General features: G+C 31.8%; 5 protein-coding genes and 1 pseudogene across 9 annotated transcripts; 4 read left to right on the forward strand and 2 right to left on the reverse strand.

The window, feature by feature from the left end:
• Nucleotides 1-5,104: 5,104 nt before the first annotated feature.
• On the reverse strand, nt 5,105-6,171 carry LOC111290507 (uncharacterized). The gene is made up of 2 exons (XM_022881846.2): nt 5,905-6,171; nt 5,105-5,450 (listed from the first exon to the last, which is right to left on the reverse strand). The coding sequence occupies exons 1-2, from the start codon at nt 6,019-6,021 to the stop codon at nt 5,340-5,342; spliced, it is 228 nt and encodes a 75-aa protein (XP_022737581.2). The 5' UTR covers nt 6,022-6,171; the 3' UTR covers nt 5,105-5,339.
• Nucleotides 6,172-12,892: 6,721 nt separating this feature from the next.
• On the forward strand, nt 12,893-13,446 carry LOC111290962 (uncharacterized). The gene has a single exon (XM_022882482.2). The coding sequence runs from the start codon at nt 13,025-13,027 to the stop codon at nt 13,274-13,276; it is 252 nt and encodes an 83-aa protein (XP_022738217.2). The 5' UTR covers nt 12,893-13,024; the 3' UTR covers nt 13,277-13,446.
• Nucleotides 13,447-15,504: 2,058 nt separating this feature from the next.
• LOC111291282 (beta-1,6-galactosyltransferase GALT31A-like) lies at nt 15,505-20,478 on the reverse strand. 4 transcript variants are annotated; one of them, XR_016346460.1, is made up of 13 exons: nt 20,377-20,478; nt 20,052-20,301; nt 18,912-19,015; nt 18,777-18,819; nt 18,386-18,597; nt 18,237-18,300; nt 18,064-18,136; nt 17,396-17,516; nt 17,197-17,284; nt 16,985-17,110; nt 16,792-16,901; nt 15,984-16,242; nt 15,736-15,877 (listed from the first exon to the last, which is right to left on the reverse strand). XR_016346460.1 is itself a non-coding variant. In XM_089768198.1 (11 exons), the coding sequence occupies exons 1-11, from the start codon at nt 20,153-20,155 to the stop codon at nt 16,094-16,096; spliced, it is 1,194 nt and encodes a 397-aa protein (XP_089624324.1). In that variant the 5' UTR covers nt 20,156-20,470; the 3' UTR covers nt 15,505-16,093. The 4 variants fall into 4 exon arrangements, 1 of the variants encoding a protein (XP_089624324.1); XR_016346459.1 differs by having other exon boundaries at nt 15,505-15,874; nt 20,052-20,470; XR_016346458.1 differs by having other exon boundaries at nt 20,052-20,470.
• A 5,476-nt stretch (nt 20,479-25,954) lies between these two features.
• Nucleotides 25,955-30,634, forward strand: LOC111291166 (subtilisin-like protease SBT3.8). 2 transcript variants are annotated; one of them, XM_022882785.2, is made up of 10 exons: nt 25,955-26,710; nt 26,805-26,896; nt 27,022-27,119; nt 27,578-27,733; nt 27,818-28,491; nt 28,601-28,686; nt 28,798-29,043; nt 29,129-29,243; nt 29,618-29,810; nt 29,911-30,634. In XM_022882785.2, exons 1-10 carry the CDS (start codon nt 26,615-26,617, stop codon nt 30,480-30,482), a joined length of 2,328 nt encoding a protein of 775 aa, XP_022738520.1. In that variant the 5' UTR covers nt 25,955-26,614; the 3' UTR covers nt 30,483-30,634. The 2 variants fall into 2 exon arrangements, with proteins under 2 accessions (XP_022738520.1, XP_089624326.1); XM_089768200.1 differs by lacking the exons at nt 25,955-26,710; nt 26,805-26,896; nt 27,022-27,119; ... (2 more) ...; nt 28,601-28,686; nt 28,798-29,043 and having other exon boundaries at nt 29,046-29,243; nt 29,622-29,810.
• Nucleotides 30,635-30,930: 296 nt separating this feature from the next.
• LOC111289899 (subtilisin-like protease SBT3.8) lies at nt 30,931-60,053 on the forward strand (annotated as a pseudogene).
• A 3,658-nt stretch (nt 60,054-63,711) lies between these two features.
• LOC111290234 (subtilisin-like protease SBT3.6) lies at nt 63,712-67,368 on the forward strand. The gene is made up of 10 exons (XM_022881568.2): nt 63,712-64,112; nt 64,209-64,300; nt 64,394-64,491; nt 64,581-64,736; nt 64,815-65,485; nt 65,557-65,648; nt 65,728-65,970; nt 66,062-66,176; nt 66,380-66,572; nt 66,669-67,368. The coding sequence occupies exons 1-10, from the start codon at nt 64,011-64,013 to the stop codon at nt 67,217-67,219; spliced, it is 2,313 nt and encodes a 770-aa protein (XP_022737303.2). The 5' UTR covers nt 63,712-64,010; the 3' UTR covers nt 67,220-67,368.
• The last annotated feature ends 4,721 nt before the right edge of the window (nt 67,369-72,089 follow it).

Below are 72,089 nucleotides of genomic sequence, written 5' to 3' on the forward strand. Positions count from 1 at the left end.
TAATTAAAAATCATGCTCATGATCTTATTTATAGGATTCATATTATATTTTCAAAAAAAGAGTTGATTATGACCTCAGATCCATTAGTTTTTAACCTTAATTTTTTTTTCACTTGTTTAGATCATTCATATTGTAAGTTTATTCAAAGAAGCTTTAGTTCTTTTATGGTATTTATGTCAACTTTACATCATTGTCATTAAGCTTAACTTTTTTGAACTCAATTTTGTCAAATCCCTCAACACATAGTATTCTGTCACCAAACATCTTTCATAAAGCTATCATGTTCTTTTTCTATTTCATCGTTCTTATAAAATATATGATAACTTTACCTTTTTTCAATCTCACTCTGATATCTATGTGTATAATTCTTACTCTTTGTATAAATCTATCTTCTAATATGCACATGATTACAAACTCTTGTTGAAAAGACCTTGTAAAATCAACAAAATCCCAATCTCTATGAACTTTCTCCTTTCAAAAAAGAACCATGATGGTGATAACCTCTATCATATATCCAAGAATTACATAGTCACTAGCACATAGGACTCTTAAACCGCCCTATAACACTTGGTGGAGTGACTTATCTAAAAAACTTGTTAAGTAATTTTTCTTTGACTGAAGAAATGGATCAATGATCTGTTTGACAATTCTATAAGAATTTTTAATACAGAAGATCTACAAAACTATGGTAACTACAGAGTATACTTAACTTATATTATTACAAATCATGAAATAGATAGAAGAACTATGAATCTAAAACTTTAACTATAAAAGAATGAGAAAGAAATTATCAAATGAAAAAAGAGTTTTTTAGTCAAACATATTTTTATAATAGAGATTTCTTATAAAAGGGAGAAGTTTCTATATTTCCTAAAATAAGCACATAGTAGATACTGAACAATACCCTCATCCATAACAAGCACAAGTTCCTTCTTCAACATCAAAGTTCTTAGTCTTTATAATTGATGATATTCCTCTTCAAAATAACCCTCAAGATTTCAAGAATTCTTAGCAAGGGAATTAGTTGAATTAAACTCCAATCCTAATGTTACGATAAACATAATCTTGATCAGATTTGTTTCCAGATTAGTTGAAACTTTGAAATATTTTTGGGATAATATTGATGAATATAGACAATTACAGTTTCTTCAATGCCCACTGAAATAATTCTTGTTCAAAATCTTCAAGGTCTGAATCACAATTTTGGAATAGCAAACTGTAGATCCTATTTTCAAAATTTGCTAAAATTCTAGAAAGATCTTATGAATTTTGCCAATAAAGGTTTTTTAGAAGTTGAGTTAGTTCAAAATGGATGTGAAGATCAAAATTAACAAGTCTTTGAAATAAATATCTCCACCAAGTGTTGTAGGATGGTTCAGGGGTCCAATATGCTAGGTGATTGTATAGTTCTTAAATGTATGCTGGAAGGTACCATTACCATGGTTCCTTTTTGAAAGGGAAAGTTCTGTAGGGATTGAGATTTTGTTGATTTTACAAAGTCTCTTCAATAGAAGCTTGTAATCATGTACATCCTGAAAGATAAATTTATACAGGGAGTAAGGATTGCACGCATAAAATGTCAGAGTGAGGTTGAAAAAAAGCAAAGTCAACATGTATTTCACAAGGGCGATGGAACAGGAAGAGAACATGATAACTTTGTGAAAGATGTTTGGTGGCAAAAAACCATGTGTGGAAGGGTTTAAACCACTTCAAGAAATTTCTTAAATGAATATTTGTTTCATAAAGAAAATCATTGTTGGTAAATGTGACTATGGTAAAATTGAGTTCAAAAGAATTAAACTCAATAACAATGGTTTAGAATTGACATAAATACTATAAGAGAATCAAAACTTCTTTAAATAAGCATGTTATATAAGGGATCTAAAACAAGTTAAAAGAATAAAATTAAAGGTAAAAATCAATGGATCTGAGGTCATAATTAGCTCTTCTAAAAATATAACTTATATCTTATAGATAAAATCATGAGTATGACTTTCAATTATCTTTTTTTGCAATGATCTGCTCTACCGGTTTTGTAGTGCTTATATTTCTTCTACTAGTAATTGGAAGTTTTCAATCATGATGATCCATCAGCATTCAGCAATGCATGTGAGGTGGAAGATATTTTTCCTATTGAGAAATCCTGGCCAATTCCCATCAGAGGTTGGAAATTGGAAATTTCATGTTCTTAGCCTTTTTGGGTTCCCAGCTGCCACTCATTTTGTGGACACAATTTAATCAATTTACTAAAAATTTTGACCAGGTTGCTAAGCAAAGTACCGACAACTTTCGTTTTTAAGAATGAATATCATAAAGCGTTACAGGGATTCACATGTTAGGAAAATGAGCTTTGTATTTAAATCCGATTCCAAATTTTGAAATAAGTTAAAAATCAAATCAAATGAAGCATGTTTTGAGATACACTTTTAGTCTTTAACTATAATTATTGTTGACTTAAATTATGGGATTTGTATTTTATCCCTTGGGAATTAGATAAGTGTAAAGTGTAGCGTAGTAATTAATAAGCTCTAATTGGCCATAAAAAAAAAAAAAAAAACTAATAAGCTCTATTTCTAGAGATCATGGTTTTTATATATACCATAATATTGCACAAATTTGAGTCAAGACTTTTTTAAAGATTTTTAATTAGTAATAAATTTGTGAATCATTCAAAGTGGAAATCAGAGCTGCAATGCCAGCCAAGTTCAAGAAAATGATGCATTACGACTGTGATGCTGATCCACATATACGTTTGTTGCAATATTATTCACGAGCACTCTTGATCAACTTATTATTATTTTTTTTTTTTTGGTTCTTCATTTGATACATAAAACTATCACAATTTTAGAATCATACGTTTCTTTTGTATTTTTCGCCGTAGATTTTTTACTAGAAAAAGAAGACCTCTAGTTTAATTTTTCTACACTAACTCCTTATGGCCAGGATTTGTTTGTTCGAGAAAAGGGCGTGAATCAGTGGCTTCGCTTGTGACAAGAAGCAGGGCGGCAGGGTTTGTCCTAAAGGGGCCTTTCATTACCTTTTGCTCTCACAGAAATGAAACGCAGCCACTACCTCTCAAATGCCTCACGGGGCCATATCTCCATGGAGGCACTGAGGCTAAAATGTTACTATTATGTTTAAGAAAATCTCAGTTATAATTTCTTCTTATGCTCAACAATTTTTTTTTAAATTATGAAAATTCAATTTCTTATAAGATTTTGAAATTATTTCATGTTCAAAAGAGATTTCGAGTTCATAAAACAATTTCTCACTCAATTTATATACTAAATCTTGAGTTCATATCCCATCTATTTAACAAATTTTAAAATTTAAGTACTACTGCATGGTAGTTACATGGAAAAATATTTTAATTATGATGGCGTAATGTAGCCATGAATAGACAAAATGGCCATTAAAATGAGATTCTAGACCCATAGCAATCTCAGTATCTGATCATCACATTACATCATTGGTTCACAAAAAATAAATCGAGACAACGATCTTACTTTATCAAGGGGAGTAGCACGTTCTACCTACCAAAATTCTAGTCATGTTTGGACGTTGTTTACTGGTTTTACATTAATTTCTACCTGAGGCCAATGTCTTTTACCTAACGAATACATTCTTTCCCATCTAACGAAAGATCAGGCTGCGCCTATGGCTTATATTTTTCACCATGAACACAAGTTTCCCCAAATGCTTTGTGCCTTTGCATCGAAGAAAACATAGAAAAAGCTTTCAACTTCCGAGTGCCGCTTCAGTAGGGTGTGCCAACAATTCAAAGAGGATGCACCAAACGAGTATATTCCCATTGTCGTATTGGTATATCCCTCATGCTTCATTGCTTCTTGATCTTTTTGTATTCTTGTCTTGTTCCGCGCCTTCCTTTTGACAATGATATTTTGGTTTTTGCTTCATAATTTTCTAGTTTAAAATAAAAACTCCATTAAACTAAACATTAAAAGATCCCAAAATTAATTGTTGATTCAAACTTACGTGCCAGTTGCCTAATCAAAGAACACATGCATCATTGGTGGCTTGTCCAATTCTTTTATGCAAAGAGTAATGCCACATTGGCTGTTCCTACTTTCAAGCAAACTTAGTTCTTTTTCTTTTTTTTTTTCTTAAAAATTAAAAGAAAAAAATCTTTATGTTAGTTCAAATGATAAAAGAGTTGGTTATTTTATATAAAAATTATAAAAAAAATAATTTTTTATGAATCTTCTAAGTCTAACATAAATGATAAAAGAGTTTGTTCTTTTAAGTAATATTGTAAAAAAGTAAATTTTTTTATAAATTTATTAAATTCAGCATAAACAATAAATATATTTAAATCAATTCAATATATATATATATATATATATATATATATATATATTAGTTGAAGCCTTAAAATTAAACCCCCTTATCCAAAAAAGAAATATATTGACTAGTTTAAAATCCACTAACCACTAAAAAAAAATCTCTTCAGCACAATTATTGATTCGATTAAGCAAATGTTTTTTTTTTTTTTAAAATCTCCATTGAATTTAGGTTAGTCAACAAGAGATAAAAACACTTTTCTCATCTCATTAGTTTCAGGAGATAAAATATTTTTCTCATTTCCACTGAATTTAGGTTACTCAACAAGAGATATAAATACTTTTCTCATCTCATTAGTTTCAAGAGATAAAATATTTTTCTCATCTCATCGGTTTCAACTTTACCCCAAAACTTCGTGTGGAAGACCCCAAAAATTGGAAGTTGTTTTGATTAATCATCGATAAAATAGTACTACGAGTCTTTTAACTCCATTGAAAATTTGGAACGTTTTTCTTCTGTTTCTAAGTAGCAGTTTTTTTTTGCTGTAACTTTCAAGTTTCTTGTATTGACAAGCAATACTTGATAAACGACATCGCGTAACCAGGAAATGATGCGGGAAAATCAAACCTGGGCAAGGGCCAACGCACCCCGTGACATGTACAGCCTCCATAACCATGCGGCTTTGTTCAAGATACAAATTCCAATACTCGGCAAATTGTAATTACAAATTTAATATTTCCATGTCAATTACGCTTTGAAAAAAAACCAAAAGAAAATTAAAAACAATTATAACCCTCAGGAATTGGAGTTTTAACTTCATCACCATCAAAATTAATTAACTCAAACAACAATAAGGGTACGAAAATGACAGGAATTATAAAACAAAACCAAACAAAACGGCACTCTATAATCTCGCATCATATTCATATAGTAACAATTAAATTAACCAAAATTTTTTGGTTAAAATTAAAGGGGTTTTGAAGAACAAAAAGGCAGAAGTAGGCAACGGACGAGGTTGTCGTTTCTAATTCCCGCTTCTATCTGTGAGCTGTGACCAACGTCTCTATGAACCTCAACCCATCAAAACGTGGCGCGAACTTCTCCTTTTCTGATGCCGTACAATTCCTCGACGCTCCGTTTTTTGCCCCCTAAACAATCAATGAAAGTCAAGAACTAGAAGTCTAAAAAAAAAAGAAAAACTTTTTCAATCCATAGATTTTCATGATATTAATCCATAGCCCAGGTAAAAGAGAATCATAGTCCAATCATATAAAGAGAAATTAAAAGTTAAATCGAATAAAAGAATAGAAAACAAATTAGAAACTCAAGCAGCCGATAAAAAGGGGAAATTGGAAACAAAACGCAAATCTAGATCCAAAAGTAAGATACGCGAATTAATAGATTTAAGCTGTCAAAATATGACATTGAAATGTAATTTAAAAAAAAAAAAAAGAAGAAATAGCAGTCACTGGACATTACAAACAGGACAGTAAATAATACGAAGCGAAGCCGAAACATTCACTTTTGAAACGAAAGAAAAAATTATAAGCCAAGTTTTAAATTTGAATGAGAAAATTCAAAAAAAAAATAAATAAAGAATACCTGGTTGGAGGAGCTAGCGCAAACAGAAACATCTTGGGTTCCCACGGAGGAGGATGATGTGAAAGCCACCGTGGAAGCAGCGAGCACAGACGCAACAAGAGGTCCAGATCCCTTCATTTTCCGATTCCTTTCTCTTTCTGCTATTAAAACTCAGATTGAAAGTGTTTTTCTTTAGAAGCTCCTATGACAATGGGCGAAATCCGACGAACTTCGCCGGATCCCGACCAACAGCTTTCCGTTCTTCTTTTCTCCTCTTTCCGCAAACTCAATTATCTTTCCTTGTGGATGGAGCATTTATATTTTCCAAAGCTTCCCCGCTTCCCCAGTTAACGGAATTTAATTTTACTTTTGGGTCCGCCTTTTAGGTATTGTCAATTTGCCGATTCTTAAAAAAATATATGTATAGAGCTTCGTTGCCACGTCGAGTCTACGGCATCCCAACTCTTCAGCCACTAACAAAAGGCCACGTGTAATTACGCTTGCCAGCTTGGCATGACGAAAGTGACGGCAGCGGTTCGATAATATACGGGCGGTGGCCACTACAAAATTACGTTTTAATTAATTAGAGTTTTCTTTTTTTCTCTTTATTGATAATAAATTTAATAAATGGAAAGATACGTTGATTGCAGAGAAAGGTACTGGAATCTAGAGTAGAGAGGGGGGCCGGGCATGCTCCTTTTTTTGAAAAATAAGTGGTGGTGTTTGCTTAAGCTCGACGCAGTTCGAATCCGAGTCAGTCAATCCATGCGTTTGATTCTTACGCGAATAACACTTTTTTACTTAAATTTTGGAAAGGCAAGCCTACGACCAAGTCACTACCATTATGTGGACAATATTTTCAACCAAACTCCCCCATGATTTCCAGAAGAAAGTAAGTAGCTAAGCCATTTGCAATTGTCTCGGTCGTCTCAGCGTGCGTTGATTCGGCATGGAAAATGGAACGATGTCCAGTTATGCGGGCTTAGAATTTTAGAAATTTGTACAAAAACAAAAAAGAATTTTAGAAATATTCAAAGATAAAAGGTCTTGCTGTAAATCTCTTTGCAATCATAAGATAGTGTTTCATATTAAATTATTATTTTAAAAACTATAATAATTTATGTATAATGATAAAATTATTACATTCAATAAACATTCGATAATTTTAGATGATGGTGATCTTTATATTAATAAGAATGATTAAATTATTATTTTAAAAAGTAATTTAATTTTTATAAAAAATATAAAAAAATTTTATAATTGAAATTAAATGATATGTAAAATTAATAATTATCAATATTACTTATTTAATATGTGAAATAAAATTTTATTTTTTAAAATTATAATTATTTTATATTATAAATTTTTATATTTTTAAACTAATATATATGGTAACAAGTTCAAAAATAACTCATGTATTTTTTAATTTTTAATATTTTATATATAATATAATTTATTGTTTTTCTTTTATTATAAATTTAACAGATTAGTTTATTCTAATTCAAATATTTTTTAAATAATTTATGTTATAAAAATTAACTTACCTATTAATAAATATATTTATTAATTTAATAATTAAATTATATTTTATTATAAAATAAATAAAATATTACTAATATTTAATAAACTATTATCCTTAAACAACATTAAAATTAATAATTTATGTAACTATTGCACTATATATGGTTATTTTCATATTTTTAAATAAAATAATATTTGATTTGTAGTAATACTACACATAATAATTTTTATTTCTTACGAATTAATAATTATTAACCAAATAAAATAATTTAAAATCAAGAATTAACTTGATAATAAGTTCACTTTGGTAATTATATTACCATAAAGATTTTGTAAAAAATACCGAACGCCACTTAAAAAAGCTTTCAAAAAATTATTTTTAGTAAAAATAATTTTAAAAAAATAATTTTCATTATTTGGTAAATACATTCAAAATTATTTTTTAGCGTTTGAAATTCAATGAAAAATATTCAAACTTTTATAATTTTTACACTTAAAATTTTACAATCCAAATTTTTAATTAACCAAATACTTAACTTTCATGCTCAAATTTTCAAAGAACTTTTTGAACGTAATAAAAGTTTTACACAAAAAATTTGAAAATGCTTGAAGACTGCAAAATCCTAGACTATCTAACAAATTAAAGTTTCAACCTTAAACAATTAAATTTAAGAATGACAAGTGGTCAAGAGAATGGGTATCGAGTAGGGGTGAGAAACAAAATTTTGAAACAAATTTAAAATCAAAATTGTAGTGCTTGGTTTGAATATTTTTTTTATTTGATTCAGATTAAAATTTGATGTTAAATGTATATATTATATTCATATCGAATTTCGAATTTATACATAAAAAAAAATTAAATCAAATTATATATATTTTTATTAGCTTTTATATATTTTTTTAAAAAATAATGAATCTATAACTAAATTTATTTAAATATTTTAAAAATAATATTAAAATAATAAATAAAAACAAAAAAAATTAAATTTCAAAAAAATGATAAAAAATAGATAAAATTTAATTTGAATCAAATTGATTCAATAAAAAATTATATTAAAATTTAAAATTTTATAATATTATATATTATTTAAAAAATCAAATCGAATCCGATTTTAACTGTTTTCATTCATAATATTGAGGTATATGGTTTTGGGTCATGGGCAACTTTGACAATGGGTATTGAAGATGATAGAGTGAGAAAGATAAAAAGCAGAAAAAAAAGAAAGAATAACTAAATACAAAGAGAAAAGATGCAGATGATAGAAGAAATAAAAAGGAAGAAAAATGGAAAGAAAAATTGCTAAAACTTGAAAACTTGAGGAAAGATATGGATGATGGGTAGATGATGAGAGGGATGATAAATGAAGAAGATAAAGCTTTGGATTTTGAACTTTAGATAGCACTTTCCAACTACCTCCCTCGGTTGAAGTCTTAATTTAACGCATTAATGATTTTGTTTAGACTAATAAGTTGGCCCCTTATTATGATATATTTTTTTGATAGAGTGATTGGATTTTTGTTGGGAGGTTGATTGAATGGTTAATTTGGACAGAGAAGATAATTTGCTTAGAAGAGAATGACCAAAGGCATATAAAATAATATTTTGGGACACGTTTAGACACTCAAGTAAATAATTATACCACAAAAAAAATAATTTTTGTAGGTACTTATAAGTGACGTTAAAAGACCGAAAAAGTGTCAGATTATCATTATTGACAGTTCCTTGACCACTGGCTAAGTGAATGTCCACGAAAAATTTTCGACAGTCAAACCACCGATGCCAAACTTGTATATTTAAACTCTCGTATAGTTTCCTATTAGCTGAAATTCAAAGGAGTGATTTAGCGACTTGAGATTTAACAGATGAGTAAAGCAAAGAACGGCACTGACGAAAAATACAATGACGATTGAGAAAATGAGAGATTAAAAAATTAGGGATTTTCAAAAATTATGAAAAATGAATAGATCAAGTCTAAATTTAAATCTGATTTGAAAAAGATTGATTAGATTTTGGTTTTAAATCTGATTTGAAAAAAAAAAAAAGAAGCAAAAACATGAAGGAGATAAAAGATTTAGAGGAAGATGAAAACTTGAAAGAGATAGATTTTGGTTTCAAATTTCATAGAGGATTCGACAGAAAAAACTTGTTAAATTTAAGAAATTTAAGGCGGCTCATTAACCGCCACAAAAAGATATACCCTTTAAAGCTACGATTTTTTGTAGTGGCATCAAAAGGAGGGAGATAAAGAAAGAGGGAGTAAAGAGAGTCGGTCAGTGAAAGTGAAGAGTGGGTGGGATTTATAATAATGATTTAAATTTAGGGATGGCAACGGTCTGGGGAAAGTTTTTTTTCGTTTCGATTTTAATCTGATTTTATAAAATTTATATTTAATTTAAATTTAATTTAATATTAAAATATTATTTTTTATTCTATAAATATATGTAAAAAATCGTAATTGATTTAATTTAAAATTAATTTAATAATTTTAATTTATTATGATATTTATAAAATATTATTTTTAATAAATTACATTTTAATTATATATAAATATAATACCTTTATTAAATTAATATTTTAAATTAAAATATTAAATAATAATTTTAACAAAAAAATAATTAATTTTAAATTAAAATATTAAAATAATATCATAAATATAAAATTAAATAAATAATAAATATATATTTATATATATCGGATTAATACAGATTTACTTAAAATTTAACTTTGACCAACGAGCTAAAAAAATTTTGACTCAAAACTTATTTGAAAAATAAAAAAACCAATTCTATAAGATTATATTAGATCAAAATCCGCCCATTTCAAATAAATTGACCGTCTTTGTTTAAAATGTTCTACGTATAACTTGTACCTTTTGTTTTATTACTTATTACTGAAGTGATTAATTGACTTTTTGGATATCACCCAACTGCTTAACTAATTAAAGCGGTCATCGACTTGCCAATTAACGGACGCTTGACGATCACGATGCTGACAAGGCAATCAAGGTAAAACAAAATTGCATGGTGTAATCTTCTTACTTTGCTTTAGTTATTTCTTAACTTCCTTTGTGAATTTGGAGAATGAAGTATAGGCCAGTAGGCCCTCCGAATAGGCCAGTATAGGCGATGCTCTCAGGCATTGTTTTGTCACCTAGGTTAAGGCTTTGTGGTTGCCACATCTTGGCTTACTTAGGGTATAAATACCTTGATAAGGGCAAGAGGGATCAACACATAGAACATCTTTTGTGGTTTTTTAAGCCTTCAGGTCCATAGTTTATCTAAATATTTGACTTAGAACCTAACCTTCACAATAATGTTTATTAATTAAATATTATGTAACACTTCATTTTGGTCAATTAAAACTTTAAATTTATTGATGTAGAGATTAACTAAAAACAATTGAAGTAAATAACGTTTGGGTAATCTCTTCTAAATAATAAACAACACTATACGAATCAATTTATGTCGAACCTACTCTCATTGGCTTGACCTTTAAATCAGACATAAAAAATTTAAGTATTGATATTTCAATGTTAGATCTATGACTCCATTTGTTAAAATTATCATGATTTTATTAAATAATGTGTTCTGTATCTAGAAAAAACTTTGTTAACTATTTAGATGTAGTTAAAATATTTTCTTATGAAATTATTTCGAATAAAAATGATATTTTAAAACATGAAACGTGATATAATATTAAAATAATACAAAAAAATATATAATTTAAAATTTTAATAAAAATTATATATAAATTTAATAAATATAAAAAACTATATTTTATATTTTTTATATCAACAAAAATTATAACATAATTTTTATATAAAATATAATATTTTATGTAAACAAATATAAGAATTATCAAGTTTAGTTTTGATTTTTAATGAGATCATAAGATGATGCGCATATATATATATATATATATATAGAGAGAGAGAGAGAGAGAGAATAACTCCATATAGTTCTCCAATACAGGATAATCCTTTTGGAATCTAAAATAAGAAACCCAACTTCTGATTGCTAATTAATTATACTAAGATGAGATCACATGATAAAGATAAACTTCAAAAAGTTGTGTTGATCCTTTTTTTTCCCCCACTAGTAATGCAGCGGTCAATAACAGAATATGACTGCTGAAATTTGCACCGTCGTATGTGGGAGAAATATTGGAGCAATTGCATTTCTCCTTTTGTTGATTAGTTGTTGAGGCCACACCTTTTTCTTTTTTTATAGTCAAAGTTACATGCACTTTAAATTTGGTTTTTAATTATATTTTACATGCACATATCAAACAATTCTCTCTCCATCTCTTAAAAAATGTTATCTTTTAGGAACTATTTTTAGAACAGTCGGTCAAGTTTCTATATTCAATTTTCCTTTCATTTCCCATATATTAGTATTTGATATATAAATAGACAAAATTATAAATTATAAAAGCATTCAATTGTTAGTATTACTGAAAAAAAAAAATTTTAAAAAAATAAAATTATTTATAAATGATTGATTCAATCGATTAGATTTATTTTTTTGATAAAAAAATTTTGAGTTAAAAATTTATTCGTAATGCATGATCTATAATTATCTATCTTAAATTATTATATATAATATATTTTATTTTAATTTAAAAAATTAAATAATTTATTTATCTTAAATTTTATAAAAAAAAAAAAGACAAAGTTAATAGGCACTTATCATTTGATTTGATGACAAGTGCATGACTTCACTTTCTCAATGACCAATAACTTCACATCTGACTGTTTGTTGTGCAATTAATGCATGATTCTCTCGAAGATTGGTGCATGATTCGAATTTTTTCTTTAAAAAAAAATGCAAAACTACATTTTCCCAACCCTAAAAGATAAGGTTAATAGAAAGCTGAAAAAGAAGTTGAGTCAATTGAGACTCTTTGAAAGCTCCTTGAACTTTGAGCAAGTAAAAGAAGGTTGCCAGTTGCTAGGTTCAGTTAACCTTTCCATTCCTGTAAGTTTGTAACTAAAATAGTAAGTTTAATTTAACGCAATATGGATCGACCCAAAGTCACAGCTAGCTGCAACGCAAGTCTCAAGCAATCACGAAGCGGGACATCGACCCAACCAATGAACTCCAAGACAGACAAAGTCGTGGCGGGCCCTTCTAAATACTATACTACTATTTTATTAGCAATATAAATGGCGGCCGTGGAATTTTCTAGTCAAAATTGACAAAGTCACGCACGTGCCTTCCCCAAGTAAACCACCATTTAACGTCAATGGACGGCTCTGATTTTATCACCACTGTTTAGATTATTCCCCTCCACAAGGAGATCCCAGGGTTAAGAGCCGACTTACACGCTTTTGAAGAAAGGAGTATCCAAGCTTTTTCGCATGTTACGCGAATTCCGCAAGTCCTAATCCTACAAGAAAAAGAATGAAACAACTTGGAAGCCAAGGCAAACTTTCCCTACCTTTCTACGTATCAAAGACCTGATTGCTCTCTCTATATATAGCCTCCTTTGATCCTTCTTTTCTCAGCAATCAAACAACATCTTCTACAAACCTAAAACTTCTTCCAGGAAGTGGTCAGCAATCCATCCAAAAGAGAAAAAACAAAGCTTTGGGGTTGTCTCAGTGAAGCAATCGTCATCATGAATTCAATCTTCAGTTCCTTTGATGCTTTATGTGCTGAGTTCTTGGGACAGGCAGTCAGACCCTCCTTTGCTTCTTCAACATATAAAGATGCTAATAGCTTCCCTTGTAGCAGAGGGGTAACGAATAAGGTGACTGATACCATAAAGAAAAAGCAAGAAGGAAACATTGAGAAGAAGCAACACAGGGCTCCTCGATTTGCACCAGAGCTGGACGGTCTTAACTGCTTTGAGACCTTTGTTTCCTATTAGCGGTTAATATCATGATCCAGGCGGTTCTGTTACACTGGGTTTGAAGTAATACGAGTTTGAGTCTGAAACAGAGGAGTTTTAATTTAGTAGAAAGTAATTCATACCGTATCTGTACAAATTTTGAACTTTAGTGATGAATTGAAATTCTTTATTAATATTCATGTTTGAAATCGGGTTTCTAGCTTTATGGATCAACTTCCAAGCAAATTTTTGTTACTTCAAATTTGTTCATGTTTGCAATCAGCTTTGATATGATCGAACAAATTGACTTATTCCATTGATCGTTTGCGCTCAGATAGTACTGAACCGATCTTTAGATGGATTAGCCATCATAGCAAATAATGATTTTCCAGAAAATTCATTATCTTTCTCTTTACTCGGCTATCATACAACCCTTGAAAAAAAAAAAAAAAAAAAAAATCAAATTAAACCTTATTGTTTTCTGATTTACATCTTATTTTCCCCAATTGAACATGGAGAAAGATAATTGGGGACCAACGAGGAATAGGGGTGGAGGATCTTTCTATATTTTGAGAATCTAATGATCTCACTAATTGAACGTGTCGTAAACTTGAGCAATGGGCAAGAACATTCTTTGTGCCTTTGAGGTTCAAAAGCAAGCAGCAAAAAGAGGGGAAAAATGGAGAACGGCCTGGAAATAAGTTTGATAATTGGCTACCAGAAAACATGCAAGAATTGCATATCAGCATTGCGGCTGAGTATATTCAGAAGCCTGTGAGAGGTCCTACACATCTAGTATCATCACGACCTGAAAAATAAACGCCTGGAAAAGTTTGCCAGCATCGTTGAGTAAATTGCTACCATGAGAACAGATTGAAATGAAGTAGTAATTTAGGATGGCTATGCCACTTGCCAGGTAATTTAGATTAATTTGCAAATGCTTACGTTGAGCATCTTCTAGTCATCATGTTAGTGTTTTTACTTTTTTTTTCCCCTTTTAAATGGATTACGGCAAATACTAGTCATAGCTGCCCATGTGGCTGAGAAATTAGGATCCCAATCCATTTATTAGCTTCATTTGTCAATTCAACAACTTCATGTGCTTTTTCTGTTTTGATGTCAAGGCACCGGTTGGGCCTGGAAAGTGGGACTCTGCTCTTTGCCTTTACGAGTAATCACACGATGTGCTAGAGGCCATGTATCCACGAATCAGATCTCCTCGGAGTGTAGTTTAGGTTTAATCAGCTCACTAAAAACAAACATGTTTTTCACATACAAATTGTGTGCATCTCATGGAACTGGAACTTGATTTGGATTTGGGTCCTAGACCCAACAAGCCCACAAATAAAATGTCTTTGAGGAAGTGCAATTTTAGCACCGAGAAAAGGCTGTTTGAGCGTGCCTAAATAGGGGGCAGACGCAGAAATCAGAATGTGACAACAGTGTTCTTATCAAGAGCAGATGGTCCATTAACTTTTGTATTTGTCCCTCGTGTACATTTTTATTAACTTTTGTATTTGTCCCTCGTGTACATCATTTTTATGGAAAGTTATTGAATTATTCATCTTCTCTTGCGGAAGATCTATTTGTACCTAAAAAATCTCACGAGATTTCTTAAGTATCTTGCGTACAATTTTGGCTGGCAAAACTGACCAAAAAACCACACTTCATTTTCCAGGACTAGAACCACTATCTTCACGTTCAATTGGTTTTCGGACTTCTTGAATATGCAATCAAAATTTAGCACATGGAAACATAAATTTGTGATGTATAAAATTGCATTTCTTTTTGGCCGTGGTTGTGAACTTGTGATGCCTATAATTGCATTACATTTCAAGGTCATCTTAATATATAACAATTGCGAATACAACTAAATGGTAGTCCGAGTCCAACTAAAAAAAATATTAAGTACTATATATCATTTATCTGCCGATGTCACTTTTAATAATGTTTTATCATCCCATATAAATGGGAAAATTAACATTTTAGGAGATATCAAGGGAAAAAAGTGGATATTTTTCAAAATAATTTTGGAAAAAACAATGTAATTTCAAGAATCATGCCGGGGGTTTTCATTCTTAAAAGTTTACCTATTGGATTGATTCAGATTTCATTATAATGAAGCTTTGGAAGCTTCACATCCGTTCCTAATGGGCATTTGGTGATAAATCAGCATCGGACAATCTTCTCAAAGGATTCACAAATTAGAGATATGGGGGCGATCTTATCAAGATGTAACATCATACCATAAAGGAGGCAAGGTAATAACCACGAACAAATCTATGGCGTTTGTTTGATTAAACTAATATGTTGAACACAGCCAAAAAATTAAAGGAAATCGACTGTTCCCTATTGACATTGAGAATATGGCCAAGGCATCAAATCTGCTTCCCTTTTGATTGATCATCGAGCTCTCGTGACTTGGTCATGTCAACATCCTCAAGCCTATATCAAAACTTCGAAAGTAGCTCTTCCCGGGCCCAAGAAAGCGTTTCTTTCACCTAACAAGGCCGTATGGGTCCGCCAATGAAAGATGGTTAAGTATAACATCTTTGATATAAGCAAATCATGATGTGCTTTGCTCCTGTCTAAATGGTTTTGATCTAACCTCCAAATGCATTGTACAACAATGCCAACCTGCTGTCATCAATCAGTTAAAGTGAATGAAACTTTAAAACTAATAGATTTTCATTTTTGTTTTTTGGGGGAAATGAGAATATGTGCAATAATTAATGTAATCCTGTACCAACTGTCCCGAGCCATTGATAGGCAAAAATCAGGGCAGACGGGGTTGTTTGACGCACAGCATTGATCAAACATAGACAAATATATTACAACCAGGTTAGTTGAATGTTTTCAGAAGCTTGTATGCCAGATGGCTTCATCACCCTCCCCACAACGCTGGTGCACCTCCTCCATTCTCTCCACAGACTTGCAAATGCCACTGCAGCTCCAATCAAATGATGCAGCACAAGGATTCCCTGCTTGAGTTTTCCACTCACAATCTATCAAAGAAATTTAAACATTGTCATGAAAGGATTACTTACGTTAAACGCACTCTCGATGGCAGGAGAGAACTGAGAATACAAAGTAAACGCAATACACAACTTCAAGGAATTAATATTTAACTATTTCACCATTAAGATTCAACCCCTTCTAGTTTCCATTGGAAAGAATATAATCACTATAGCAATTTTCTGTTCCTCTTTTTCTTTAAATTTCTTAAATTGCATTTTATCTTAAACATATTCTTTGAGAGCAAACTATAACTTGGATCCAGAAAGTGCCCAAAGTTTCAGAATCATGGGTAACAATTTCTACTGCTACCAGAATAGATCAGTATGATTTTCAGAACCTGGGAATAAAGTTTAAGGGCCAGATACATAAACTTTACACGTAGGAGAAAGCAGAGACCATATTGTCAAGTTGCTGGATAAAGAATGAAAAGCTAACAGATTGCTTTCGATCCAGCACAGTAACTATAAAAAGCTAAAACTAACAAATCATGAAAATAGCCAACTGAATATAAGAAAGCATAACAGCAACCATCTTACCAGGGGGACTACCACAGCAGAGACTTCTATCATCTATGTGCTCAACATCAAGACCAATAAACCAGGAACCCAAAGAGACGTCTTCATTTGCATATCTATGAAGTATGTGCCTAGAAAGAAAACAAACATATAATCAGCATGATCACAAAGAAAAGTAGCATGAATAAAAAGATATCACCAAAAAAGGCTTTACCGATTAACTGAGATATAGGTGGCCAAGTCTTTGGAGATTGCATATATTTGTCCAGTTGCATGCCTAAAATACTTGTTTCCCTCCTCACCAAATTTCCAATATTCTGGCTCATGGTACTTAACCCCTCTGTACACAAGAGCAAGAGGTAACTATGGTGGGAAAAACAAAAACACTAATGATAATTGGGAAAATTCACAAAATTTAATCCTCACTTCTGTGCCAGAACAGGTCCAGACTTCATGCAACCAATATAAACACGTGGTTTTGATCTGTGACGGGCCAGTGTAGAACCGACCATACCTGTAGAATGTTCCATATCAATTTAGTAACCCTGATGGCTGATAGGCTGATACAGATCTGTTCATGAAGAAGAAATGAATGTCCTAAGAAACGTAATGCAGCAGCACTAACCCAGATTTACATGTACATCATCATCGACTTTAATATAGAAGTCAGCATCCCACTTAGCAACAGCTGTGGAAAAGTATATTTGGGTTTTTGATGACAATTCATGGTAACCTTCTATGTGATTCTGCCAAACAAGAAGAGCAATTTTATGTAAGCTTCATAGAAACTATAAATAACCTTTTTTGGTCTATGTCTCAACAGTTTGGCATCCACCGCATTTCTTGAGAATGGAGTCCTAGTTTTAGAACAACCAAGTCATGCTTCAATGTTCAAAAACTAATGTAACTATCCAACCTATATTTATTGAAGTGCTCATCAAGATAATTTTTGGAACTACCTCAAATATTTTATAAACAAATAACAAGACAAAGCAGGTAGGCAGAAGTTTTTAAACAGGGTGTGGGCAAAGAGGTGAGAATAAAGATGTCGTACAAGTGACTACTTAAGCCAACTAAGTCTTAACCCCAAACTACTTGGAAAGTAGATTAAATTTTCTCCTCCATTCCACCAGGTTTAAAATCATATTCTAATTATACAAACAAATATTTAAAAAAAAAAAAATGCAAATATTGTGCTCTTTGTAAGACAATGTAATCATCATCATGCTTTGTACACCAAAACAAGAGAAGATATAATTCAACTTGGTCCAAGGCAAGTAAATAGCAGCATACCAGGTGCAAAAAATCCTTGTGTTGCTCTTCTTCAGCATCAATAGCACGGTCCAAAACACCACCTGGGGTTGCACTGAGAACCACAGATACAACATTTTGCATCACAACTATCATTCTAAAGTAGCTAACTAGCATGTCAAAGTTAAACACTTCAAACTTTCAGTTGAATTTACCTGTGTCCTATGACAAATCGCATTATAATTCCCTTCTCTTTCTCCAGCCTCTTTAATTCCTCCCCTAAGAGCAATAACATCAAAGTATAAATAATTGACTAGATGCCAGAGAATGCCTGATAGAATGCCAGAAGTGTATTGAATCAAACCTTGAGGCATCCAAGTTTCCCTGATTGAGTTCCGTCGTTTTCTACTGCTGAATGCAGTGATAATTCCCATAACAAAGAAAACTTTCTGGCGTTCCTTCAAGCTCTCAATTCCTGATTTTGTAACCATTGGAGATCCTTCCTCACTATCTGCTTTGGCTGCTCTAGCTGCAGCTAGCTGCATCTCCAATGAGGAGATTGTTTTGTCTAATGTCCTGAAAGTATATACCATGTGAACCATCTTAAGTTCTAAATACATTTTAAACACCCAAGACTTACGTTGGTGGGATTCAATTAAAAGATAAAATTGAAACAAAGATAAGGTTTGATTTATAAAGTGGAAAAGTAATCCAGAACCCATCGAAGAATTCTTCAGCAAGACATAGAAACTTACATAATTACATCATGAGTTTGTGAAACTTGAGAAAGAATATCACCTGCCTGAACAGAAGCATCCTTTTACATTAAACACAATATCAACAAGATTCTTTACATGTAATATAGCTTATGACAACTTTGCACTCTAAACTTGCCTTATCACAATTAACTATGTGATGAACTTCTTTTCTCTGATGTTTCTGTACAGAAATAGCCTCCTCATTCATTTTGACTGGATCAGAAATAGCCCAAAATCTGTAAAAAAATGCCATACACCACTAGTCAATGCACACTTGAAAACAAAGCTATCATTAACAAGCAAAAGCAATGACTTATAGAATTAAGAATAGAGACCAGCAATGATGTAATGCAATTGATGAGATCAAAGTTTGATGCCTAAAGAAAAGAAATGATAAAAAAAGGCAAACTTTAAAGTGATAGATAACTCATAGATGCATTCAGATGGCAACTTAATGTTCAAGTTTAAAGGTACCGGCTTATTGTCAAGAACCAGTAAAATGCATGAACCAGTTTCTCCTATCATCCAAAAGCTTTTTGTTTTCCGGGATATCTCTTTCACTAGGTGCCACCAGCTTGCTAATATCTACGTTGATATCCTTTTGAAATCTACCAATACTAGTATCAAAATTAGTTTCAAACCCATCAGCAAGCTCCTAGCTTTTGAACCAAAGTATAAAATCAACTTTTCAAACAATCCAGCTATCAAGTACAAAGTACAAACTACTCATCTGCAGGAGTTATAAACCCAAATTCAAAGAGATTAATCTCACTATTTCCTAGAGTCATGCATTACTAAATCTGCTCCAGCCTCCAAGAGATACTACAGAACAATATCAACCATAACTAAGACTTTCAAATCTAGCTAGCGTCAAGTGTCAACCAGAGGTCTTACTGATTCATGAATCTCTCTATCAACCAAATATAATCCCATGAACAAGTTAAAAACCAAGTAAAATCATTCTCATGATCCACCCAATACCAAAAACACAGTACTGGACACTGATTTCAACAATTGGAACCACAAATCTAGCAACCTAAGAGCCAAATCTATCCATAGAGAGGCCTTTTGCTTTATAATTCTGCACCAAATTAGCAAGATCCTCCAACATGCACATAGAGGAACAAAATGGCAGAGATATGAAACAATTTAAAGCTTCTAAATTTTAAAAGCCATTAAAAAGGAACAGAAAATCTTAAAGTTTGGCACTTCAAAAAAAGATCTTGATCATTTCACATTCCACTTAGAGAAGAGAAAAAAAAAAAAGAAAACCTGTTGACAACAAGTACTCCCAAGAAGAAGCTGGCAATGCAAAAGAACGAAACCCATCTGGTAGAAACTCCATTGCCAGGCTTTTGAGGTCTATTCAAACCCATTGCAAAAATCCTAAAGAGCTTCAGCCTTAAGGAAGCCTCTCTCAGAACTTTTTGAGTGTCACAGAGCAGAACCCATGAGAGAAAGAGAAAGCCTTAACAGCAACAGGCAATAACAACCACCACAACAACAAAATAATTCCTGGAAACTGAAACAGACAGGAATTCAATTGGATATATGTTCAAATTTGGCAACAATGGAGATGGGATTTTTGCTTTCTCACCTCTCTCTCTTCTCCTCTCTAAACCCAATAAAAATCACCAGAGGATGGGCCGGCTCTTAAATTATGTGCATATATTACGTTATGTTACATGCTCAATATCGTTGTTATCTTACCAGAAAATCATATTTTGACAAAAGTCACGACAACTCTTTAACTTCCAATAATACCCCTCTTACCCTCTCCACTTATATCTTCTAAGTATTTTCTTTTTCTTTTCCGACAATTGGCCACCTAATTTTTTTTCCACTAAACAGATTAGTTATTCATATTTGATGTATTATTATTATTATTTAATATTATATATTAACAATAAATTTTATAATGATAAAAAATAATTTTAAAATATTCTTAAAATTAATTATATTTTTTAAAATTTTAAAATTATTTTTTATAAAATATTATTATATTATTTAACAATATATTGATAATACATCGAATATATATATTTTTAAATTAAATACAAAATTTTCAATAACAAATTAACATTTTTTTCATGAAAATTCCTTGGATATTATTAAAAAGATATAGTTAAATTACGTATTATTTTCCTTCTTCCTCTTGCCCTTTAATGTGGGTTGGGGAAGATTTAAAATTTTTGGCAACGTGATTAATAACTTTTGGCATTCGAGGTTTATACTGCAAAACCTTCAATACTGGTTCAGGCCCTCTCCAGCCAACAATTCCAGCCTAATAGAGCAATTTTGCTTGTTTCAATCAATTTTTATTGCCACAATGTGAAGGGATCTAATGCAAAATTTTGCAGGTATTGTTGATTGATTTAATTAGGCAATGTTTCTTTTAAGGGGGGCCTTAGTCAGCCAGTCGCTTTCTTATCTAATTCCTGAAGGTAAACTAATTGACAAGGTCTATTCAAATTTAGGGGCTCGATGTGCTACTCGAGTATTTAAATCCTATTTTTATTGGTTTAATAATTCTTCAATAGGAAAACAAAAACTATTAAAAGGATAGGTTTTATCTTAAATGAGATGGCAGCTCAATTCATTTGACAGATTTTTATTTGATTTAATTTCATAAGATCATTTTTTTAAAATTAAATTTTAAATTGAATCAGATTAAATAATAATAATAAAAAAATTTATCTCGATTTAATCCGATTTATATATAAAAAATTATATATTTTTTATATTTATTTAATTTTATATTTACATTAAAAAAAATATTTTATATTAAAAATAATATTTTATTAATTTTAAATTTGATGAATCAGATACGATTTTATACAATATCAAATCGAATTAGGTTCAATTATAAAAATAAAAAAAATTTATCAATTCGAATATTATGAATATAAAATTGGATCAAATTTAGAGCGAACAAAAATTTATCCCCGCTTGATCCATTATCATTTCTAATCTTAACAAGCAATCAACAAAAAAAATTTTCAATTTCTCTTATTTAAGTATTATTATTAATTTTTTTTAACAAAAATCATAATCTAAAAATAAGTGAATGAATTATATGTGTTAAAATTTAAATTTAAAATTATTAAATATTAATTTTTAAATATAATTATATAATAAATTAAAATTTTGAATTATAAATATTTTTGTTAACTTTTGGTATTAGTTCAAATCTAAAAAAAACCCTGTTACCAAATGCTGATCCAGAAGAAATATAGGAATACTTTAATTAATAAGTGTAAATTTGCTTTACATGGTTGCCACTTTCAGTTAGATCACATATTTGTTACTATTATAATATTTTAAAAAAAGTAAAATTGATATATTATTAAAATTGATGTTTGAAAATTACGAATTTAAAAAAATTTTAAGTATATAATATTTTTTCAACTAAACATATAAAGATTTTAAGTGTAAATAAAAAACTTAAAAAAAATTTAAAATTGGGGTAATCTCAATTAAAAGGCAGGAAGAAAAGAGGACAGTTTGGTCCAAACACAAAAGTTGAAACATAGGTTGTCCTGTAGCATACTTTATTGGAAATCTTCAAAATTTGAAACAGGATGCCAGTAGGGCAGCCCAGGTAAGCAGTCAGGAAAAAGGCTAAGTAAATAGAGCAAAAAGTAGAGGAAATTATGGTCCATTCAGGACCGCGTGTCAACTCACGAGCAAAGGCGGTGCACGAGGAAAAAACAGCGAAAGGGGGAATACATACAGTGATGAGAGGGAGAGAAGGAAGGGTGTGCAAAATTGAGACAACAAGACGTGATTAAATCAAATCCATTCCCCCCCCCCCCCCCCTTTTTTTTCCCAATTAATTGGTTCAAGATTCGTACAAAAACATTATAAGATTCGTTTATGAAAATTGCGAAAGAATTAAAAAAAGAATCGGTCTAAATAATTTGAATGTATTTTTTAAAATTATATTTTTTTTTATATTTTTATTTAAAATTAAAATGAATTAAACTTTGATTACTAAAATTAAATATTTATTATTTTATTAATAAATCAAATAATTATTAATATATTATTTTACGTAAGTTCACTTCTCACGAATTTAATTTTATGTAAAGACTAAAATTTTGTAAAACTTTTTATGATCCTTCTTTATTTTCTTACTACTTTGAAATGTTGTTATTAACGTATTATTATATTTACTTTTGGTGCTTTAGGTGAGTAGATTAGATATTCACTACTTAGAGACGATGAAAAATTTGGGAACGATATGGTAATAAGCACATGATTAGATGATTGGTTAGGGTGGGTGTCAAAATTGTTTGTCATGTAAACCCTTTGATGAAGGTATTGGCAATTTATAAACCAGTTATTTTTAATTACTCACAAACTATGGTTAATGGTTGCTTCTAAACCTTGTAAGAAAAAAAAAAAAAGGAAATTGTTGCATACACTCTTTAAAAACATTTTTGAAGGAATTTATGTGAGCTTAGAGAATATAGTTTGGTGTCCTCTACAGAATAGATTTCCGCATCCATTGCCAAACTAACGAGGGGAACACAAGGGGCACTGTCATTGCTCTATTTTCAGCTTGAGGATAAAAGATTTTCTTATTTCGAAAATGAGCGAAGAAAATTGATGAATCCTGAACTCCTGGACCTGGAGCATGATTGGCGAAAACTTTTAAGGACTTGGACCACTTTGGACTCGGGCTATGGTACAACAATCAAATAGGATATATAAATGGGCCCACAGGGTGGACGTGACAACTGCCTCGCCTAATTTAGGACGAGCCTTTCAAGGTCCGTTAATGTACGACATCAGCCCATTGGGTGGGCCCTCAAACAATGAGTTGAGATCGGCCACGTCTATAAGATAGAAATGAGACACCAAAGGATTTGTCGGGTTCTTTCGGTTCCTGACCCATCAAAAATTGATCCCATGTAGGGTGTAGCCCGTGTCTATGCTATTGCTCATCTCAAAGAAAAAAGATATATTCCTTAAAGATTATTGTTCTACATGAAATTCATACCGGTCCCATACACACAATCTATAGCCTAATCAATATTTGTTGTCATTATTATGTTGACATAACATAAGAGGGCTTCAAGGTAGAACTCGACAGGAGCTTCGAACCAAATTCAAGAGCGGGGCTTCGCAGCTTGTATTATCATTAGACCTTTGCAACCCACTTAAACCGAGGTTCAGGTGGCTTGACCCCACCCATACTGGGATGGTCGGTGAACGGGTAAATGGCACATAGCTCGGATAACCCTCATCGTTCGGTACCTAGGGAAAACCCATGCAAACTTCATTCCCATGGCTCTTCAGCTTTAGTCCTTTATTGAATTTTGAAAGGTAAAATAATGTACTACGAGTTGGCCAGTAGCCTAACTGTCTTTACTCGAGACAAAAAACATGACACGTTCATATTATTTTAAAATAAAAAATTTAAAATAATTTGATTTTTTTTAATTATTTTAAAATTTTTCAATAAATTTATCATAAATTCATTTGAATTGGGGTATTACACTAATCAAATTATAAGGCATGTGTTTGGAAAATAAGCAACTGGTTTAACCTGGGGCTCTTTCAGTCCACCTTTTCTTTTTATCAGACCATGCACTTGGTGGCTTGTTGAAAAATAGTAGTAGCACCATATTATTCATGCTTCCTATCTATCTCCTTTAATTATGTACTTTGCAGGATACTATTTGACTTTGTTTTAATAAAACTTTTTAGCAGTAATAAATTATTTATTATTTTGTCAACATATATCATGCAGTCTTTGACTCTGTCATCATAATTTGGGGAGTAAATGCAGCAACTTGTGAGTTGTATGCTATAGCTGATTTCACATGCCATTTTCAGTAGGTGGATGAAGTTTAATAGATTAATGCATCGGACCTCTATGGGAGATGCCTGGAATGTGATCCATTCAAAAGTAAACGGTTGTGGATTGAAGCCTACCTATTTGCTAATTCTTTCCAAGCGCTGATTTGATTTTGTTCAATATATACCTGCTGCTCTGAGATGAAGAAATTATTGCACGTCTAGAAGGCGAGGACCATTTCTTCATGATGTGGAGCATTACCAACTGCAATGACATTCCTAACTATAATATCTATGGACTTTGACTTTTGGGACATGGCGGGGTGAGAAATTAGATGGTTTGGTTTTCACTTTGACCAACGTGGTTTGCAGATTATGAAACAACTTGTAACTCCCATTCAATTTCCTGACTGGAAAATTTTGCACAAGGACAAACTCCTTTGTACCATGTTTGATCTTTCATAGATGTCATCATTTTCTTGCCAGAAGACCCAAAATTGATAGCATTTATTTTTGTTTAGATGAGAAAATTTTTAAATAAGTTGCGTAGCCATTATTTGGAGAAATTCTATCCCCGCAATATTCTGCTAGAATAGTTTAGTCCTTGTCTTTCACACCAGCGCCATTTTCATCTCTGGGTTGAAGTGTTCGTGAAGTTAGTCCTTTTTCTGTTTCAACTTTCGGTACATAAAAATAGTTAACCAATATTTTATGGTCTGCTAAATTAATACAGGATATGTTACGGAATACATTATTTAAAGATATCAATTCTATTCATATTTAATGAAAAATTCGATTTTTCATTAATGTAGATTGATATTACATTATGGATATGAAAATAAAAATAAGAATGAGAATGTGCATGATTTTAAATTTTTATTAAGTGCGGAGATGGTGATAGATAATATAATACTCGTCTCATATCTATACTTTATATATATTTATACATATGTAATATATAAATTTTTATTAAATAATATAAATTATTATTTTAGATTAATTAAAATTAATATATTTTTATAAAAAAATTAATATATATTTATAGAAAATTATCTAAATATGCAAGATAAAAATAAAAAAATTAACAAAATTTTAGTTTTTACTTTTTTTAAGAAAAAAGCTATAGGTATGTATATTACTCATATCCTTTAAATACTCACGGAGATAAAAATAAAGATAAATTTAAAATATTTATTGAGTATTGATACAAAAATGAATAAAATTCATGGATACAGATTAAAAATACTCTACTCTATTCATAACTTACCTATTGACATTCCTAACATTGTCCAATGTCAAAGAAGGAAATTTGCCTTTCGAATCTCTACACATTCTAATATTTTTCAGGTATTTGTATTCTTTAATCAGGTTGGACCAAGTAAGCAATATATAATTACTCAAGGAATGCCCTGTTTACATTTCATCTGAAAAGGAATCGTTCGCTTCTGCAAAAATTGCGTGGAGAACACTTTCTAAAGTAGATGAAGCTAGAGTTCTTCTACCTTTTCCCCAGGCGTGTACCGTAAGTGAGGTTAACGTGCGTGGCTACGGGACCCTCTCATTTACCGAGTTGCATTATGATTAAATGATTATGAGAATAAGGTTGATTAAGGAGTAATGAAAAAGCTATAAACCGGAGTTTAGCTTGCTTAGTTCATACAGTGATTATATGAATTCAAATCCCAACACTTGCCTTATCCTTAGACTTTGTAAGAAAAAAAAAAGGTTAACAGCAGCGTGAAGTTTGATTTATAGGTTCCATTGGTTCCCGGTTCCCACAACCTTAAGTTGCCAAGCCTTGCAAGCACAAGACAGCTATGTGTTCTTTCTATAATACAGTGATAATCAGGTCATATGATCAAGTCTTGCAGCAATATGCATTAGCCATTGAGGTTTCAGTATTTGGCACAGCTGAAGATCAAAAAGTGAGATGCAAGCCAAAATATCCTGAGCTCTTGATCCATATTTGAGCTGAGATCAACCCCTATCTCTTTCTCTGTCCTCCTTTTTCAAAAGGATATAGAAACACTATGGGAAATCCAAAGCTATTTTTTGTTACCCTTTTTATTCTGTTAGTGCTTATTGCCGAAGGACTGATGACAACAAAAGTTGAAGCCAAGAGCAACGTATGTAAATTAGCTAAAGTTGGGGTTTATATTCTTTTTCCTTACTGTTCTTTTTGTTGGAAGAGGTGCCTCAAATTCTACTCTTATTCACCAGGTTTACATTGTTTATCTGGGAGAAAGGCAGCTTGATGATCCTAAGCTCGTAACAGATTCTCATCATGACTTGCTTGCTTCGGTAGTAGGGAGGTATAACAGCAAAACACTGGGAAAGGCAAACATGATTATATATGTTTAATGAATTATCATTTAAAGCTCTTGAAAATTCAATTGTGATGCGATGCTAATTCTCTATGGATTTCACTGTGATGCAGTAAGGAGGTAGCCTCAGATTTGATGGTTTACAGTTACAGACATGGCTTCACCGGATTTGCAGCCAAGCTTACAGAGTCTCAGGCACAAAAACTCTCAGGTACTTTTTGAAATGGATGCTATTGATAACATTTTTTTATTCCTATGGCTTTAATGGATTGACATGTAGAAAGATATTATTCCCACTATTAAGACCAATCACATCCCACAACAACAGCAGCAACACATGCAGTATCAACAAGTGCAACAGCAAACAAGACTGAGTCCAACAACTTATCTTTAGTTGTAGGACTCGGTCTTTTGAATCTGCTACTGTTGATCGATCCTGCTTTAGCTGGTTCAACTGAGTTTGCTGATTGAGCCAGCTGTTTTGCTGAGATTTGTGTCTGCAAAAGTCTTGTTTGCTGTTGCATTTGTTGATGCTGAATGTGTTGCTGCTGTTGTTGTGGTATGTGATTGGTCTTAATACCCACCAGACCATGTTATTGATGACTTTTAGTACAATAACATAACTTGCTTTTGTTTTGTTTTTCTTTTTATGCAATCGTTCACATTTAGAGTTGCCCGGTGTTGTTCGAGTAATACCAAATAGCCTTCACAGACTACAAACAACTAGGAGTTGGGACTTTCTTGGCCTCTCTTCTCATTATCCTACCAATGTTCTTCAAAATAGCAAGATGGGGGATGGAGTTATCATTGGTGTCTTTGATACTGGTTTGTAGTCGCAATCTTTCTCTGTCTCCCTCTCGTAGACTCGTAAATCTATAGGAGCTCAATGAGTTTTTCTTAGTGAAACAGGAGTATGGCCAGAGTCTAAAGCTTTCAGTGACGAAGGACTTGGACCAATTCCATCCCGTTGGAAGGGTGTGTGTAAATCTGGGGACCATTTCAATGCAGCAACTCACTGCAACAGAAAAATCATTGGAGCTCGTTGGTTCATTGATGGATTTCTTGCCGAGTATGGACAGCCATTAAACACATCAGAAGATCCAGAGTACTTGTCACCGAGAGATGCTAATGGACATGGAACACATACGTCTAGCACAGCAAGTGGTTCTTATGTAAGAAATATTAGCTACAAAGGCCTTGGTCCTGGGACAATAAGAGGTGGTGCGCCTCGTGCCCGGTTGGCCATATATAAAGTCTGCTGGAATGTGCTTGGTGGACAATGTGCATCAGCTGATATTCTAAAAGCCTTTGATGAAGCAATAAATGATGGAGTTGATGTCTTATCACTGTCAATTGGGTATTCATTACCTCTTTTTTCAGATGTTGATGAACGAGATGGGATTGCTACAGGTTCTTTCCATGCCGTTGCCAGGGGCATCACTGTAGTTTGTGGAGCTGCAAACGATGGGCCTTCAGCTCAAACAGTGCAGAACACAGCACCTTGGATATTAACCGTTGCAGCGAGTACCATTGATCGAGCTTTCCCTACACCAATAACGCTTGGGAACAATAAAACCTTTTTGGTATTAACTCTGTGATTATGTATTGGCTATAGACTGACTGTCTTGAGTTTCTATGACTATTTATTTTAACTCAAGGATGCTAATGATTTCATTTGTGTAACACTTCTAGGGTCAAGCCATTTTTACAGGAAAGGAGAACGGTTTTACTGGCTTGACATACCCAGAGGGCACAGGGCTTGACCCTGCTTCTGCAGGGTAGATATATCTAAGACTGAGTTTACATTAAGAAGATTCCTCTTTTCTTTTTTTAAACATTTATCGTTGCAAATAATCACTTATCTTCGTTGGTTAACTATTCCCTTGCAGTTCATGCCAAGCTCTTTTACTTAATTCAACTTTGATAGCTGGAAAAGTCGTACTTTGCTTTGCCTCAGTCGCTCGTAGAGTAGCCATAAGAAGTGCTGCATCCACTGTGCAAGAAGCAGGTGGGATCGGGCTGATTATTGCAAAAAATCCAAGTGATGCCTTGATTGAATGCAGTGACGGCTTTCCATGCATTGAAGTTGACTATGAAATAGGCACCCGAATACTCTATTACATCAGATCTGCCAAGTAACCTGATTTTTCCATTCAGCGTTACTGTTACTAGACTACTTTGTAATCCTTGATTCGTGATTCTGAAAGTTTATCTAAACAGGATCCCTACAGTGAAATTGAGCCCTTCCAAAACACTAATAGGCAAGCCTGTGTCACCCAATGTAGCCTTTTTCTCATCGAGAGGGCCTAGCTCCATTGCACCACAAATTCTAAAGGTGGATTTATTTTACTACTTTTATGTATGACTTCAGAGTTATCACAGTTTTATGCCAAACGGGGCTTCAAAAAGTTTAGCTTAAGGTTAACCACCTATATGCATCTAGAAAAAAAAAGGTGGAACCTGATTATAAGCATAGATAATCATCCATCAATGATGTTTTAACTAGTATTCAGACAGCATGAAGTGTGAGTAAAGAATCTTAAGCTTAAGAGTTAGATTTAAAAATTTGACTGAAATTTTAGGTTTAGTCCTTGTGTAAATGGAGGTACATATTCGTAAACTTTATTTTCGTAATTGGAATGGAATTCACTAGAGCGAACTTCTACTTGATACTTTGAGAGCATCTTGTTAATTTTTCTTTGGGCACAGCCAGACATAACTGCACCTGGAGTGAACATACTAGCTGCTACTTCTCAGCTGGATCAGTTGATGGATGGTGGATATGCCATACTCTCAGGAACTTCAATGGCAACTCCTCATGTTTCAGGCATTGTGGCACTTCTCAAAGCAATACATCCTGATTGGTCTCCCGCAGCTATTAAATCTGCATTAATCACAACAGGTATTGCCATTATTAAATCTTTTAAAGATGACTCTAAGCAATCGTTTTCTTCAAGAAAGAAATGATTAGCTCACTATCAATATTAATTTACATATTGCAGCAAGGACAAAGGATGCGTCAGGTTTTCCACTCTTTGCTGAGGGATCTCCTAAAAAACTAGCTAATCCATTTGATTTTGGAGGTGGCATTGTAAATCCAAACGGGGCTGCAGATCCTGGCCTGGTATACGACATGGGCACATCAGATTACATTCATTACCTTTGTGCCATGGGTTATAATAACTCTGCCATCAGTCGACTTACTGGGCAATCTACAGTTTGCCCGATGGAACCACCTTCCATTCTAGATGTAAATCTACCATCCATAACCGTTTCAAGTCTTAGAAATTCAGCCACTCTTACCAGAACAGTAACAAATGTGGGAGCCCCTAAATCTATTTATAAAGCTGTAATTGAGCCTCCAACTGGCATAACTGTAACAGTAAGGCCTCACATCTTAGTCTTCAACTCTACAACCAAGAAGATCTCCTTCAATGTTACAGTCTCTGCAGCTCACGAGGTGAATACAGGATATTTCTTTGGAAGCCTGACTTGGACAAATGAACAACATGCTGTGAGAATTCCCTTGTCTGTCAAAACGAAGATTTTACAATCTTATGCTGATGATAATTAATTATTAGCTTATTGCTCATTCATAGGAATCTATACTTCCAAGTTATTGTTAATTCAGTCCAAATATTAGTTTCAGTTTAATTTTGTAAACATTTAAGAAATTGATACGGTCCTTATCTCTCTGAAATCCCAAACCAAGCTGGTTAAATTAAATTGCCAGAAACCTTTACAGTATAAAACAGATTGAATGTCGCGATATGTCATATTAAAATCTTCTTTGGATGAGATTGTGCAAGGTCATCGATGGTGATAACCAGCAAGAAAGAACAATTTTTGTTGATAGTCAATGATGACTTTTGTACCATCATATTTGATATAGATAAACATTCTAACAGAATCAAAATTAATTAATACGTTAGTCTACTATATTTATTTGATGTCATCTGTAGAATAAATTCTCTTTCACATTTCCATACTCTCTTTCGAAATCTTATTATGTTAAGAAAAGGCATATAGGAGATTACTGAAGAACCTAGATAACCTATTCAACCATATTTTTTTTTGTTTATTTGTTTGTTCTTATCTTCTTCTAAGCCTATTTTGCTGCCTATTCCTTGGTCCTCGCTCCTTTGTTCATTAATTATTCTTTATTTTCTGTTTTGCTGCTCTCTTAGTTCTTAAACAATCCTTTAGTCAAATATATATGTATATGTTAATGGAAAGCATAGATAAATATAACAAAAAATCAAGCAAGTTTTGGTCTTAATGTCATCATCAAGGATTGTCATATAATCAGCCACTTCACACTCTGCAAAACTCCATTGATTTCTGTGTTTGTAAAAATTCGTTGAATGTTAAGGACTTCAAGTTTCCTGCAATTTCAAGTTTGGCCAATTGCATACCAAATAAACAAATGTAATGGATAAAGGAGAGAGCAATATTTTCAAAAGTCAAGTTTTATTTGGGGAAGCATCCAAGGTGGCTGGCAGCTCCAAAAGCCCAAAGAGCTAAGAGGTCTAATGAAGAATGAAAGCTTATATAAGACTGCACTTCACATTTCATCTGCAAAAATCAAAGAGGATACTCTACGATGGGGCGTCTCTTGATTTCAACCAGCAGCTATAGAACTACATTAATAGTACTGGTCAACCTTCTCTTGATTCTAAATGGCAAAAACAGATTTGTTGCTCCTGTCAGCTCCGAAAGCAGGGTAAGCAATTCTACTTCAGCAGAACCTCTTTCTTTTCCATACTAGAAGCCATACAACTTATGTATCTAAGTTTATGTAAATGGTAGGCTCACATAGTTTATATGGGTGAGAGGTAGCATAATGATCCCAAGCTTATAACGGAGTCTCATCATGACCTGCTTGCAAAAATTGTTGGAAGGTATTGATTCTCTAAAGCAAACCAAGGCATATATATAAATCTAAAATCTTTGCCCTTCTCATTTTTTACCTGCTATAACTGGCAGGAATTTCAAGTCATTTTTGCCATACTTAAGCAAAGTCATCTTTGAAATTCACATTATGCCACGATGGAAAAGAAAATGAACATTTTATTGTGAAAGAAGAAATTACTTTTGGTTATCAGGATCCTAAAGAGCTGCACTATAGTATCCTAATAGGTTTTTAACCATGCGTGTGTATAACCATCCTGCAGCAAAGAGGCTGCCACAGGCGCAATGGTTCACAGTTATAAACATGGCTTCTCTGGATTTGCAGCCAAGCTTACACAGTCTCAATCTCAAAAAATTTCAGGTATTTTATTATTTTTTTGTTTAAGATTATTTTCTCATTGCATTGCATAGACGAAAAGCAAAAACAAGGTAAAAATCTATGGTCCTTACATTTTGTTCACTTGATATTGAGAGAAAGCATAGGCTTGAGGTTTCTCTTGTTGAAATTAGATGCCGCAAGAATGTAGACTATGTTATGAACTTCATGCTCAAACATTTTCCTGTAACCCTCTATTATAATGACTTATCTGGTCAGGGCTACCCGGAATTATTCATGTCACACCAAATAGCTTTCACTCGCTGCAAACAACAAGAACTTGGGATTACCTTGACATCTCTTCCCACTCTGCCTTCAATCTTCTACATGACAGCGACATGGGTGATAGAATTATCATTCGTCTCATGGACACAGGTGTTCGTCTCCCACATTTTCTTTCACTCAAAATCACAGTCTAACACACACTCACGAGTGTATATTGGCCATTTCCTTGACAGCCCTTAAATGATGATAGGAGTATGGCCAGAATAAAAAATATTTAATGATGAGGGGCTTGGGCCAATTCCAGCCCGGTGGAAAGGACTTTGTGAATACGGTCAACTCTTTAATGGTACCACAGATTGCAACAGAAAACTGATTGGAGCAAAGTATTTCATTGATGGCTTTCTGGCTGAAAACAATCAGCCATTCAACACTACTGCTAACCCAGATTACATGTCTCCTAGAGATAGTTTTGGTCATGGCAAAGGCCCTGCCCTCGAAACCGCAAGAGGAGGTGCACCCCGGGCATGCATAGCCATGCACAAGGTTTGCTGGAATGTGACACGAGGGCAATGCTCATCTGCTGATATATTGAAAGCCTTTGATGAAGCTATACACGATGGGGTTGATGTGTTATCACTGTCACTTGGCACTCAAATTGGATTACCATTGGTTCATTCCATGCTGTAGCCAATGGTATACCTGTTGTTTGTTCTGCTGCAAATGATGGACCTGTTGCTCAAACAGTGCATAACACGGCACCCTGGATTATAACAGTAGCAGCGACCACTCTGGATCGGTCCTTTCCCACACCCATTTTTCTTTGGAATAACGTAACCATACTGGTATGGCTATTTCCCTTTGTTTCACTGATAGGATTTCTTTTGCTATAGAAATTTCTTTCTGAATCTTCTAATAAGGCTATCCTAAACTGTATTTTCTCAATTTTACAATTTTTTGAAAACTTTTACCAAGATTAATTACTGCATAGAGTTGCTAATATGTTTTTTCTCCTGTTGATCAATGTGCTTACTTCGTAGGGTCCAGCCTGGTATGCAGGAAAAGAGATTGGCTTTACTGGTTTGGTTTACCCAGAGAACCCAGGACTGCGTCCTGCATTAGCAGGGTAAAGATAGTTCTTTTTTTTTTTTTTTTTTGAGTGAACATAACTTGAGAAATTAAGAAAATGGATCTGATGATATTTTTACTTGTGTCGTATTTTCCTTGTGCATTATGTCCAAACTGCATCAGTTCAAACTACACATAGCAATGGATATTTTTATCTTTCATTATATATATAATTCCTGTGAAGTGTATAAGCCTTGTCTTTAGCTTCGTAAAGATGCCCCTTGCAGGGTATGTGAATCCCTTTCTTTCAATCACACTTCAGTAGATGGCAAAGTGGTTCTCTGCTTTACAACACCGACTACGAGAAGTGCAGTGACAAGTGCTGTGTCAGCTGTGAGAGCAGGTGGTGGTGTTGGGGTGATTGTAGCTAAGAATCCTGGTGATGTTATGGGTCCATGTGGAGACGACTTTCCATGCATTGTGGTAGACTATGAGCATGGCACTCAAATTCTATTCTACATTCGTTCTGCCAGGTAAGATTATCATCTTCACCAATATTATCAACATAATTCCGTAATGATAATTTTCTTTGCTGTTATGTTAAGGTTGATATTTGGTTGACAGGTCTGCCACAGAAAAAATAAGTCCTTCTAAAACACTAATTGGAAGGCCGGCGTCAACTAAAATTGCCACCTTTTCTTCCGGAGGACCCAGCTCCATCACTCCAGCCATTCCGAAGGTATGAATCCTTTTTTTTTTTTTTTCATTTGTTGGCTTAAAATTGAATTCTATCGTAGTAATGTCATAACGTATAGATTCGTGAACCTACTGTTAGATATGAATTAATGAAGTTATCATCAATTTTTTTGTTTAGGTGTGATTAGTCATCTGATTAAATCCGATCCACAAAACCAGAGTTCAAGTTCGAGAGTACAGTTACGCGTGAGAAAGGTTATAGCATCTCTACAGCACTTATCCAAAAGATGGTACCGATTAAATTTCAGATTATCCAAGTCTTGATCATATTTGTAATTTACCGGATAGTTTAATATTGAAAATATATCTTAAAATTATCTCAATAGTTTGGTAGCAATTTAAGATAATTCTCTCACATCAGGAATATTAATGAAGATTAGTGTCTTGCTCTGAAGAGGCTCCATCATTGGGTTTATTATAAGATTTTATTCAAAAATATCAGTAAAGTCTTTCAATAGTTTGGTAGGACTTACTTTAAAGTAAATCTCTCAATAGTTTGGTGAGATTTTATTGCAAAGTGATTTGTAAAAATTTTGGAGTATTTCATTAAATTTCCTAATAGTTTGGTAGAACTTAATTAGGAAAGCAATCCTCCAATAGTTTAGAGGATACAAATTATTTTTATCTATTATTTTTTTTAAATTGATTTATAAAGTCTCCTATTTGAAAAGATTTTTTTCTGTTGGCCTTGAATTAATCCTTATTTTGAAAAAAAAAAAATATTAAAGCTAAATAAACTTGATCAAGATTTTAAAAAAGATTTATTTAGTACATATTCTTAAGTTTTATATTTTGGTACTAAATAAATAATATGATTTTTAAAGCTTAAACAAACCTTTCTTTGTTTTCATATTTTTCAAACCAAATTTACTTTTAAAGATTATTTATTTAAGCTTAAATGAAAGTCCAATTGTTGTTTTTAAAGTGAAATTATTCATTTTGGACTTAATACAATTTTGATAATATTGGTTTTGAGAAATAGATTAACTTAAGAAAGCTGTTTTGCAAGAACACAATTTTCCAACATTGAATTTGTTTTATTTTTTTGTATTAATTCACAAAGTTTTAATATTTTAATTTTATATGGTTGGAAAGCTCTTTGAGTCTACTTTCTAATGGATCAAACAAAATCTAAATCTAAATTTTTTAAGAAAAAATTTTGAATTTTTACTAGACACTCTGCAGCTGTCAGAAAAATTGCACAAGGGGTAACTTTGAAAAATGCACTATAATTCGTACACATTGAATTGGGTGATGAACTTTAAATGGATAGAAAGCCCTTTAAGTTTAGTTTCTAAATCTTTAAATGGTTTTGTAATTTAGATTTGTATAACTCAAGTTATAATCAAATTAGTGAGTAGAGTATAAAACAGAAAACTACCGCCTAGCATGGACAGGATCGATCCCCTCTAAAAGGGATTGATTGGTTTTCAACTAGAATGCCCCAGGACTGAATTTCCAGAAAAAGGATCGATCTTCCACATAGGGGATCGATCGGTTAGGCAATTTTCAAGTGAAAAATGGTTCAAAACATGAACCAATTGATCCCTTCATGGAAGGGATCGATCAGTTTTTGCCCAAAATGCTCCAACGACTACTTTTTTATGCTTTCAACGGGCATTTCTTCACTCCAAGCTTTCCCAACGGTTAGTTCATCAATTTCTCTATAAAAGGGGCACTCCAACACACCAAGAAGATAGAGGAATCAAGAGAGCAACAGTCAAAAAGCAATATTTTCATTCTCTCAAATAATCAAGAGCTTTTAGAGCTTCAAAGCCTATATCTTTGTATTTATTGTATCCAAACTATTTTTGTTGTTCATTCATCATTCTTTTGTCTATACCTTTGTGTACTTCAACTAAGCAAACACCCAACCTTTGTGAGGTTCTTAGAGTTTGTAAAACACTTCATTTTTTTATTTTGTGAGTTTATAAGCTTAAGGGGGAGGATAACCCTTAAGAGTATATTGTGTTGAATTTATAAAGTTTAGAGAAGCTTGGTTGTAATCTTCAACACTTATAGTGGATTGAACTCCTTGGCAAGAGAGGCTAAGGGAGAGGACGTAGGTGCCTAAGGAAAGACCAAACTTTTATAAATCACGGTGTTATTTTCTCTATCTCTATTTCTTATTTACTTTCAATTATTGTGTTTAATTATTTAGCAAAATTTGTGCTTATTAAATATTGTTTTTGAAAACTTCATTAAAGCCAATTCACACCCCTCTTGGTTTATTCCAAATATTTGAGCTAACAACTGGTATCAGAGCTTTTGTCTCTTTTTGTAGGTTTAACCACATTGAGAAAAGATCCTATGGCTCAATTTTGGTTCCAAGATGTTGAAGAAGTCCTCAAAGCTCCTATGGTGGATAAATTTGAATTTTGTGAATAGAGAAAAAAGATGAAGGTGTTCATTATGGTCCAAGATTTTAGAGCTTGGAATGTTATTGAAAAAGGGCTTGGAACTCTTTCAAATGATAGAAACTACATGAGGTAAATAATAGATGATGCAAAGGCCAAGTGCATTCTCTATGGAGCTTTAGATGATTACAACTTCAACTTGGTCTCAAAATGCTCAACCTCAAGTGAGATATGAAGAAAGTTGGATGAGCTACAAGAAAGATAAATTTCCAACCAACATCCTTCATGTCTTATGACCATTGAGGAATCAAAGGTAACCTCTAACTCTTGTGATTCAAATTCTTATACTTTTGATGAGTTACAAGATGCTTACAATGATTTAGTAATTGAGTTTGAAAATATGCATTTGAAACATAAGAAAATGATTTCAAAATTGAAAGTTGAAAATGATCTTTTGATGAATGCAAAAAATATTTTAGAAAAAAAAATGAAAAGTTGAAAATAGATTTAAAAACCTCTCAAAGAAAAAAATGAATTTTTAGAAAAAGAAAATTTTGATTTGAAAAAGAAATTTGATGAATTGATGAATGAAAAACAAAAGCTTTTAAAGAGTTCATTAAGTACTAAAATGATTAAATGTAATTTTTGTAATTTTTATGGTCATACTATACATACTTGTCCTATTATAAGAAAAGTCACGTTTAGAATTAGGCAAGTATGGGTTCCAAAAGGAACAAGAGACTTGGTGACTAACTCTTAAGGATCCAAAGCAATTTGGGTACCAAAAAACAAATGAGATTATCTTTTGTAGGTGTGCTAGAGCAAGGAGCTACAATGTGAGACTAAAGATTGAATACTCTAGACACACAATGGGGATGGGTAACCTTTAAACTTTTATTTGAAAAAGATTTGAATTTGGTTACCTATTCTTGATGAAATTTGGATGCTTGATTGATTATGCAAAATTAGGTTGCCTATTCTTGTTAGACATAGAGTGCTTAATGGATATTGGTATATGCTTTATTGATATATCTTGAACACACCAATTTCACTTGAGAAAATGTGAGCTTGAATTGAACATGCATTTATTTTGCATAAATATATTTGTTAGGAATGATTTTAGCATGAATGACCATGATGTTTAAAAATTGCTTAATTTGTTTATAGTGCTTGGATCTTGTGAAATATTTTTTAAAACTTGATTGTTATGTTCAAATTGTTATAACACTTGATTGATGAATTGATGAACTTATGTGCTTAAATAAGATAAATTGATTCTTTGTTCATCTATATTTTTTGTCAAGGTATGTGCTCATATGATGATTGGTTCAACTTGACCTTAATGCTTATGATTTGAAAATACTTAAATTTTTTATCTCTTAATTTTTAAAATATTTTCAAATATACTTGCTCTTGTGCTAAATTGATTCATTAATTTGTGAAAGGTTTTAGAACTTATGCTTAATTGACTTATCTTTTGGTTTGGGATTAAGTATTGATGAACTAATTGTGTTTAATGATATATGTTGTTAGTTCAGCTTTTGTTCTTGTCAAGTGTGTGCATATATGATAAATGTGATTTTTCTTGACTTGACATGGTTGCAACATGATTTAAGTAAATGAATTTCTTATGATGCTAATTTTTAGCTTAAGTCATTATTGATTATGGCTTATAATTTGTGTAGACGTATTTGTGCTTTTGTGCTAATATTTTCTTGAATATGTTTTGGATGATAAACATGTCTTCCTTGAGTTTTTAGTTTTTATATGGCCTAAAATTTGTTTTGGCATATTCTTTGGTGATTTTTTTTTAAAAATGTATATGAATATTGAATATGTCTTATTTGTGTTCAATATTTCTAAATGATCTAGAAAGGACTCATGTTTTGCACATTTGATGAGAACTTTAGTTTTAGTGCCAGTATTGTGACATTTGATGCTTAACTTGATATATGACCTCTAGCTTAAATATATATATCTCCCTTACAATTGGTAACTTGTTCTTAGTGAATAAATTTTCCTTTGCCTATAATGACTAAGAATATGAAATTTTTTTCTAACAATTGGTAGAATTTTTATCAATTGATTTTCTTGGTGCTTCTAATGAAAATCTATTGTCAAGAAAATTGTCTAAGTCTATGCTAGGAGAACTTGAAATGAGCATGAATGAGCCTACATTTTTGAAATTTCAAGTATAGCAAGTAAAGCATGTCATCCTCATCAATCAAGCCTAGTTTTGCTCAAATGAAGTGGATTGGAGAATTCAAAGCCAAATGAGCACAACAACAAAGCTTGACATGGATGGAGGTAAATGTATCAACTTTATGATATGATGTATGAGTTTGAATACATATACATGCTTGCTTTAATATGTGCAAATATATGATTTTGTGATTGAAGATATGAACACATTGCACAAATTAATCACCAAGCTACTTGATAAAATTTATCTTAATATTTTTTTTAAAAGCTTGGATTGATTAATTCACTTTCATTAATATTCATGCCTAGTTCTTGAATATTTTGATTACTAGTTTTTAATGCATGAATATTTGTTTAAATCTTTGAACATGAATATGAGTTGAATATATTGATTTCTTGATCTTTCAATTGCCTTGACTCATAGATTATGAATTATAAACTTGAAATTCACATACATGTTCATTGATTGACATTGAGATGGCATGTACCAAATTGTGCCTAAATGCTTGCATTTTTTTTTGGGTATATTGCTTATATGTTTTGCATATGCTTGTATGATTTTGATTGAAATATATGATTGAATACTTGCATATGTTTGAGTTAAGTACATTGCTATGCATAATTTGGATTATATTTGAATAATTATACTTTTATTATTTCTTTGCTATAGCTTATGTTTTCATTAAGTTTGGAAAATGCTTGAATAATCCTTATTATGACATGATGATAATTAAACCTTATTGCTCATTAGTATTCATGCTTTATTATATACATATGAGCTTTTGGGTTCTTGTTTGGATATGATAGCTTATGAAAGATTACTATTTATGCATATATTGAATGAATCTCTCATATGCTTAAAGTATGTGTGCTCTATGATAGTTGTTGAATAAAATTGCTAACAATTGGTATCAAAATTACTAAAATTTTTTTTTTAACTTTCATAGACACTTGTTTATGTGCCTATCCTTGATATAGCTTATACCTTTCATGCAAAATTGTGTGTGTCTTAAATTGATTAATCTTTATTTTGAAATGAGGAGCAATATTAGAATAAAATTTTGCTTGATTTATTTTGTGATGACAATTGGTATGCTTCTTAAAGACATATCTTTAACAATTGGTATCCTTAACAATTAGTATGAGCTTATATGCATGTGCTTGAATTTATGCTTAATTACTATTGATGTTTTAAGTTATAAGCACATCTTATGATAACATGATTTATGAGTAGATTGCATATCATTCATTATCCCTTACTCATAAATTTCATGTAGTAAATATGATGACTAGTGCTAAAATGCTAAAATTGGATACACTTATGTTTTTATGCTTGAATACATGTATGTGAACTTCATCGTGTATATTATACTTGATTACATGTATTCAAAATACTATTGATATTATTGGTATCAAGCACTTTGTCCCATGCCTCGAATTGATCTCTCTTTCTTTTGAAATGACAAAAAAAGGGAGAGAGTTTAGAGATATTTCTTCTTGTATGCTTATAGCAATAGATATAGGAGCTTAAACATTTGGTATAAAGAGCATAAACAAAAAGGAGGAGAAATATTTTATGAATATATTTGTTAATGATGCCTTTTTGTGTTTATTTGCTTATTAATTTGCTCATGCCTTTTTGCTATGACAAAAAGGGGGAGAAATATCATATGGACAAATTTACTTGTGCTTGACATGCATATGTTTGATTATGCTTATTTGATATATTTGATTAACATATGTTTGTTGAGTTGTGTTGGATTAAGATGCAAAAATTGAGAGGGAGTTTTACCATGCATCGTTTGAGGGAGAGTTTTCCAAAATGTTTTTCAAAATCTTAAATGTTTCAAAGAAAGTCTTTTATCAAGCAAATTTATCTTTAAGTTTTGTCATATCAAAAAGGGGGAGGTTGTTGGCCTTGAATTGATCTTTATTTTGAAATGACAAAACATTAAAGCTAAATAAACTTGATCAAGATTTTGAAAAAGATTTATTTAGTACATGTTCTTCAATTTTATATTTTGGTACTAAATAAATAATATGATTTTAAAAGCTTAAACAAACCTTTCTTTGTTTTCATATTTCTCAAACCAAATTTACTTTTAAAAATTATTGATTTGAGCTTAAATGAAAGTCCAATTGTTGTTTTTAAAGTGAACTTATTCATTTTGGACTTAATACAATTTTGACAATATTGGTTTTGAGAAATAGATTAACTTAAGAAAGCTGTTTTACAAGAACACAGTTTTCCAACATTGAATTTGTTTTATTTTTTTGTATTAAATGAAAAATTTTTAATATTTTAATTTTATAATGTTGGAAAGCTCTTTGAGTCTACTTTCTAATGGATTAAACAAAATCTAAATCTAAATTTTCTAAGAAAAGATTTTGAATTTTTACTAGACACTTTGCAGTTGTCAGAAAAATTGCATAAGGGGTAACTTTGAAAATTCACTATAATTCGTACACAGTGAATTAGGTGATGAACTTTATATAGATAGAAATTTTTTAAGTATAGTTTCTAAATCTTCAAACTGTTTGTAATTTGGATTTGTATAACTCAAGTTATGATCAAATTAGTGAGTAGAGTACAAAATAAGAAACTACCGCCCAGCATGGACAGGATCGATCCCTTTTAGAAGGGATCAATTGGTTTTCAACCAGAATGCCCCAGGACTGAATTTCTAGAAAAATGATCGATCTTCCACATAAGGGATCGATCGGTTAGGCAATTTTCAAGTGAAAAATGGTTCAAAACATGAACCAATCGATCCCTTCATGGAAGGTATCGATCGGTTCTTGCCCAGAATGCTTTAACGGTTACTTTTTCATGCTTTCAACGGGCATTTCTTCACTCCAAGCTTCCTCAACGGTTAGTTCATCAATTTTCTCTATAAAGGCGGCACTCCAACACACTAAGAAGATAGAGGAATCAAGAGAGCAAGAGTCAAGAAGTAATATTTTCATTCTCTCAAATAATCAAGAGTTTTTAGAGCTTCAAAGTCTATATCTTTGTATTTATTGTATCCAAACTTTTTTTGTTGTTCATTCATCATTCTCTTGTCTATACCTTTGTGTACTTCAACTTAGCAAACACCCAACCTTTGTGAGGTTCTTAGAGTTTGCAAAACACTTCATTTTTCTGTTTTGTAAGTTTATAAGCTTAAGGGGGAGGATAACCCTTAAGAGTATATTGTGTTGAATTTGTAAAGCTTAGAGAAGCTTGGTTGTAATCTTCAACACTTATAGTGGATTGAACTCCTTGGTAATAGAGGCTAAAAGAGAGGACGTAGGTGCCTGAGGAATGACCGAACCTCTATAAATCGCGATGTTATTTTCTCTATCTCTATCTCTTATTTACTTTCAATTATTGTGCTTAATTGTTTAGCAAAATTTGTGGTTATTGAATATTGTTTTTGAAAACTTTATTAAAACCAATTCACCTCCCTCTTGGTTTATTCCAAATCTTTGAGCTAACATTTCCTTTTCTTTTATGATTTTTCTTTTTTGTTTGTTGTTTTTTTTAGCTTCTTTTATTCCTAAAAAAAATGATTTTTTATTATTAATTTTTGAAAAAAATATGAAAACCAGTAAAATAAAATAAAAATTTAAAATAATAAGATAAATAAAATAAAAAAAATTGAAAATAAAAGAAAAAAAGAAAAAAGAAACCTTGTAATTCGGGTCGGGTTGGAACTGGTCGATGCTTGGGTCTAGCTCCAATTCACGTGGATCCTAAGTCACCCAGGGCGACGTCATATAAAGACAGTATAAAAGTTAGGTTTGATGCTTTTTGCTTAGAAGCCTTCCTTATTTTCTCTCTCTAGCTTTAAGTTCCTTTGACCTCTCTCTAAAAGCAACCTAGATATTCAATCAAAAACTAGATTTGGTCACCAATTTCTAGAAATTTGGTTGGAATCTCCTTGAAAAATTCAAACCCCTGCCGAAAAATTCGTCACAAACTTAAAAAATTCATCCCAAAACCCAAAAATCCCTAGAAAAATTCTAGATTTTCCCCAACTTTTTTCAGATCTCTCTCAAAACCTTTTAAAACCTTAAACTTAACTTCATAAACCTAAATTCAAGCCAGAAACTTCAAATCAAATCCCAAAATCGAAATCTAAAAAATTCCTATTGCCAAACGAACACCAAAACAATTATCACAAGCAATTTTCTCTTTTTTTCACCATGTGTTGCACCTTTGATCCTCAGTTTAATTTATAGGCAGCTTTAGAATCAATTTTAGGAAACGGATAGAATCAATTTTAAGAAATAGATAGAATCAATCCTAGGCTTGAATCATGGGATTGAGTTTTGTCCAGCGTGATTTTAGGTCCCAAAATTTTAGCAATCATATTGATACGATTTTGCATTAAAACTTTGACCAGGTTGGTGAGATTTTGATCATAATTCTAGATTTCCTTGTTCACGTAAGGATTGGGGCAAAAGGAAAAAATGAAAAAAAAAAAATATAGTATATAAAAATGATGAATATAGTAATAATGCTTATATAATATATTATATTATATACTATGATATAATAATGCTAATAGTAATAATACTACTATACTAATATTATATTACTATAACAATATATACAAGGGAATTAATCTCAATTAACTCTGGACATAGATGGATGTCTAAAGCTGCCCCTCTTTGCACATCTCTGTTAGATAGAGATGATGCAAAGACTTAAACATCTCTGTTAGATAGAGATGATGCAAAGACTTAAACACCTACTCTATTCGAGTTAAATCAGCAAGTGAAAATGATCGAAAAAGATCCATGTGTTTGAAAGATGATTTGGATCGAGCTAAGATCGGATGATCGAGTTAAAACCATGAGTAAAAAAAAAGTGACCAGGATCAAGTCGAGATCGAAAATAAATGATCGGGATGAAACCATGAGTTATAAAAAATAATCTGAACTGAGCCAAGATCAGGTGACTGGGATGAAACCATAACTAAAAAAAAAGTGAACAGGATCGAGTTGAGGTAAAAAATGAATGACCGGGATGAAACTATAAGTCATAAGAAATGATCTGGACTGAGCCAAGATCAGGTGATCATGATGAAACTACGAGTTAGGAAGAAGCAACTAGGACCGAGTCGAGGTCAAAAATGAGTGACCGAAATGAAACCACAAGTCATAAGAAATGATTTGGAATGAGCCAAGATTGGGTGACTAAGACAAAACCATGAGTCAAAAAGAAATGATCGACTGAGTTGAAGTAAAAAATGAATGACCAGAATGAAACCATGAGTCATAAGAAATGGTCTAGATTGAGCCAAGATTAGGTGATCAGGATGAAACCATGAGTCAGAAAGAAATGACTAGGATCGAGTCGAGATAAAAAATGAATAATTGGGATGAAAACATGAGTCATAGGAAATGATTTGGATTGAGCCAAGATCGAGTGACCGAGATGAAACCAAGAGTAAAAAAAAAGCAACTAAAATCGAGTTGAGGTCAAAAATAAATGACCGGGATAAAACCATGATCATAAGAAATGATTTGGGCTGAGCCAAGATCGAGTGAATGATAACAGAATGATGCATGTGCATGCCCTATCTATGATGGAAATGAAACATTAATCGTGGTACTAAAGCTTTTGCATTCTTATTTTTGTATACCTTTGACAAAGAAACTATCCTTAAACTCTGAATAAGTATTTATCTCCATCCTAAGAAAAACTTTGAAAATCAATGATTTTCTCTTATTTGGAGGAATTCATATTTGGTTCTTATCTTTTTTAATTTTTCCAAGGTAACACACAAGTTTTTATGACTTTGTTCAATTATTGATCATTATCTCAATTTCAAAATATGAGATGCAAGTTATGCATTTCTTTTATTCATGGCAAGGTAGAAAGAGAAAGGGCAAATATATATTGGCTAGGTATAAAGAGAAAAGGCATTCAAAAGTGGACATTTATTTGAATAAGCAATAAATTACAGATGATGGCATAGAAACAAAATGAAAATGTATAGGGACGACTGTTTGGGATAGTAATGCCCCTAAAACAAATGATTCGATAATCGTGACAACAAATCTTGAGTTTATTCAAAAACTCTATTGAAACATGATGCTTCGATGCTTCAAAGTTCTTCAAAATTCACTGACTTCGGTATGCCTTTCAAGTGATGCCATATTCTATTCCTCCCAATTGCTTTCATTCAATTTAAGCCGCCCTTCTAGGTTTTTAACTTGAACTTCTTTTTTTTTTTTTTTTTTGGGTTCAAGTTACCCTTTTGGGTTTTCAACTTGAACTATTTTTTTGGGTTCAAGCGAAGTATTTCTTCATGGCATCAAATTTAATACGATTAGGAAGCTCATCTCCATCCATTTTTGATAAGATTAAAGCTCCTCTTGAAAAGGCTATTTTTACAACATATGATCCCTCTCAATTTGTAGTCTATTTCCCTTTATCATCATGTTGGCTTGAAAGAATTCTTTCCAATACCAACTCTCCTTCTTGAAATTGATAGGGTTGGATCTTTTTGTCATGAGCTTTTATCATTTTTTTTAGTACAACTGGTCATGACAAAGTGCTGTCAGTCTTTTTTCCTCAATGAAGTTTAATTGTTCATAATGCTCTTGGACTTATTCAGCCTTTTCTAATCCTACTTCCCTTGATTCTTAGAGACAGGATTTCTACTTCTACTGGCAATACAGCTTTCATTTTGTAAACAAAAAAAAAAGAGTGACCCTAGTAGAAGTACACACGAAGGCTCAATAAACATGTAGAGCAAACAATAATTTCTTGTGCCAGTCCTTGTATGTTTCAGTAATTTTTTTAGAATCTTTTTAATATTTTTATTTGTAGCTTCCATTGCCTCATTTATTTTTAGATGGTATAGAGTTGAATTATGATGCTTGATCTTGAATTGAGTACATTCTTCTTACATCATTTTGTTATTCAAGTTCTTTGCATTATCTGAGATGATCCTTTCTGAGAGCCCATATCTGTAGACTATCTCTCTTTTGATGAACTTGTGACCAATGATCTAGTCACAGTTGAGAAGAAAGTAGCTTTGATCTATTTAGTGAAGTAATCAATCATCATAAAAATGAATCTATTCCCATTTAAGGCCTTCGGGGTAATGAGACCAATGACATCTATTCTCTACATAAAAAGTGGCTAAGGCGATGCTATAACATGTAAAGCAACAGGTGGGGCATGGATTTTGTTGACATAAATCTGGCACTTATGACACTTTCGAGCATAATCAATGCAATCTTTTTTCATTGTCAGCCAATAATGTCCAGCCCACATGATCTATCTATGTAATACCCTAGCCCAAATAATAATTGAGCTAGACTAATACTAAAGCCCATCAATTTATTAAGACATTATTTAGTAAAAGAAAAAGGGTTGAAGTATTAGATGAAAAAAAATCTAACTATCATGAAATAGAAATGAAATAGAGTTCTTCTTTCTCATCTTCTTTATGGTTAGAGAATATGAAAAATCAAGTTGAAGATTCACAATAAGAGGTTACAATCAAGTTAATCCCTTAAAGGTGAGTACATGCCCTCTTTTTATTTAAAAAGAAATATCAAGTTGATTGCTATTATTTGGAGTTGAAGTTTTGAGAGCAAAACCAAGAAAAATCATGAAATCTTTCATTAATCTTCATGATCTATTTGGGTAAATTACTGGACTTTGTTTATTTCATGTTCTTAAGATTTATTGATGATTGTTGAATGGAGTTTGAAGGCTGAAAGTAAGGATTTGAGTTTTTAAAGATTGAAGGAGAAATTCTATTTTTGGATGAGATGCTGTGATCTGTAATAATAAATTAAAATAGAATTTTTTATTAATGGATAGATTATTGCTGTGATTATTATATATCATTGGAAAGCATGTTGAATCTAGTTTCTAATGAAAGAAACGAAAGTCAAATCCGAGTTTTCTGTGAAGAGTTGTCTAATTTTAACTTAAGGATATGCAAGCTGTAAGACAACAGCATCAGGATTGAATTACGAAATTCTTCTTAATTTGTATACAAGGATTTAAAGATTAAGCCATATATGTTTGGAAATCTTATTGAGTCTACTTTCTAATGAAACAAGTGGAATTGAATTTGGAGTTTCCTGTGAATAAATATATAATTTTTATTAGAAGGTATACAGTCTATTTGGTAGCAGTATATGATGTGGATTTCAAAAATTGTTATAACTAATCTACGAGGAATTACGAGGTGTGCCATACATGGTTAGAAAGCTTATCAAGTCTAGTTTCTAACGCATTAAAGAGATCATAATTCTGATTTGGATATATTGAGATATGACTGTTTTAATGAAAAGAGGTCAGGCTGCCAGTATTAATTAGTTAAGTTAACCCTTTGTGTAACTTAGTTGATTTTTGTATAAATGGTCTAAAAAAAAGGGTTGATTAAATTCTGATCTATTGAAATGATCTTGGATAGGCTATTAATTATTTTTGGGGAAAAACTAAGTGGTGGAATCAAATGGAGGTAAGTAGAATCTCACACATTTTGCTTGTTTTCAAATCTATGTATATATATATATATGTTTTTAAATGAATGAATGTTTTATTTCTTTATTTTCGATATATGAAAATGGGATCAGGCATATGATTATTTTGTGTTTTCGCTATGTAAATGATGGATCATGCTTATGAATGAAATGAGAAAATGATTTATGTTTAAAGAATGATTTTATGATGGCTACATTTTTACATCTTTGGGAAGTAGGATCATCGACACCAGAGCTAGTTCTACGATCTTGACTAACGGGTAATAGTAGTTAACTTAAACCCTGGCTAACAAGTTATAATAGTTAGCAATGATCATGAGAATGAAATTATCGATATGACCAATGTCACGGGTTATAGCAGTGACCGTAGCTAACGATAAACCAATAATAATGACGATTTATGATGATGATGATGGTTTGCAATGATTTTTAATGATTGATCCATGATTTGGTTTGATTATGATATTTGAATGATAGCATATTTTACAATGATTTATGAAGTGACATATTTTGACATTGATTTATGAATTTATGAAATATTTGACAAAACAATGATCTTGAAATGTTTTGATATTATGATTTGATGAATGTTTTGAATGATCTATATGATGTGTAAGAAATGATGCTTGATCTGATAAGGTGTGTGAGCCTATACTTACTGAACTGTGGTTTGCTCATTCCCTTTTTACTTTTTCTTTACAGATGACTAAGTGATGAGTTTAGTTGGTCTTGTGTGAAGCTAGAAGATGAAATAGGTAAGATTACTTAATCATCGGAGAATATGTTAGCCAATGAGATCTTAAGAGATAGTTTTGTATTTTATATGATTTGTATTTGCACATATAAAGATGTATTATCAGTTGAATTAAATATATGGATTTTACTTGGTAGATTGTTTTATTGAAAAATTTTAGAATGTTTAAGAAAGAAGGCTTTGTATTACTTTGAGATTTTTTTCAAGGTAATACGGTCGTGTTATGTCTTGATCTCGGGGCTTGACAATCTAGCCATCATGTGTTTATTTGTATGTGCACTACATATACTATCATAGACTTCATGAATGATCTTCTTGGCCTTAGAGGCACCTATGCAACGCAATAATACTTATTCTTTGCCTCTTTTATACAAAATTTTCTTATCTAAAACGAATCTCATAGCTAATCTTCTTAGGACACTTTTATCATTTTTTGTTACTTGATTTGGGTATTGCTGATTCCTTAGCTATCATATAATGTCATAATACTAAAGATTGCCATCTTTTTCCTCTTCCAAGTTAGTGTAATGTACTGGTATATCCTTGATACCTAATTTGATGGGTTAAATTTTTAACAGTATAACCAATATATACCATTACAGCTAAAGTGGCTAAGACATCTGTAATCTGATTTTTTTCACAAGGCAAATGCTCAAATTAGATACTTTCAAATTGCTTACATAACTTGAAGATGTATTTGTGGTAAGGGATGAGTTTTGAGTCCTTGTCTCCCATTCATGTTTTAATTGGTAGATAACCAAGGTTGAATCTCCGAATACCTTTAATGCCTCGATTTTTCTATCCAAAACAGCATGCAATCCTATAATATAAACTTCATATTCAGTTACATTATTGGTGTAATTAAAATTTAATCTTGCTGTTATAGGGTAGTAATATTATGTTGGAGATACTAATATTGCTCCAAACTAATACCCCATGGCGTTGGCAGCCCCACCAAAATACATTCTCCATGTTTCATCCTCGTCTTCTTCTACTTTTGAGATGTCTATCAATTTTTCATCTGAAAAGTCAAGTTTCATAGGTTCATAATTGTCAGTGGCCCTATTCATAAGAAATTTAGTGATGACACTTCCCTTGATTGCCTTTTGGCTCACATACACTTTGTCATATTATGAGAGCATTACTTACCATCTTTTAATTCTTCCTGATAGTGATGGCTTCTCAAAGATGTATTTAATGGGATCCAACTTAGCTATGAGCCAGATTGTATAGTAGAGTATGTACTGCTTGAATCTTTTAGTTGTTTAAGCTAAAGCACGACACATTTTTTCAAGAGATGAGTACTTGGACTCATATTCTATAAACTTTTTACTCAAGTAGTAAATAACCTTCTTTTCTTATCAGATTCATCTTGCTACCCCAGCACATATCTCATTGACTTTTCATATATCACTATATACAAAATTAGTGGTTTTCTTGAAATAAGTGGTACCAATATTAGAAGATTTGTCAAGTATTATTTAATCTTATAAAAATATTCTTGACATTCTTAATTCCATTCATTGGGATTATTTTTTCGAAGGAGTTTAAAAATGGGATCACATTTAAAAGGTGAGTTGAGAAATGAATTAGGAGATATAGTTCAATCTGCCTAAGAAACCTTGAACCTTTTTTTGAGTATTTGGCGAAGATAAGTTTTGGATGGCCTAAATTTTATTTGGATCAACTTTTATCCCTCTTTCACTGACTATAAATCCCAACAATTTCCCTAACATAGCTCTGAATGTACATTTGGTCAGATTCAGCTTGAGCTAAAACTTTCTTAGCCTTTTAAATAATTTTTTGAGATTAGCTACATGATCTTCCCCTTTATGAGATTTTGTAATCATGTCATCCACATACACCTCAATCTTCTTGTGCATCATATCATGAAAAAATGTTATCATGGCCTTCTGATAGGTTGCTTCGATGTTTTTTTAGTTTGAAGGGCATGACCTTGTAACAAAAAGTTCCTTACATAGTTATAAATATGGTCTTTTCCATGTCATCCGAAGCCATTTTTATCTGATTATAACCAGAGAATCCATCCATGAAAGAAAATATCAAGTGTCAGGCTGTGTTATCCATCAAAATATCTATGTGACGTAAGGAAAAGTTATCCTTTGGGCTGGCTCTGTTCAGATCTCGATAATCTACACACATTCATACTTTTTCATCTTTTTTGGGGATAGGTACTATATTAGCCATCCATTTAGGATATTTGGTCACTTGCAAAAAACCTGCATCAAATTATTTTTTTACTTCTTTTTTGATTTTCAATAACATCTCTAGCTTTATTCTTTTCAACTTTTACTGCACTGGTCTGCATTCTAGCTTTAAGGGTTACTTATGCTCTATTATTTTAGTGTCAAGCCCAGACATATCTTGGTAAGACTAGGAAAACGCATTTACAAATTCCTGAAGCAAATCTTTTAACTATTGTCGACTAACCGTTTGAAGTGAACTGTCAATTTTGACTTCTTTTTTATTTTTGACATCACCTAAATTGATCATTTCAACAGTTTCTTGATGAGGCTCGATGGATTTATCTTCTTGTTTGATTAATCTCATTAAATCTGAAGATAAAATGTATTCTTCAAAGTCATCTTCAATATCGAGTTTATCAGTATTAATCAAATTTTTAAAATTAAACTTTGGATCATTGTCATGATTACCTTTATATTCATTTGGAGACTTGAAAGTTGATGAAATAGGAAATATTGGCAAGATGCTTTGATGAGATAATGGATAGAATAGAAAAAATAGACAAAATGCTTGCTCTTAGTTTTTTTGAAATAATGAAAACTAAAAGGCCCAAACATAAGAGTTTATCCCAACACTTTTGGGCATAAACAGTTATGAGATGTGATTCAATTAAGAAAATATAAAAAATAATAAACATCTGGATGACCCTTCAATTTTTTAATTTATAGCTAGATAGGCATGGGTAAACCAAAGTTTTCTCATTTTGACTTTCATTATCCACTATATGAATGGATAATTTGGCAAAAGCTTTTTTCCATCTTGGTTCTTTTTTTATATCTTTTTCAGTTTTTAAGTACATGTATCCTTCAAGAATGAAAGTTTCATTTAAATGGGGAACAACCATCGATCCATTCTTTACCTTTTTACTGTTACTTTAGACGTCTTCCATTTCATAACTTAATCTTACTTTGCCACTGTTATCTTTAAGTTTTGATGGCCCTCTTATCTCTTATAGACTCTTACCTAAACCAGACCTGATACTTCAACCCTTATTGATCATCTAATTGATCATAATTTTATTGAATTTGAACCGTTCACCTATTACACTGATGGGTTTAAAAGATCGATAAGAGCATTTCAATGATTCTTTTACAGTTCTACATATGGGGTGTTTATAGGTTGGGTCACCAATAAGTCTTCTTCCCTAATTATAATCATCAATTGTCCTTTCATATTGAATTTGATCTTTTAGTATAGCAAGGAAGGGATAGTGCTTGCCTTGTAGATCCATGATCTTTCCAATAAGTAACTATATGACAGAGAGATATCTATAACTTGAAACTTTATGTTAAAAACACATGGCCTAATTTGTATAGGTAGCTCAATATCTCTCAAAACTTCTCATCTAGTCTCATCGAATGCTCAAACCACCATATGACTGCTTTAGATGTAAGATTTATCGAAGGGTAGTCTGGTTAAAGTAGACATGAATATAACATTGATAGCCTATCCATTATCAATGAGGACTTTGGCTACTATATGACTTTTACATTTGACAATGATGTACAAAGCTTTAGTCCTCCCTCTACCTTCAGGTGAGATTTCATCATCACTAAAAGAGATGTGTTGCCATACCATTAGTTCTCTACCAAGTGATTCACATATTTCACAAACACGTTATAGGTAACATAAGCCTGGTTCAATACCTTTAGCAAGGCATTACATGGGGTTCTGAATTCAAGAGTAGTGATAGTAAAGAGATTATTGCAAACATCTTATTAGGTTGCTCTACCACAGAGTATTACTATGTTTGACTAGTTTCAAAAACTCACAAGCTTTTTTTTCTGGCATAAACTTTGGGGAGTCTTTCTTTAGAATCTCTTTTGGTTTAGTCTGTTTCTCTTTCTCTTTTCCCATTCTCTTTTAGGTTTTCAGAGTATAACATCTTTTACTTCTAGTTATACCTTTTACTCATGTTATATTGGTAGATTCAAACTTTGACATAACTTTTTATTACCCCTAAGTCGTCATCTCACAATCATATCTCTATGGTACTACCCTCTCATCTTTGTAAAAAAATGGACATGAAACTTTGAAAGCTACTAGCTTGAGAATAAACTTATTTCCAATTGATTTTAGCTTTTCATTGTAGCGAATGATGACAGGCTTTAGCACCCATATATATGCCATGGCTATTTTTGAAGTTCTGACTCCTCATATAACTCTATTTGATATGAGTCAATTAGTTTCTGTACCTCTTCATGAAATTGTTCACAGACATCAATGGAATGTCTTGGAGTTCTATTATGATACTTATATATTTTTTGAGGATGTAAATATGCCATGGCTATTTTTGAAGTTCTGACTCCTCATATAACTCTATTTGATATGAGTCAATTAGTTTCTATACCTCTTCATGAAATTGTTCACAGACATCAATGGAATGCCTTGGAGTTCTATTATGATACTTATATATTTGTTTGAGGATGTATCATCCTATATAAGTGTATAGGGCTACTGGTTGTATCAATTTAGCCTCATACAGGGCATCATATAGTTGGTTAAATGACATTTTCAACTTTTTTACCTTTCTTTTCATATACCTTTTACCCTTATCCAAAGCATTCAGTGTATGTTAGGTAAAGGATTCCCACTGACATTGGATACTAAATTCCCACTAGTGTGAAAACTTATTAGTCTTTTATTGATTAGACTTTACACCCTATGTTTTAAGGGAATGCAGTTCTCAGTAGAGTGTCTTACCATTCCAAAATGGTAGTCATAGTGGGCATTAGAATCATACCATTTAAGGTAAATAGGTTTAAGTTGTTTAGTAAAAATAAGAGCAATTAGGTGGTTCTTGTAAAGCTTTTGGTATAATTCAATGTAACTTATGGTGATAGGATCAAACATAAGTTTCTCTCGAGTTTGTGGTTCTTGAACATTACTTGTTATGTTAGTTGAGAGAGTAGGAGGCTTTGGTGAAGATGGATAATAAAGTCATGTAATCGGTTGGTAGGTGGAAGCATGACTTACGGTGTGATGGTATGTGGGATATGTGTGATGGTATGTGTGATGGTAAGGAGGTTCAAGCTGTTTAGCAGGAATAAGAGTAATTAGGTGGTTCTTATAAAGCTCTTGGTATAATTCAATGTAACTTATAGGGATAGGATCGAATATAAGTCTCTCATGGATTTGTAGTTTTTAAACACTAGTTGTGTTAGCTGAGGGAGTAAAAGGCTTTGGTGAAGATGGATAAGAAGGTCATGTAGTCAGTTGATAGGTGGAAGCATGACTTACGATGTGATGGTATGTGGGATGTATTGGTCGAGAGTAACTTTTGAATTACTGCCCTTTAAGATTCATAGCTTGAGCCTCATTTTTTTTTTAGATGCTCTTTTGAAAGATTCTCCTCCCTTAAATTTACCATTTTTGATGGTATTTTTTATGATTTCTCTCAAAATCACCATATCAGCAAAGTTTTTAGTCACGTTTTCTATCATTTTTTCATAATATGGTGACTTTATGGTGCTCACAAATAGTACTGTAGTTTTTTTTTATCAAAAGAGGTTGTACTTGAGCAATTACATCCCACCACCTTTCGACGTATTGCTTGAATGATTCAGATGCTTTCTTTTCCATTCCTTATAAAGAAAGACGGTCAGAGGCCATGTCAATAATGTGGCGATACTGATTGATGAAGAACTAGGTCAAATCTTTTCATGTTTTTATATGGGTCTCATCTAAGTGGACATATCACCTTGTTGCAAGCCCTGTTAAATTATCTTGAAAGATGTGCATGAGTAGCTTCTCATTGCTAGCATATACTGTCATTTTACGACAATACATTGTAATATGTGTGATAGGGCACTTAGTATCATCATACTTTTTAAATTTTGATACTTTGAATTTGGATGGCATCACTACGTCTGGTACTAAGCAAAGCCCCACTGCATCCATAGATTCGTAAAAATCAATTCTTTCTATAGCTCGTAATATTTTTTTAAGCCTATTTATTGCTTGATCAATCTTACAATTTTTTAAAAGCGTAGTTGTCTGTAGCTTTTCTTTCTCCTTTATCTCATCCAGAGTAGGGAGTTAAATGGGCTCAACTACTTTTTCAATGAAAATAAGATTATCATAACTCTGGACGTTCTCATGATTGGGTGCATAAGTCATTCCCGGGTAGTTATGCTTTGAAAAAGTTACTTGTTGAGGTTAGAAGATTAGGACAGTTTGAGTTTGTTGTGGATCAAAATTTGGAGGATATGTTGATTCAATAGCTTCAGGTAAGGTATCTTCCTCTATTGCCTTTACTTTGTTTGTCTTTTCTAGGCCTTTCAGGATTTTGTTTAACTTTCTTTCAAGTACCGCTTGAGCCTTTTCTATCATTTCAAGACAATTTACATTGTCTTGCTCCATCTTCTTGGCTTTAGCTTGGGTATTTTATGAATGTGTAGCTATTCTTGCACCTTAGTACCACAATTAAAAATCAATTATGATGTTATGATAATGAATGAATGTGATGCAAATGCATGGAAAAGAAAAGAAAATATTTACCCCTTAAAAAAATTTCAACAAAAGTGAACTTTCATTTATTTTATAGGAGTCTATTTTACATCAAATCTAATACTGTGCCTCTATAAAAATGCTTAACTTGCTTATACTGATCTTTAGCATCCTTAATGAAGTTTAGCAATATCTGTCCATGCTCTTTTACTGGTATGACTGAAGCTCTCAGCGTCTCAGCCTCTTCTGCTATTTCACCTACCTTAATTATTACTTTACTTATCTGAGCTATGAGATATTCTATATACTTTTGTCTTCCCAACCCTTTTCTTTTGTCGAACCACACCTGATAGGATAATTCCTTATGCTTTTCCATGAGTGTTCTGACATGGTTTTTCTAGTCATCCAACTTTAGTTTCAGGGTTAAAATGTAATTTAAGAGCATTTCATTTTCTTGCTGAACTTTAACATAATCATCTTCTATTTGTGCACATTCTATTTTCAACTCTTCATTCTCACGAGCCAGCTCTGTGTTCTTTATCTCTTTGACCTGCACCTGTATGCACAATCTCTTATGCTCTTATTGCAACTTTCTCAATTCTTTAAGGGTATCATCCCATTCTCGGACAACCTTTTGGGCCTTGCTATATTTTTTAGAAATCTTGTGGACTTGGATTTCTAGTTTTTCTGCTTTATTATGCCATTGGTCTTTTTCTTTCTAAAGTTTCAAAATTTCTTGTTTCAGTTTCTTTTTCTGCTTCATGTTCTCTCATTGCAGACTTTGGTTCTAAAGGCACATAATCTGACTCATGGTCTACTAATCGGTAATGGTCTTTAGGCGTAAGTGCCACCTCTTACCCTTTTTTGGTTTTCCAAATTAGATATTTTTGAGTGGCTTTATCAGTAAATAGTCAAGGACTTACCTTTTTGGACTTCTTTCAAGCCTTGATCATACTATCAATCTTCAAAAAAGTCTCGGGTTCTCCTTATGAACAATTAAACTGGCTAGGCTTATAAGTTATATGAGTAAATTGTTCGGCTCCATGCTGTTTCCTTACCATTAGTGACACATAACTCGTTGACCTTTATAAACCTAAAAGTGGAACCCCTGTCTCATCTCTACATTGATACAACATAAGTTTCCTATTTATCCATGGAGCTAATCATTTTACTTAATCAATTGTGAGCTCTTGCAATAAATATTTCCATTCATTCTGAGTTTTTTTTTTTGCCACATACTCTGACAGAACTCCCTAATTTGGATTTGATTGTGAAAATAAAGCTTGAAGAAGACACTCTTCTTGCATTTGAAATGGCTTTTCATCTACAGATATAGTAATGGTATGCAACCCATAAATCTTTTTTTGTCATTCTGCTTACAAAAGTTTAGAGATCTGATGGTTTCTATCAAGATAGTTGGGGAAATATTACACTCTTTTTTAATCTATTCAAAAAGATCAATCACTTCTATCTCAACATGGCCTAAAACCTTGGGGAAAATGACCAACCCATATATGGCTAGAGCAAATACATTCATTCCGTGATCATCATCTAGATGCTTAACAATGAAATCTTGAAGAATCTCCTATGAGATACCTTTATGCTCTTCTTTTTCTCGAATATAAGAATCTATGATCTTTTTTCCCATTCCTAAAATCTAGCCTAATTTCTTACGATTTTTTAATTTGTGCTTCTTCACATATATTCTGTCTGGATATAGTAGATACATACATACTAAAGTCAAGTACTCCTTTATAGTCGGTACCAAATCAACTTTGTTAAAGATGAAGCAACGGTAAGAAGGATCTCAGAACTGTACCATCATCCTAATGAATGAGTTATCAATATCTATTGACAAGAGATATGCAATATTCCTAAACTTCTAACAAAAAGCTTCTTATTTTGAATGAGTCATAATGTTTCATATATTTGATAGGCTTTTCAAATCATTCTATTTGAGGAGCAAGCGAACTTCCTTTAGTAATGTAGAGATATAACCAAGTGGCAAACAATCTCATTCTTTTCTGATTCTATTTTTACATTTGTGGGAGAGTTACATTTAAATAGTGTAGATAAGGCGCAAACCTGGCATTCTGTGAAGTCTATGAGATTTGTTGAAATGACCTTTAGGACAAAATACTATGCAATCTGCAAGTATGTTTATGAATATGCACAAGAAGAAAAGAAATAAAAAAGATAAAAAGATCAATTAGTCATTTCTAAAAAAGCATAGAATAGGTACCATAACAAGTAAAATAATAGCATGACCTTGAAATTTAGATTGACTACAAAGAGGTGAAAAGATAAGGCTCTATCTATGGTTGGGTTCTTAAGGTTAACTATATGTGGTTTAGGTTAATTATAAAAGGTTCTCAAATTGTTCTTTACATCATTATCCATCAAGACTAGTAAGGCACCCCAATCCTCACCCATCATAGAATGTAAGTGAAAATGTTCAATTTAAGTGGGACTGTTTCGTAGGCCTATGCAGAGGCATGAAATCTCATGAGGGCATAGGTATTTTACTCTCTCCTAAAGGTAGAGCCCGGGTGGAGAGCTTTATGTCATGTATATGCAAATGAATAACAGGTATATATACAATAAATAATTAAGCAAATATAAGCAATGAATAAAAAGAAAGACAAATGAATAATTAAGTAAGTATACATAATGAAAAGGAAAATAATAAAGCAAGTATAAGCAATGAAAAAGAATAAAGCTAATCTCAAATTTATTAAGCAAGGCTTGGATAATAAGAAATTATTTATTGGCATGGTTCTCAATGTTCCCCAATAGAGTTGCCAAACTATCATAACATATAAATATGTGTACCTACCACTAGATATGGATTAATAGAGTCACCATCAATCATTTTTGTTTAGGTGTGATTAGCCATATGATTAAATCTGATCCACGAAACCAGAGTTCAAGTTCAGGAGTACGGTTATGCATGAGAAATGTTATAGCACCCCCAAAACACCCATCCAAAAAATGGTACTAGTTAGATTTCAGATTATCTAAGCCTTGATCATATTTGTAATTTATCGGATAGTTTAATATTGAAAATATATCTTAAAATTGTCCCAATAGTTTGGTAGTAATTTAAAATAATTCTCTCACCTCAAGAGTATTAATGGAGACTAGTGTCTCGCTCTGAAAATGCTCCATCATTGGGTTTATTGTAATATTTTATTCAAAAAAATTAGTAAAGTTTTTCAATAGTTTGGTAAGACTTATTTTGAAGTAAATCTCTCAATAGTTTGGTGAGATTTTATCGCGAAATAATTTTTAAAAATTTTGGAGTATTTTATTAAGTCTCCTAATAGTTTGGTAAGACTTAATTATGAAAGCAAACTTCCAATGATTAGAGGATAAAAATTATTTTTATATATTATTTTTTATTTAATTTTTTAAAAAATTGATTTATGATGTCTCCTATTTGAAAATATTTTTTCCTTTTGTTTTATGATTTTTTTTTTCTTTGTCGTTGTTTTTTTGGCTTATTTTATTTCTCCAAAAAGAAAGATTTTTTTATTATTATTTTTTGAAAAAAAAATGAAAACTAGTAAAATAAAACTGAAAATAAAATAAAATAAAATATTAAAATAATAAGATAAATAAAATAAAAAAAAATCTAAAAATAAAAAAAAAAGGAAAAAGGAAACCTTACGATTCGGGTCGATGCACGAGTCTAGCTCAGGTTCACACAGATCCTAGGTCACCCAGGACGATGTCGTATAAAAGTAGTATAAAAGTTAGATTCGGTGTTTTTTACTTAGAAACCTCCTCCCCTTTCTTTTTCTAGCTTTAAGTTCCTCTTACCTTTCTCTAAAAACAACCTAAATATTCAACCGAAAATCAGATTTGGTTACCGATTTCTGAAAAATTGGCTGGAATCTCGTCAAAAAATTCAAACCCGTGTCAAAAAATCCATCGAAAACTTTAAAAATTCATCTCAAAACCTAGAAATTCTTAGAAAAATTTCAGATTTTCCCTAGCTTTTTCCAGATCTCTCTTGAAACTTTTCTAAAACGTTAAACTTAACTTTAGAAACCTAAATTCAAGCTAGAAAATTCAAATCGAATCCCAAATCCCAAAATTGAAATCTAAAAAATTTCTACTGCCAAAAGAACACCAAAACAATTTTCACAGCAATTTTCTCTTTTTTCACCGTGTTGCACCTCTAATATTTAGTTCAATTTATAGGTAACTTTAGAACCAATTCTAAGAAACATACAAAATCAATCACAAGCTTGAATCTTAAGATTGAGTTCTGTCTAACGTGATTTTAGATCACAGAATTTTAGCAATCATATTAATACAATTTTGCATTAAAACTTTGACCATGCTGGTGGGATTCTAATCCTGATTCTAGATTTTCTTGTTCACGTGCAAATTGAGGCAAAATGATTGAAGCAAAAGGAAAAAAACGAAATTAATAATAATAATAATAATGATAATAATATAATATAATATATTAAAATGATGAATATAGTAATAATGTTAATATAATATATTATATTATATACTATGATATAATAACACTAATAGTAATAATACTACTATACTAATATTATATTACTATAACAATATATATAAAAAAAATTAATCTCAATTAACTTCGGATACAAATGAATGTCTACAAGTAGCTTATTCAAGAAATAAACGAATACGCCGATAAGAAACTTTTTATTCATCAGATACTGACCAACTTTTGTTTATGTTAACTACAGCCAGATATAGCTGCGCCTGGTGTAAGTATGTTAGCAGCTAGTTCTCCCTTAGATCCCTTCATGGGTAGTGGGTTTGCCCTTCATTCTGGAACGTCAATGGCAGCTCCTCTCATCTTAGGCATTATTGCTCTACTCAAAGCAAAACACCCCAAGTGGTCCCCTGCTGCCATTAGATCAGCAATTGTCACCACAGGTATTTGTCTGTCTATATCTTTCCTATTAATTAACGATCTTTCCTATTAATTAACTCCACATACAAAGTACTAGTCGAACCTCCATTTGGCATAGCCATAACTGTAACGCCTGACACTTTAGTTTTCAACTATGCGGCCCAGAACATCTCATTTCAAGTTACAGTCTCCACCTTCCACAAAGTATATACAGGATACTATTTTGGCAGCCTAACCTGGACAGATGGAGTACACAATGTGACCATTCCTATATCTGCAAGAACACAAATTTACAAAATTATGCTGATGAAAATTAAAGACCTCCACTCTTTCAGTTGGTCATTGAAAGGAAATAATTGAATAAGCCCAATAGTTCTGTTGGTGCGAAAATGTAAACTAGTGAACAGTGGATTGTAAGGAATATTTGATGTTTATAGATTTGTGGATACAATAAACGATCTTCTTATTGCTTTGAGAGATACAAGTTGGATCGCTATCTGGTGCTGCATGATTTTACCCTCTTGAGCCTGAGATTGGCTCCATTCTTCAGATTGGAATAAGAAGACAATTGCTCTTTCACGAGAAAGTGGGGTCGTAAATCACCCATTTGCAATATCCAAGGAAGGAAAGATTCATCCGTGTTTCTTTATAATGGACAAAATTCAAATGCAATGACACTAAAAGGTTGAATTTAGTCGCACTTGCTCATTAATTAAAGGTGTACTAGGATAAAATTATCACGTCCCGAGATCCAGATATAACACGGTTATATTATTTTGAAGTAAAATTTTAAAGCAATACAAAGCTTAATCTATAATCATTGAAAAATCCTCGAATAAAATAAGGTTCTCAATAAATTTTAATATTTGTAAAATAACTAAATAACAAGTCTCCAAAAATTCAGTGTCAAGTATTATAACTAAAAGGAACAATATTTCATAAAATCATATTCTTTAAATAGTTTTCAAATGCTCAGATTCTTCTAACTTCTCACAAGACTAATCATACTTATCATTTATATTATCTATAAAAGAAAAGAAAATAGGGAATGAGCAAACCACAGCTCAATAAGTATAGGCTCACACATCTTATTGGATCAAATATCGTTTTCATATATACTATATAGATCATTCCAAAAACATTCATCAACTCATAATGTCAAAAATAATTCAAAAATCAACATTCTGTCAAGCATTTGTAGATCATAAATCAATATCAAACATGTTACCAAATCATGGATCACTTTGTAAAAAAACATCATAAATCATTATTATCATTCATTTATCATTAACTATGATTAATGCTATAACCCATGATATTGGCTGTATAGATAATATCAACCTCATGATCATTGCTAACTATTATAGCCCGCTAGTCAGGGCCTTATGCTAATTACTATAACCCGTTAGCAGAGCTATATGATCATGTCTAGCTAACTACTATTACCTATTAGCCAAGACGGTAGAACTAGTTCTGATGTCAATGATTCCTCTTTCTAGAGATATAAAAACGTAGCTATCATAAAATCATTCTTTAAATATAAATTATTTTTTCATTTCATTCATAAGCATGATCCATCGTTTATATAGAGAAACGCCTATTTTCATATATCGAAAATGATGAAATAAAATATTCATTCATTTAGAAATATACATATATACATAGATTCGAAAACAAGCAAAGTGTGTGAGATTCTACTCACCTCCTTTCGACTCCACCATTTAGTTTTTCTCCCAAAATAGTTAATGGCCTATTCAAGATCATTTCAACATAACAGTAATTAATCAACTCATTTTTTAGACCAATTATACAAAAAATAATTAAGTTAAACAAGGGTTAACTCAATTAATTAATAATAATAGCTTGAGCTCATTTTACTAAAATAACCATATCTCAAGATATCCAACTCGAAATTAATATCTTTTTAATGCGTTAGAAATTAGATTTGATAAACTTTCTAACCATATATGGTTTATCTCATGATTCCTTATGGATTAATTATAATAATTTTTGAAATCCACATCAAAAGCTATTGCTAGATAACCTATATACCTTCTAATAAAAATTATGTATTTATTCATAGGAAACCCCAAATTTAATTCCGCTTATTTCTTTGGAAAGTAGACTCAATAAGCTTTTCAAACATATATGGATTGATTTGTAAATCTCTGTATAAAAATTAAGATGAATTTCGTAATTCCTCCCTATTGCTACTACTTTGTAGCTTGCACATCTTTAAGTAAATATTAAACTACTCTTCATAGAAAACTCAGAATTGACTTCTGTTTATTTAATTGAAAAGTAAATTCAGCAAGCTTTCCAATGATATATAATAATCATGGCAGTATTTAATCCTTTAATACAAAATATTACCTTAATCTATCACTACAAACACTATAGTTTATATCAGGATTTGTATGAAACAAAAATTTTCCTTTCTATTCCCATCAAATTTCTGTTTTTTATTTTTACAGCAATAAAATCACATTACCAAACTTTTTTAACACTGAATTAAAATCTAAATTATTTGCCTAAACTAATCTTGAAGAGGGATAATGGAAACCCTAAAATTTTAAGGTTTCTCCATTACAAATTACACCTCAAGACTTAATAATCAACACTCTGAGATTAAAAAAAATTATTTACTCACCTCTGATAAATAATTTTTCTTACAGATTTTGTTGTTACTCTCGGCTTAGAATCTTTCGATTTGACTTTTATGTATAAGAAATAGAGGAGAAATAAGCCTTTTTTTTTGTCTTAATTAGTTGTCAACCAAAATCAATATAATAAGTTAACCCTATTAAAAAAAATTAAGTTATTTATCAATAGATCATATATATTTTTATTCTTTATTAAAGAATCCCTTCACTTAAAAAAATACTTAAAATAAATTTTTTTTCTTTACAAGTATCACAAAAATGCTGTCATTTATGGCTTTTACATGATAGTAAATTACCCATTTATTCTAATGAAACATTTTTTTTTGCAATATGCATGAAATTAAGGAAAGAATTCGTCCCTATCTATTTCTCTATAATGGACCCACTTCAAACGCAAATGGCAATCAAAAGTTGAATTAGTTGCACCTTCGCTTGGTCCTTCATTAATTGATGTGCAACACCATTTCTGCGTCACTCTGATTTAGGCGCACTTCAGCTTGAGCAACGACAACTTGCCCTTGTCAGCCTTCACTTCATGTTCAGTTGTCTTGGAGTTGGACCCAATAGAAATAGAATATAGCAACAGGAAGAAGCTCTAGCCCTTTACAAACGCTTCAACTTTGATTAATCAACGTGATTGATTACTCTAATCAGTATCAGCATCTCATTTGATTAATAATTGGACATGGTGCTATCTCTCCAACTTTCCTCACCCCCCAATCATAGCTCCTGTTTGTCATCCCTTTTTAACGGCTTTTACCGTCATGTGTTTCTCATGCGCAATAGTACCTTTCCATCAAAGTGATGCCTTTTTCCTTTTTCCTTTAAACATAGTAAACACCAGAGAAAAGTAAGAAAAAAGATAGCAAAAGCAAAAGCACCACTTTGGAAATTATGGGATTGGAATCTCACCATTGATCTCTGAATAGAGAGGTGCTAAAATGAATGTCGATATATAGGGTCTACATCAATAAGGAGAGTCCAAATTTCCATCATTCGTCAACCATTCATTGGAAGACTACCGATCAGACTATAGCAGTAGCACAAACATTAATTAGACAGATTTCAGAAGCCTATAATTTTATAATCAAAGTTATTGCCCTTTGCGTGCATCAACCGTTTAAGTGCGGATGAAGATAAAATAGTCATTTAATTTTTTAAAAATATATCTATAAGATTATTCTGCAAATAATATAGTATAATTGAAAGCATTTCTGGCCAACTGTCCCAGCAATCTTGACTAAAAGGAAAAGATATAGGAAAAAGTAGATGAAGGAATCATTTCAACCTTTCAGGAAAGCTTTCTACATAAAAATTATAATGTCTCACATTACAGCAAAGTGAATAAAAATAAGTTATGTTTCACATGCTATTCATGATTCCAAGTTCCTTATAATCTAGACTGTGAAATCTTGCTCAAGCATCCTTTCCAATCTAAGCTAGCATTGCCCACGATCTTATATGTATTCTTGTTTTTTCTATTGATTAAGCTTAAGGATTGTAGGCGTGGTCTAAAAAGTATGTTCCAAACTTCCCCTTTGTGTTGATGAAGCTTCGCTCAAGGATACAGTGATGGCTAGCTTGTCAACCTTAAATCTTACAAATAAATTTACGTTGTAATAATTGAAAATCCCAAAGGAACTGAAAACTCTTCCCATCTTTTTGTAAGATTGGATGATGGATACCAAATTGAACTTGCTCGCCGTTCTTACTCTTGTTTCAATTCAATCTCATCTTCAATTTTTTCCAACGTTTATCGGGGCTGCCAAAAGTAATGTAAGTATATGCACACAACTTCAAAATTCACGTAAGAGGTAGCCTTTATTTTTTTTCTTAATTTTGTTCTGGTGCACATGAATGCAAATATCACAGGTGCATATTGTGTACATGGGTGAGAAAAAGCATGAAGATCCAACAATAACCAAAATGTCTCACTACAAAATGCTGTCCAACTTGCTTGGAAGGTATTATAATTACTCCAAATTTTAACAAAAAGTAAAATACGCTTTGCTCCTTTTTGTTTTGGATAAATCAAGACTATTATCTTTGTATCACAGCAAGGAAGCAGCAAAAAATTCAATGCTTTACAGCTATAAACATGGCTTTTCTGGGTTTGCTGCAAGGTTGACAGAATCTCAGGCAGAGGAAATTGCAGGTGTTTTAATTTCCTGCAGCAGTTTGTATTGGTTGCTTTGTTTTCTTTTAGCAGCTAAAACTTAAAAAAGTTACACTTACAAATTGCAGCATTTCCTGGTGTTGTCCAAGTGATTCCTAATCGCATTCACAAGCTTCATACAACCCGAAGCTGGGAATTCATGGGGCTAAATGGTCATTCTCCAGAAAATCTTTTAACTAAAAGCAACATGGGTGAAGGAATAATCATTGGTGTAATAGACTCAGGTAATAAATCTCTGCATTGATAGTAGCTTTAAAAAACAGGCTGCTAAACTCGGATAATTTTGGAAACAATGATTGCAGGAGTGTGGCCAGAATCTGAGAGTTTCAATGATAGGGGCATGAGTCCAATTCCATCTCGTTGGAAAGGAATATGCCAAGAGGGACAGCTGTTCAACTCCTCAAATTGTAACAAGAAACTTATTGGAGCTCGCTGGTTCATCAAAGGCGTCTTGGATCAAAACCAAACGCCCATAAATATAAGTAGTGGAGAGGATATTCTATCAGCAAGAGATAGCTCTGGGCATGGCACTCATACAGCTTCCACAGCAGCTGGTAATTTTGTAGAAAACGCAAATTATGAAGGACTAGCTACGGGTTTGGCTAAGGGAGGAGCTCCTCGAGCTCACTTGGCAGTTTACAAGGTTTGTTGGTCATTTGGACCTGGAGGGTGTACTGATGCTGATCTTCTGAAAGCATTTGACAAAGCGATACAAGATGGAGTAGATATCCTATCCGTGTCCATTGGCAATTCTATACCTTTGTTTTCCTATGCGGATCAACGTAATTCAATTGCAATCGGTTCCTTCCATGCAACTGCAAAGGCCATTACCGTAGTTTGCTCAGGGGGGAACGATGGTCCTACTGCAATGACAGTTGAAAACACTGCTCCCTGGATTATCACTGTCGCCGCTACCACTATAGACAGGGCCTTCCCAACGGCCATTACACTTGGAAATAACCACACTCTCTGGGTAAATGGTCATTACCTCTAGATTAATCAAACAATGCAATCCTCTTATTGTTATAACCCTCTGTCTTGCAGGGGCAATCTGTTGACATTGGAATACATAACCATGGATTCACTAGCATTACATTCTCTGATCGCATTGCCTTAAACTCCAGTGATGATTCAGCGTCAGGCCTCTCTTTTGATGTTGTTGAAAGAGTTTTTATTCTTTTCCTACATCCTGTGTGATACATTTACTTCTTCCAGCCTAGGATGCGAGCGAGGAAGTCTCAATGCAACATTAGCAGCAGGGAAGATCATACTTTGTTTTTCACAATCAAGTACACAGAATATATTTACTGCTGCAATTTCTGTGCTGGAAGCAGGAGGGATTGGACTTATTTTTGCCCAGTATAGGAGTGATGGACTTGACTCATGCCGTTATATACCATGCATCAAAGTAGATTATGAAGTAGGGACACAGATACTTTCCTACATTAGAAAAGCAAGGTATGGGCAATTTAAGAAGGTGAAGAATCAAAAAGATATGGTATTTTTTTAAGACTTATAGTTGTTTATCATTTTCCTTCTCCTTGTTAAGGTCTCCAATTGCCAAGCTGAGTATTCCAAAGACAGTTATAGGGAAATTTGTATCTCCTAGAGTTGCAGATTTCTCAGCCAGAGGACCTAGTTCAATATCCCCAGCAGTGCTGAAGGTAAATGTAACAAGCTATAAATTCCTATTATTATTTCTAGGGAAAATAAAGTGAGATAATTTCTTAACCCATTTTTTTAATCATAACTGAATTCAAGAATTCTTTTGTGACCTTGTGCTTCCTTCCCTCATTCTTCTTTAATTGTAGTAAGATTTTAGTTTTATCTCCTGACAATGTGTTTTTCTTGGTCAATCATGGTATAGCCTGACATAGCTGCACCAGGTGTGGACATCCTAGCTGCATATATACCAGTTGGCACAGAAAAAGGCATTGGATATGCATTCCTATCAGGAACTTCAATGTCTTGCCCCCATGTTGCAGGCATAGCAGCTCTAATCAAAACTGTACATAAGAATTGGTCTCCTGCCGCCATAAAATCAGCTCTAGTCACCACGGGTGAATCAATTCTGCTTCCCATCTTTACATTTTCATTTATTTTAAAGACCTTAATCTTTTAAACCCAAAAATGTGACCATTAGTGCAAAACTACAGCTTCCCAAACAGGAACAGATGGTTCAAATATAGCTGAGGAGGGCTCAACTCGTAAGGCAGCAGACCCATTTGACATGGGCGCAGGACTTGTGAATCCGAACAAGGCAGTTGATCCAGGGCTCATATATGACGCTGGAATAGAGGATTATGTCCAGTTCCTTTGCGGCACTGGCTTCAGCAGCAGGTCCGTCAGCAGTTTAACCCACACCAAAATCAATTGCACAAAAAGCAGACAAAATGAGTTGAACCTCAACCTTCCATCCATCACTATTCCATACCTCAAAAGGAAAGTAACAGTGTTCAGAAAGGTAACGAATGTCGGACCCGTTGCTTCAGTGTATAAAGCGACGGTGCAAGCTCCAGAAGGCATAAAGCTGAAAGTAAAGCCCCAAATATTAAGCTTCAACAAAACCACCCAAATTCTACCCTTTAAAGTCACCTTTTTCTCGACTCAGAAAGTATATGGAGATCATGGATTCGGGAGCCTGATATGGACAGATGGCAAGCATATTGTCCGGATTCCTATATCAGTACGCGCTATTCCGTTTTAGACATGCGAAGATGTCTAAGATTGTAAGATTAGCATTCAGTCAAACTGTTGCTGATAAGCCAACGGTCGCGTGTTTTAGCCAATATTGAATTTTTAATTTTACCAATCAAAATTTATCAAAATTTAAAATTTGAGGTTGTTGTTGTTATTAAGCCGATGGTTGAATAATTTATTGATAAAATGTTAGATTATTAATTATAATTATTAGAGTGTAAATCTTGATAAAATCAAATATAAAAAAACTGTTGCTATTAAAAATAAAAATGGATCAAATCAGCCTCAGTTTTACGAAAGGAGCTTCTTGTGGTGGAACACAGCATTCAATTGGCAAACAGATTAGGCTCCTAGAAAATTTCAATCCCAATTGTAGTTAAACTATCTTGAATAATCTTCCATCAAGCTAACATCAAGCTGATTGAATAAATATTTTTGTCTTAATTCTGAAAATTTTCAGGTAGATGGGGTTGTACATCCAGAAGACATTTGCAATACTAAAAACTACTAGTAGCTGACCCGCGCTTGGCTGCGGGGGTTGGTTTTCAATTAAAAAAACTAAGAAATTGTATTGTAATGCATGATAAGAATGGGTCAAAAATTAATAACATTTGTTTACATATTAAAATAAAAATTATAATATATAAAAAAGTTAAAATTGGATTAATAATCAGAAAAACAAAATATAATATCTCAGTCCAAATGATAATTGGATTAGACTATTACCAAAACTCATTAATTTAAGTTAGACTATTACCAAAATTCATTAATTTAATTAAGAGATTAATTATTAAAGAAAAAGTGATTGAGGTGTTTTACTAGATAAAATCTAGTTATTGTCAAAAAACAAAAAATGGAGTTCTTTTTTCCATCTTTCTTAAGGTTAGAGAGGATGAAAAATCAAATTGAGAATTCAAAATCGGAGACTATAGTCGAGTTAATATCCTAAAAGTGAATATATGATCTCTTTTTATTTAAGAAAAGTATTATGTTGATTATTATTATTTGGGGTTGAAGTTTATAAGAGAAAAACCTAAAAAAATTATGAAATCTTTCATTAATCTTCATGATCTATTTAGGTAAATTATTAGGTTTTGTTTACTTCATGTTATTAAGATTTAATGATGATTATTGAATGGATTTTAAATGTTGAAAGTCAGGATTTTAGTTTTTTAAAAATTGAAGGAAAAATTCTGTTTTTGGATGATATATTATTATCTACAGCAATTAATTAAAATGAAATTCTGTATTAATGGATAGATTATTACTATAAGTATTATCTATTGTTGGAAAACTTATTGAATCTACTTTCCAACGAAATAAATGGAAGTCGATTCCGAGTTTTCTATGAAGAGTTGCCTAATTATTACTTAAGGATATGCAGACTATATGACAGCAATATCAGGGTTGAATTATGAAAAGTTTCTTAAATTTTATACAATGAATTACTAATTGAGCCATACATGTTTAAAATGTTATTGAGTCTCCTTTCCAACTAAACAAGCAAAATTGAATTTGGAGTTTACTATGAATAAATATGTAATTTTTATTAGAAGGTATATATGTTGTTTGGCAGTAGCATATGATGTGGATTGCAAAAATTATTACGCTTAATCTACACAAAATTAAGAGGATAGCCATATATGGTTATAAAGCTTATCAAGTCTAGTTTCTAACACTCTATAAAAATCTTAATTCTGAGTCGTATATATTGAGATATGGTTATTTTAGTGAAAGTAATGCAAGCAGCCAGAATTAGTTAGTTGAATTAATTTTTGAATAACTTAGTTGTTTTTAGTATAAATGGTCTAAAATAGGGTTGATTAATTTTGATATGTTGAAATGACTTTGAATAGGCCATGAATTATTTTGGAAAAAAAACCAAGTGGTAAAATTGAAAGGAGGTAATTAGAATCTCACACATTGGCTAACAGGGTATAATTATTAGCAATGATTATGAGAATGAAATTATTGATATGGCCAATGTTACGGGTTATATTAGTGACCATAACTAACGATAAACAAATGATAACGATGATTTATGATGATGATGATGATTTATGATGATTTTTAAAAATTAATCCATGATTTATTTTGATTATGATATTTGAATGACAACATATGTTGCAATGATTTATGAATTAACATGTTTTGACATTGGTTTATGAATTTACGAAATATTTGACATAATAATGATCTTTAAAATGTTTTGACATTATGATTTGATGGTTGTTTTTGAATGATCTATATGGTATATATGAAAACGATACTTGATTCACTAAAATGTGTGAGCTTATACTTACTGAATTATGATTTGCTCATTCCTCTTTTTCTTTTTCTTTATAGATGAGTAAGTGATAAGTTTTCTTAGTCTTATGAGAAGTTAGAAGATCAAAATGGCAAAAGATTACTTAATCGTCAAAGACAATGTTGGCTAATAAGATCTAAGAAACGATTTGTATTTTTATTAGTTTGTATTTAGATATATAGAGATTTATCATTAGTTTATTAAATAATTTTAGAATGATGAAGAAGGAAGGCTTCGTCTTACTTTGAGATTTTAATTTAAAATAATATGGTCGTATTGTATTTTCATCTCAGAGCAAGATATAAAGTGGTATCAGAGCTTAAGTTGCGATCTTTGAAGAATTTTTAAGAGTTAGATTATGATGAAATTTTCTTTAAAAGCCTAAACTATGATTCTTGGAGATTTTCCAAGAGTTTAGCTTATGATTTTTAAACTATGTGGGATGTTTAAAAGCTTATATTATGAGTTTGGAGATTTTTTAAGAACTTAAGTTTTGATTTTTGGAGATTTTGTAAGAGATTAAATTATGATAATTAAATTAACGGTGATTTTCTAAGAACGTAGCTTATGATCTTTTTGTTGAAACAAATATTTTACAAGCATGGTTATGATCCATATACTATATGGAGATTTTTAAGAACTTAAATGATGATTTCTAGATAATGTGATGATTTTCTACAGACATAAGTTTGATCCATAGACTATAGAGGTGAGTATAAGTAAATGATTTGATGAATTTTGGAGAAGTTAAAGTTTTAAGGAATTAATGATTTAATGAATTCTTGATGTAATTACTTTGGTTGATATTTATATATTACTTTTTGGATCTTGTAGTTAAAAGAAAGTCTAATTTCTCTAACATGATGTAATGTTATAAGTTTAAGAGATTTTAGGTGAGGCTTCTAACGAGACATATCTTATGAGCTAAAAGATTATTTGAGAAAACGATTTGATCATTAAAAATCCTATGGATTTGAGAAAAGATTAACGGTCGATTTCATGAGGTTTTGAAGTTATTTGATATATATTAAGTGAATCTTTAATCATCGATTAAGATTGGAATAGAAATGTACATTGTTAGAGTTAAAAGTATAAAATATTGGAGTTGGAGTGAAACGAGATTTTGAAATTTTGAGGTAATTATTTATGGGTTATAATATTTAAGAATTTGTCTTAATGGATTTAGTTTAAAATATTATAATTGTGATACATAGTTTTATATACGTAAAGGAAGATATTCACTTGATTTGGTTTTGCATTTTTATTGAGAAAATATTTAAGATTTGATCCCATGACTTAAATTTTATATTTATGGAAAACATTACCTATTGTGGTACAAGGTTGTGTACTTAGTAAGAAATTAAATTTGTGAATTAAAATTAAAGTTGTGATTAGCTAGTTGATTTAGTAAGGAAGTTGGTTTGAAGGAGTAATCGATTTATGAAAAAATATATATGTTTTGGTTAAGAATGATTGTTTGAAATCTTATAAGTGCGAAAGATTGTTTATTTTATGATCATGTCTTAATAATTAGTGATCATTTTGTGTACTTAGTGATGCTGAGTATATACTCAATTTTAGATAAATTTGAGAAAATTTATGAAATAATGTGATGCTTTTAGTTATTGTTCATAACTATACTTTTGGCATGAATTCAAGTATTTGTAGTTCTTTTTTTTTTTTTAAATTCTATAAGAGAATTTTATTTATGAGTTATGATACATAGGTTTGGACTTGGATTCAGAGTTGATGGCAATATATTTGATAAAACAAATTGAGACATTATGATATTGGTGAGAATTGAGGAGAACCAGTTATTATATGATAATTGGTCTATTAAATTAGAAAGAACAATATTCAAAATTGGAGACAACTTTGACAACTAGAGACTTGTATTTGAATTTACATAGTGAAAATGTATGGATATAATTTATTGCATCAATTTGATATATATTATAATAGCCAATTGACAGAAAATTTCATATTGTCAATAAAGAAAAGAAAGTTAAAGTACTATATGATATCTTTTTAGTAATAGAAGGATTTGTTAATACTGTTATTCAATTTTAAGGTTGTTATGGTTATTAACACACAGTGTGAAGTAAATTACATGAAAATTTGTGGACATATGCTTTTCTTTTTATAAAACAATTTTATGAAAGTTAATTGGATATTTTAGAGTTTTATTAGAAGGGAATATCAAAGTTTGCAGTGCAAGCCTGATTTGATTTAAGTTCTAAATTTTTATGCTATTGTAGTTGAGAAAGTAATAAATCCTTAATAAATAAGGATTAATGGATTTTGGATAAGAATATTTTGTGTTCCTTCTATTTTTAGGAGGCTTTATTATTGATTGATATTTTCTAAGAAATGCTTATGTTATGACTTGCAGAGAAATATTTTTATAACAATAGTAATAAGACAAACATTCAACGATTCATTTTGAGATTTTGTATGGAAGTAGATCTAAGTTTTAAACTTATTGGGATATGGAAAAGAAAGAAAAAGTTTTATTTCTTGAATTTATGGGTTAAATGGTTGATAAATTTTAGTTCATTAAGGAATGGTT

Source organism: Durio zibethinus, chromosome 11 (assembly GCF_047325235.1).
Source record: "Durio zibethinus cultivar Kanyao isolate XHJ-2024 chromosome 11, ASM4732523v1, whole genome shotgun sequence".
NCBI classification, from domain to species: domain Eukaryota; kingdom Viridiplantae; phylum Streptophyta; class Magnoliopsida; order Malvales; family Malvaceae; genus Durio; species Durio zibethinus.

Bases quoted from the DNA above. Each gene is read 5' to 3' on its own strand.
- LOC111290507 (XM_022881846.2), bottom strand. From the start codon at position 6,021: ATGAAGGGATCTGGACCTCTTGTTGCGTCTGTGCTCGCTGCTTCCACG. The intron at 5,451-5,904 runs GTATTCTTTATT...TTGATTGTTTAG, and splicing joins GCGCTAGCTCCTCCAACCAG to GGGGCAAAAAACGGAGCGTC.
- LOC111290962 (XM_022882482.2), top strand. From the start codon at position 13,025: ATGAATTCAATCTTCAGTTCCTTTGATGCTTTATGTGCTGAGTTCTTG.
- LOC111291282 (XM_089768198.1), bottom strand. From the start codon at position 20,155: ATGGGTTTGAATAGACCTCAAAAGCCTGGCAATGGAGTTTCTACCAGA. The intron at 18,301-18,385 runs GTTTGATTCAAT...TATTGCTCTTAG, and splicing joins GGAAACTTGGATGCCTCAAG to GGGAGGAATTAAAGAGGCTG. The intron at 18,137-18,236 runs GTAAATTCAACT...TGTGGTTCTCAG, and splicing joins CGATTTGTCATAGGACACAG to TGCAACCCCAGGTGGTGTTT.
- LOC111291166 (XM_022882785.2), top strand. From the start codon at position 26,615: ATGGGAAATCCAAAGCTATTTTTTGTTACCCTTTTTATTCTGTTAGTG. The intron at 26,711-26,804 runs GTATGTAAATTA...CTTATTCACCAG, and splicing joins AAGTTGAAGCCAAGAGCAAC to GTTTACATTGTTTATCTGGG. The intron at 28,687-28,797 runs GTAGATATATCT...ATTCCCTTGCAG, and splicing joins CTTGACCCTGCTTCTGCAGG to TTCATGCCAAGCTCTTTTAC.
- LOC111290234 (XM_022881568.2), top strand. From the start codon at position 64,011: ATGATGGATACCAAATTGAACTTGCTCGCCGTTCTTACTCTTGTTTCA. The intron at 64,301-64,393 runs GTATTATAATTA...TTTGTATCACAG, and splicing joins CTGTCCAACTTGCTTGGAAG to CAAGGAAGCAGCAAAAAATT. The intron at 65,971-66,061 runs GTATGGGCAATT...CTCCTTGTTAAG, and splicing joins TCCTACATTAGAAAAGCAAG to GTCTCCAATTGCCAAGCTGA.